At 41.7% G+C, this 72,089-nt stretch overlaps 1 protein-coding gene and 1 long non-coding RNA gene across 4 annotated transcripts; both read left to right on the top strand.

Annotated features, from left to right (window-relative positions):
- Window positions 1-37,418: 37,418 nt before the first annotated feature.
- LOC133798416 (triosephosphate isomerase, cytosolic) lies at window positions 37,419-41,646 on the top strand. The gene is made up of 9 exons (XM_062236688.1): window positions 37,419-37,591; window positions 37,956-38,031; window positions 38,372-38,495; window positions 39,046-39,130; window positions 39,290-39,422; window positions 39,658-39,752; window positions 40,083-40,161; window positions 41,057-41,139; window positions 41,415-41,646. Exons 1-9 carry the CDS (start codon window positions 37,553-37,555, stop codon window positions 41,463-41,465), a joined length of 765 nt encoding a protein of 254 aa, XP_062092672.1. The 5' UTR covers window positions 37,419-37,552; the 3' UTR covers window positions 41,466-41,646.
- A 2,326-nt stretch (window positions 41,647-43,972) lies between these two features.
- Window positions 43,973-50,009, top strand: LOC133798415 (uncharacterized). Of its 3 annotated transcripts, none has more exons than XR_009875870.1 (4): window positions 43,973-44,277; window positions 45,575-45,859; window positions 46,343-46,495; window positions 46,942-47,280. It is a non-coding gene; the product is annotated as an uncharacterized LOC133798415 (long non-coding RNA). The 3 variants fall into 3 exon arrangements; XR_009875869.1 differs by adding an exon at window positions 49,759-50,009 and having other exon boundaries at window positions 43,986-45,859; window positions 46,942-47,163; XR_009875868.1 differs by having other exon boundaries at window positions 43,988-45,859.
- The last annotated feature ends 22,080 nt before the right edge of the window (window positions 50,010-72,089 follow it).

Below are 72,089 nucleotides of genomic sequence, written 5' to 3'. Positions count from 1 at the left end.
CGAGCGACTATCCGTGCCCAGCATCCAAGCAACAGAAACCACTCTGGTCATCCAGATGACGGATACGTGGATGGCGCCATATGTAGAGTATCTATCAAGCGGTGTGCTACCAGCGGACAGAAACAAAGCTAGGACCCTTCCGCGGCAAGTTGCTAGGTATGTCCTAGTCGATGGAATCATGTACCGAAGGGGATACTCACTGCCACTCCTGAGATGTATTACAAAGGAGAAAGCAAAAGAGTTGATGAAGGAGGTACACGAAGATTTTTGCGGGGACCACGCTGGGGGGCAAAGCCTGTCAAAAAAGATCCTAAGGCAGGGATATTTCTGGCCAACCATGAATGAAGATTCCATGGAGTTCGTGCGAAAATGTGACAAGTGTCAAAGGTTTTCTAAAATTCTGCGAGCAGCTCCCAACGAGTTAAAGCAGATGCAGAGTCCATGGCCCTTTGCAGTTTGGGGAATAGATCTAATTGGATCTTTGCCTACAGGAAAAGGTGGTGTAAAGTACGCGGTGGTTGCCGTCGACTACTTCACCAAATGGGCCGAAGCTGAGCCACTCGCGACCATAATGACGAAGAAAGTGCTTGACTTCGTGGTCAAAAACATCATCTGTCGCTATGGATTACCAAAAAAGATAGTCTCAGATGACGGCACCCAGTTTGACAGTGATCTATTCACGGACTTCTGCAAACGTCATGACATTATCAAAAGTTTTTCTTCAATCGCTCATCCCCAAGCGAACGGGCAAGTCGAAGCAGTTAACAAAACGCTGAAGGATACACTGAAGAAAAGACTTGAAAAAGCTAAGGGATCATGGCTAGAACAGCTGCCTGAAGTCCTCTGGTCGTACACAACTTCCCACCAAACAGCAACAGGTCATACCCCTTTTTCCTTGGCATACGGGTATGAAGCCATGTTGCCTGTCGAGTTGGATCCACCCTCGCACCGCAGATTAACATACGACCAGGATTCTAACAGCCAGTTACTGATGGAATCCTTGGACTCGATTGATGAAAGGCGTGAACAAGCCCAACTCCGAGTAGCTGCATACCAGCAGAAGGTCGCCCGGTATTTCAACTCTAAAGTGCGAGAAAGAAAATTCAATGTTGGAGACCTTGTGCTTCGAAGAGTTTTCCTTAACACCCACGACCAAGCTGCTGGAGTACTCGGGCCAAATTGGGAAGGGCCTTACCAGATTGATGAAGTCCTTCACCCAGGCACTTATAAACTTGCACACTTAAACGAAGATCTCGTTCCTCGATATTGGAATGGAGAACACCTGCGCAAGTATTATCAATGAACAATTCTTCTTAAAGAATTGGCTTGTACAAATTTTACTTTTTACAAGTTTTGTGTAAGATCTTATTGATCACTCGTAAAGACATGTTTAGTCCATTTACTACGAGAATAAAAGGGACTGTGCTCAGCCAGTCATTTCTTGCCCACTATTGTAGTTATTACAAGTATTTGCTCATTACGTGTGTTGTTTTGCTATATTATAATTCTAATCATATTGCTACGAGCAGTAACGTTCGGGCAGGTTCTAGTCAAGGCAAGTGACCAAGGACCTAAAGCTCCCCGATCACTTGGGGGGCATACAAGGTACAAGTAAGCAAAGCATACCGTTAAAAGGTATGTAAACACATGAGCAAAATAAGTGAAAGCATGCTAGGGCACTTAGAGTATTTTTCAAAATTTTGATATTTTGTCAAATCAAGCGAAAGTGCTATGCTAAGTTCGGTCATTCAAACAATTAGATGTTATAATGATATGCAAATATATTATAATATCAAAGCGATCCTTTTACACTGCAAGCAGTAACTGCTTGGATGTAATTGTTCAAAGTAAAAGTAAAAGTTGCCCATGCAGCAAACCAAAAAATTATATTGTCTTTACATCACGACCCGTGGGTCGTGTAGTTAAAAAAAAAAAAGAAATATAAAAAGAAAAGATTAAGGAGCTGGAGGATCCTGGGGAAGATTCTATTCGACAGCACCCACACCTTCATTGTCGGCACCCTCCATCCCGGCGGCCAGAGAGATTTCGAGGGAAGCAGGGACCCTCGATCTTTCTTTAAGAGGCCAACTGATCCGCGCAGCGATCCAGCTCAGCTTCCCTCGCATTCTCAGGAAGGTAGTCAAAGTTGGCACCCTGATTGTGCTTCCAGAAATCGTAGAAGCACCTCAGGGTGGCATTTTTGTACCTCTCCAAGTTGTCGGCGTTGGTCTTCTCCAACTCCTCGACCTGGCCCTCCAGAGCTCTGGTCTCATCCTTGCTCGCGATCAAGTGTAGCTCGAGCTGTTTAGCCACTTTGAATTTAAAACGGTTGGACTCTTTGTATTGGTCCCTCTGCTCGCGGGCTTTTTCCAGAGATTTTAGCTTCTCCTCCAACTCCTTAGCCAGTTGGGCCTTATCCTCAGTCACCGCCGCCAGCTGATCAGCATGTCTGGCCTCAACAGCTTTGAGTTCATCCTCGTGCCGTTGCTCCGAGGTCCTGGCCTGCTCGGTGACAGCACCCAGGCGGATGCGACTGGCAGTAAGGGTTAGCATGGCCTGCAGTCAGAACAAAAATTAGACAAACAGTAGACTAACGAAGACCTGTTTTCACAAAAAGAGATGACTTACACTAGTGAACTCGTTCAGGGCACGGTTCAGGATTGGGTCAACACCCATCATCTCCGTTGCAACCATTACCTCTCGGCAGTGTTCATGTTTTGCGATCTTGGTGACCCTCTCCTTGATCAGCTTAAAGGCGCGACCAACAATCTCTTTCCTAGTTGAGGCAGGGTCAGCCTGCTGAGGTTGGTCAGATGGAGCAGCGGGTGAAGGATTCGACCCGGCTGCAGCAGATGGAATCTGCTGCTCGTGAGGAGAAGGCAGAGTCACGGTGGCAGAGGGCCTGTCCTCCGAAGGAGCTGCGTTCCGGGCCTTCTTCACCTGAGGCGCTTTGCTGCTTTCCCCAGTATGTCTCTTACTGGTTTTCTTCTTGCTTGGAGGAGCAACGGCGGCCTCTGGGGTGTTGTAAAGATCAAACACATTGGTGGAGTCCATGTCTGAAAAACAAGAACAAAATCAAACAGTAAGATAGCATGAATAGCCAAGCACATTACATCAGAAAAAGAAACAAAAAAGGATTGCAAAGTCCAATACCCGAGCTATTATTACTGGTCGCTACACTACAGACTCTACTAGTCTTACACTCATTCTTTGACATGAAGAAGTCTGGCCCTAAATTTGGAGCATATTTAAAATTCCCGTCCCCGTCGAAAAGATGACAGGGAATTGGCAAATTGTCTAAAAGTGAAATAACTATACCGTTTTCCTTTCCCTAAGGGGGCCGAGGGCCTCTCTGCTCGAGGAGTGCCAGCAGGTTCCCTGATCGTGACCCCAGTCGGTCTCCTCCATGGAGGTGACGCTTGAGGTTACTGCTCGGGTTCCTCTTCGGCGCAAGCACTCCCTGCCGAGGGTCCCCTCGTGTCTGGTTGAGGGGCCCAGAGGCCAACCATCCTAAGGTTAGCCTCTGTAACCAGATTTTTGACACTCTTTTCAGCATCAGCCATGCTGGCTAGGAGTGCCGATCTCAACTCCATGTCTGGAGTTGGGTTCAGTCGCAACCACGGGCCTGGAAGACATCAACAGTTTAAGACATTGTGAAGGAAAACGCTAAGTAAAGAAGTCAGCCAACAATACGAAAATTTTACCTCCTCGTGCGAAAGCCAAGTTGTCCGCGACCATGTTAGCCGTGAGAAAGTACTCTTGGTAGTACCTCCCCACATTTGAGATATGAGTGGTGTCGGTCAGGAAAGTGCGCCCAGTTTCCTGATGACAGAGGTGGAAGAACCTCGTGCCTTCATGGTTGGGATTAGATTTGAGGTCGAACAGGTAATTGACCTCATGAGGCGATGGCACGGGCCATTTTTTCTGGCTATACAGGATATAGAGTGCAGCAAGCATCCTATATCCATTCGGGATTATTTGAAAGGGGGCAACTCCAAAATAGTTGGCCACCCCCTAAAAGAATGAGTGAAGAGGCAAGGTGGCCCCTGCCTCAATGTGAAACTGCGACCAGGCGCTATAGGCGCCTCCAGGCAGATTAGCCCTTTGGTCTGGGTTGGGCTTGACTAAGGTCACCCCTGGCAGACTATATTTCTTTAAGTAGTTGGCGATCATTCTGATCATCACCCTACTTTCAGAGACTACATACCACTCAACATCTGGCTAAATGGCGTGTCGAGGGCAGGCATGTCTTTGGATGTTTGGGTCAGGAGCATTTTCATCTCAACCATTGGTCGAGGGAACATCAGTCGAACCAGTAGGCTGATGAGAAGGATCAGAGTTTTTCCTTTTCTGGGCCTTGGTTTTGGTGCGAGCCATGTTTCGGATTAAGAATGGGGAAGTGCTTGGATTGGTACGAGAAAAGGGAATATCAGGTATCAATATCGAGGGTTGTTCTTCATCCTCGAGCAGTTGAGCTAGCAGATCGTCGTCGATGGGTCTTTCTTCTCCCCACGGGTCTTGCATATAAAATGCAAACAGACAAAGGAGAAGATAAGACGCACAGCCTGGGAGCTTATGTTGAAAGTTGGAATAACGTTGCTCGCGTCTACGACCAGCGACATTCTAACCGAAACACTAAGTTTTATACGAACAGTTTGAAAAATGAATCAAAAAGTGAAAGTAAAAAGTTTTTTTGGAAAAAGCTTTTTCAACTCCGAATGGGCGGGAAAACCCAGTTTTTCAGTTAGCTTAAAAATCGAATTTTTACTTCGATTTTACGCCCTAAACCCATGATCCTGACTATCAAATTGATTCCTAACTTCTACAGAGCAAAACTACACTACCCTATCAAGCATCAAGCGGTATATACAAAATCTTCACAAATTTCTACCCAAGAACACAAAAAGTTGCAGAGCACAGAAGCAGTATGCATGGCATCTCAAAGGGTTAAACGTCGAAGAAAATTACCTGAATGAAGATTGGAGATTCTGAAAAGGAATAGCTTTGGGCTTGCAGGCGAAGGATCCTTAGCAAAGCAACTGAAGACCTTTGAAGTTCCGGGTTCTAAAATAGTTCTTGAGAGTTCTTGGCAAAGAGATGGCGTGTAAAGAGTTAAAAGAAGAATGTGGGGATTATTTATAGAAGCTGAAGTGTGTCGAAAAAGGGTAATCATGAGTTACCTTTTTCAAGGCATGGGGGAGTGTAACAGTCGTCGGAAGGTTTCTTGAAAACTGAAAAGGCATGATTAGACGTGATTAGGTCACAGTTTTCAAGAACGCACGAGAGGCTCTGACAGATTTCATGGGGCATACAAAAAGTTAGTCTTCTAAGTTTACTTATTGCTGGTCACAATAAATAAACTTGGGGGACAAATGTTTATCCAAAAAACAGATGTTGATTACGTGGCAAGGATTTTCAACACGTGGCTCAGGTATTGCTCGCTTATCGATCAGGATTATTTTCGCATGGAAATATCACGTTTTATATACGACCAGACTGGTCGTATACTCAGTTCATTTATATAAAGATCCATACAGTTATGATGATATCCGAGAATATCTCTTCATTATGACCTGCAGATCCGTTTATTAAGGATAGATATTATTTCCTAATTTATGTAACTCTTCCTGAGCCTATAAATACTCAAGAAATAGCTCAAGGAGGGGGATCGATCTTTTTCCTTCGGAATAATATTACTATTATCCATCATTGTATTGTTTTCTTCTTCTAAGGTCTGTGAAACTCAGGAACCCTAGTTCTTTTATCACACCTTTGAAGCTCAATATTAATAATAGTATCAAGTGGACATAGGTTATTACCAATCATTGGGGCCGAACCACTCTGTGTTCTTTATTTTTCCATTAGATCATTTTCTAAAGCTCTATATTACTTTCCTGTTGTTTTCTAGACTCCGTGTCGTTGACCAAAATCAGGGTCAACATTTACATTTTCAAATTATGTGATTTTAATACAATTTAGTTACACTTTTGAGTTAAATACTTGGTTAGCTAGTTAAATGCACATTTTCAACTCACTTAGTAACGACTCTAAGGTAGTAGGGTGTTACAAGACCCTTTTTGCAAGCGTCTTCTGCGAGACCCTTTTCACAAGCGTCTTCTTTGAGACCCTTTTCGCAAGAGTCCTCTTTGAGACCCTTTTCATAAGCGTCTTCTTTGAGACCCTTTTCATAAGCGTATTCTTTGAGACCCTTTTTGCAAGCATCTTCTTTGAGACCCTTTTCATAAGCATCTTCTTTGAGACCCTTTGCATAAGCGTCTTCTTTGAGACCCTTTTATGGTTTTGGGGGTGATCTTTCCTTGAGTCGGGACCCTTGTAGGGAGATGGTCCTTGTGAAACCTTGCGAACACCTATTTTTATGGCCCTTTTTCCCTTGGTAAGGAGACTCAGTCGATCTAGACTTAGGGATCTCTTTGGGTTCCTCTTCCGTATTCTGCGACGCGGTCCCTTTACAGGATGGGTTTGTTCATGACGATGTCACTTTTGAGGGACCTTTTGACTTTTCAGATTCTATAAGGGTAGCTAGTCCTTATAGATTCAAATGTTGTCTTATAAGGTTCACTGCTATTACATATATGTATTATAAATACTTTTATATATATGTGTGTCGCAAGACAAGATGTCTGTTTCGCTCTTGGCCAAGCACCTCTTGGGGCTCGTGAGGCTAGGCGCCTACTTTGGATCTTTATGGGGGCCGATTGCGATGATTTGATGAATCCTGCTCGCTTATTCTTTGAAGACTTTTTGTAGTCCTCTTCTTATTTTCAACTTGATCAGCGACTCCTCTATCGCGACGTTCTCTTTTACACGGAATCTTAAGACGTATTGGTAGAAGGGTGATCGGAGGAAGGTTTGCTTTCCTCAACATGCAAGTTCTTATGGCCCTCTTCCATGCGTATATACTTCTGTGCTCTTTCGAAGAAGTCATCTAAGTTTGTAACTTCTCTCTTGAGCATGTTTGTAATGCCCCAAATTTCCTAATAAGGTTTAGGACCTTGATTAGGAGGCCGGGAGGGCCATAATTGATTTATCGTGTTATTAAATAATAATATGCATGTTTAGGTTTATTAAATATGCATGTGAACCCATTTCTGAGTAATTGGGTGATTTTCATATTTTGGCCATTTCGGACATATTTGGCATATGTGTGTGGTGCTTTATTATTATTTGGTTATGCTAGGGTTACCCAGCACGAGATGATCCTAGGAGGTAAGCTAGTGGGAAAGTTACAACGGGATTTATTCTTGACTCAGAGTGAGTCAAGGGGTATTTAGAGCATTACCGGGTTATTGGGTAATGGGAATAAATATTGGTGATAAATTGGGAGTTAGTAAGATTAGGGAGAAATTCTGGAGGTTTTGACTATTTTGCCCCCAGGGACATTTTCAGGACCCCGAGCGTTAGGATTTGTTTGAGGCTACTTAAGCTTGAAGTAGCCTTTAAAATAATAAAAGAACGTTCAGTAAGTTCTCTCTCCCTCAAAGTTCCATTTTCATCTCCCGATCGCATTTTCGAAGGTAACTTGAGTTCTAGGACTCGGATTCAAGCGAGGATCGAGGCATAGCGATCCTAGGGAAGATTAGAAGCTTATTAGCTGAAGGATTTAGTTGGAAACAACTCAATCGGAGGTAATTCAAGTTTTAAGTTTTTAAACTTGAATTGCACTTTGTGTTTTGATGAGTTTTTGGGTGATTTGAGACTTGGGTTTTATGGGTTTTGGATCATGGGGATGTTTGGGAACTTTGATTTTTGAGTTTGGAGATGTTTGGGTATGTTTTTGGGAGGTTTTAAAAGGTTAAAGTCAGAGAAAAATGGCTGGTCCGAAGTCGGGCCACGACCCTGTTCTTGGGTGCCGCGGCCCAAGGTCGATGAAGCAGGTGGAGTGCTTTGGGAGCTCTGGGGGCCGCGGCGCTTGCCTCTGGTTTTTTTGTTTTGGCTGGGGGCCACAGCTCAGGATTTTGGGGCCACGACGCTTGAGTGTATTTATGGCCGAAAAGATGTTTTAAGCTTAGGAACTCAAACCTTTGGCCTCGAGATCATTCCTACTACCCGGATTAGTGGGGTTTGATGTCTTGGAGGCTAGGTCTTGGTTCCGGGATTGGTTTTAGAACTTGAACTTATTGGATCCCCATTTGTGGTTGTGATTAGGTTATCACTAGAGGCTTGGAGTAAGATCGTGCTTGTGGCTCATTTATTGGTAACCTGTGCTTGGACCAAAGGTAAGAAAACTGCACCCTATGTATATGACATGCATGGTTATACTTGATGCATGTTGGATGTTTTAATGTGACATACATGGTTATTGTTGAGGCGTGTCAAGTGATTAAATGTGATGCATGTGTTGCACGAGAAACATGTGATTAGGGCATGCTATGAATATTAAATATGAGATTGTTCAGAGCTTGAGCCTATGTGTTTATGCATGGTCCTAATTATGCTAGCAATTGTTAAGTAAGCATGTTGAATGCCCTGTATTCGAATATTTGATATATGATATATGTTTAGTAGCATTGCTTACTTGTGTATGGCACTGACTAGTCAGGGATGGCACTGGTCGCATATTACTGACCTGAGAGTTAGAAACGGCATAAGCGTCCTGAACGCAGAGTCGATAAAAGATTAGATCTAATCGATATCAGCGTTGAATGACTCTGGGAGCATTAATGCTGGACCGACCCTAAGGTCGATGAAAATTATAAGCACTTGACTAGTCTAGGCTAGTTACTCGAAGCCAGGGCCAAAGGCCTAGGTGACTGCTTGTCACATGGCTAGTGAGCAGAATCCCACGGTTGTGACTCTATGGTCATGCGGTAGGTTATCTTGGTAACTAGTTCATCAAAAACCTATCTTGTTTAAGTTAGTGAAATGATCACTTATCTATAAAGCCCCGGTGACCCTATCATCACATGGCTAATGGGAACGGAACCCACCTTAGTGACGATTACAACTGTCACTCTTTTATTTGGGACTAAAAGCCCGGGATGATTATTATGATCATCGGTTGATGTTGTATATTCATCTTTACATGAATTCTTTTGCCTGCTTGAATAGGGCTATATCTGCTAGGCGTGTGCCTTATGATTTGATGTCACGATATGACTGTTCATGAGCATATTGAGTTTTCTTGCTGGGTTTCGGCTCACAAATGCTATGTGGTGCAGGTAAAGGCAAAAGAAAGCTAGACCATCCTTGAGTTGGAGAGCTTAGGTGATGATGTGTACATATGCAGCTGCTCGACCACCACAGCCGAGGTTTGAAGAGGAACTAGGGTTAAACCCTATTTTGTCGCTTAGATCAGCTGGTTGTAAATATTTTCTTGTAATAGACTTTTAAATTATATTTTCGGGATTCCAATGTATATAATAAACGTTCTAATGAAACGTTATATCTTAACCAAAATTTTTAATCCCTAAACCGCTAATCATACTTAGTTACACAATTTTGGCCAAATGACTCGATTAGCAAGTTTAGCATTGTTTACAAGGCACACCGTAACGGTCCCCGGAGTTTAGGGCATTACAATGTTACCTCATAACCGACTTCTTGGTCGAACTCCGGCTGTAATAGCCATCTTGAGATACTCTCTAGTTGAACTTCCCAACTTTGTCACTTCCATATTGAAGCTATGGATATAGCTCTTCAGACTTTCATTCTCACCTTGTTTTACGTTAGCGAGGCTGGTAATTGGCATAACATAATCACAGACTGCACGATGTTGCTGAAGAAATTCGCCAAAGAATTGTTGCCACGACTTAATGGTTCCCAGCCTTAACCTCTTGAACCACTTGTACGCAACTCCTTTAAGTGTAACAACAAAGCAATGGCACTTTGCTCTACTGTTGACCCCCCTTAACCTCATCAAGTTATTGAAGGATTCTAAGTGATACTTTGGATTCGTAGTGCCCTTGTACGAAGCCATGCGAGGCTCTTTGAAGCTGGTGGGGTGTTGCTCAGCTTGGATCTCCCTTGTGAAGGGCGAATCTTGGTCAAATTCTTCATCATCTCTGTCCCCCCCAAGTGCAGTGATAATCTTGCCTTAAGGGCTTCGCATTTCGGTGTCTAGTTCCTTCTTCTTTTTGCTTAAGGAATCTTGCCAGTTCTCAGACTGAACCCTTGCTTTGGATGTGTCCCTCGGGGGAGCTGCAAGGGGTGTGGTTTTTACCCCAAACCCTCTCTGGTTAAACTTCCCCCTTAAATCAGGTGAGGCTTTTGTGGGGATAATCTTGGGTCTGCACCTCCCGTAGGTGGGGTTCGTGCCAGGCTTTGCCACTGGTGTATAATATTCCTCGTGTTCTGAGTGAGGGGTATAACAAGTGGAGAGCTGCGTTTTGTCACCGTCCATATGTATGGTGGTATCTCCTCGAGCATGCTTTTCTCTCCTATGCTGGGGAAGGGGTATGCTTGACCTTCCTTGCAGTAGGTCATTCAACACCTCCTGCATGTTCTCTATTGCAGCTTCCAGCCTTCTATTTTTTATGTGCAACTCGCGTATCTCATTCTCGTAAAAGCGAGCCCTAAAGCTGGGACTCACAGAGTGAAGCCGCAAACTGTTGTCAAGCTTGTGCAAAGAGAGCATGGGTCCCGCTGGCTAGGAGCATGGTGCAATCGGTGGTTGAGGAGGAGGGTGCGTACTAAAGCCACCCACACGGGGCTGTAACGCCCCGGGTAGCCAAGACGGTTACACTGTGTGTTTATAAAGGTGCAAGACTTGCTAATCAAGTCATTTAGTTAGAAACGTGTTACTGAAGCTATAATTGAGTTAGGTTAAAAAATTTTGGTCATAAAAGACACATTTCATTTAAATAAACATTTCATACATGGGATCCCAAAAGAAATAGAGTTTAAGGACAGTTTACGAAATTCTAGGAAATATACAACTACTGGCCACTCTAGGGCAAAATAGAAATTTTAGGTTCTCCTGTCCCTGCACCAATCCTCGGTCGTGGCGGCCGATCAGCTAACTATGTACATTCAGCCCCAGAGCTCTCCAACTCAGGACTGGTCCACCTTGCCCTTGCCTTTACCTGCACCACGAAGCACCCGTGAGCCATGGCCCATCAAGAACACTATAACGCAAAGCATAAGCGACAACCAACAGATAGATAATTCGCAAATCATCAATCAGATATACAACAGGTCATAATGCTCACATAAAAAATGATACCAACCTACAAGCCAATAATCAGTTATTTAGATAATAGACTCGTCACAATCATCAGTTTAAACAAAAACAAACATAGCACACCAAAATCCAAGGTCGATGCCCTTAGGTCGCACCCTCTGATTATCCCACTGACTTCAGCTCACTTAGGCTGAGCTCAGTGATTATGTACTTAACCTCAGCTACCAGTGGCCGAGTTGCACCCTGTGCGCAAATATTGATTTCGACACTCTTAGGCCATTTATCACATGTCCCCATGGCATAATACCATCTCATGACATCACATACAAATATAGGGAACTCTTAGTCCCAACATAATCACATAACCGAGTGCAGTATCTTACCTTTGATTCCGAGTGCTCTGGTTAATTGAAATGATCCTCGAGCACGATCCCGTCCGAGCCCTAGCGTACACCTAGTCACAAACGTAACATAGAACCCTCATTAACATTCAATTCCATAACCTAACCTCGGGACCAATCCTAAGCCCTCGGGAAGCCCTAATTCCATCAAACGGGGTGGTGGAATCGACCCCCGAGCCTCCAAGCCAAAAACCCTAAGAAAATACCCAAAATCCACTTATGGAGGTAGGGTAGCGCTACAGTGCCACAAGGTGGGCGCTACAGCGCTACAGACAGAGACATAAACCCCTAGAAAAGCCAGGCCTAGCATTGTAGCGCCCTAAAGCTAGCGCTACAGTGCTACTAACAGCACCAGAAACTCCCCTGAGTTTTTCTTCCGAATTTCCCTGAGCCAAAACTCCCTAAAACCCCTCCAAACCTTAACCACACTTCAAATTGAGCCTACCATCCACTACATCTCATCCCACATGGCCCAACAACATCAAACTTGGCCACATGCACCATCAAACACAGAAACACAAGAATTGAGCTTGAAGCTCAAGAACTTCATCAGAAAAACCAGCAACTACCCAGAAATTCAAATGATCAAGCCCAAAAATCCTTACCTTTAATGGAGAATTTGATCCTAGGTTGCTCTTAGTACCCTTCCAACCTTTAGCTCCTCAATTCCCAAAGCTCAAATCCTTGATTCCCATCCAAAAACTCAAATTCAGAAACAACTCATCAATGTCATAAAATTCAGACCAAACTCTTTAAGCTTCACCTTAATTGAACTTTAATTCCAGTAGAACTTCCTAGCTTCACCAAGGACCCAAGTTCCAAGCTCTAGCCTAAGCCCCCTCTGAGTTACAGCTTCAAATTCCAGAAGAAATGGTGAAGGGAGAGCAAAGAGTCCCTGCTTTTCTTCTTTCTTTCTTTCCTTTAGTTTCTACTATTTTCTATAACTCTCACAAAGGCTAAATGGCAGAATAACACTTATCCTCTTTTAACCATCCAAAAGACTATTTTTCCCTCCCATTAAACCTAAGCCTTTAAACATTCCAAGGGCACTTTGGCTATTTATTCCCAATTCCCGCTAATTCATCGAGTGTCCCTAATAATTACCGCTTAAACCTTGTTTCTTAATTAATCACCAATTATTTTCCTCAATGTCAAATAGTCTCCAATATATTTTCCCAAGTTCCTAGAAATACCCCCAGGCTCCCCCGAGCTGGGTATAAATCCCCACCGTGACTTTTTCGCTAAACTGCTCACTAGGATCGCCTCGAGCCACCAGCTGCAAATATATCCACATAATAATGTGGTCTCAACAATTTATCACAAATAATCATGTTTATGCCCTCAATGGGCCAAAATTACAAACATGCCCATATAAGCTAAGCGGGGCCTACATGCATACTAATACTCATAATCATGCATCTCATATATCCATATAATCATATAAGCATGCTTATCACATAATCATGCATTTAATAATTTAAATCACACATAAACCAATTATGCCCTCCCGGAACACTAATCAAGGCCCCTAAGCCTCATTAGTAATTTTGGGTCGTTACAGGGGCATATCTATAACTTTGGCCCGTTGAGGGCATAAATGCGAATATATGTGATAAATTGTTAAGACTACATTATTATATGGATGTATTTGCAACATACGGTTCGAGGCGATCCTGGTGAGCAGTTTAGCGTTATAGTCACGGTGGGAATTTATACCCGGCTCGGGGGAGCCTGGGGGTATTTCTGGGAATTTGGGAAATATATTGGAGATTAGTAGGCATTGGGGAAAATAATTGGTGATTAATTAGATGACGGGATTTAAGTGGTAAACGTTAGGGACACTTGAGGAATTAGCAGGAATTGGGAACAAATAACCAAAATGCCCTTAGAGTGATTAAAGACTTGGTTATATTTGGGAGGGAAAAAGGGTCTTTTGGTGTTTAAAAGGGGATAAGTGTTATTCAGCTTTTTAGACTTAGAGGAAGTTGTAGAAAGAGTTAGAAGCTGAAGGAAAGAAAGAAAGAAGAAAAAAAAAACAGAGACCCCTCTCTCTCTCTTTCCCACACGATTTTCTCTCCTTTCACCCTTTCTTCTGGATTTTGAAGCTGTAAGCTTAGAGGAGGTTTAGGTTAGAGCTTGGGACTTTGGTTCTTGGTGAAGCTAGGTGGTTCAGTTGGAGTTAGTGTCCAATTAAGGTAAAGTTTACAGAGTTTGGTCTGAATTTTCTGACTTTGATGAAGTTGTTTCTGAATTTGAATTTTGGATGGAAATTAAGGATGTTGACGCGGTTCTTCGCCAACAGGTAATTAAGAAAATAAGAGAATGGGATTAGTGCTAAGTAATGAACCGAAACAGATGAATGATCTTAAAATGAACTGAAGATACCAATAATTTTTTAGGTGGTTCAAAGGTTAAAATCCTTCTACTCCACCAGCCACTGTTATTGCTATATTTTTGGTATTATTTACAAGGTATTTCTTTACACAATAGAATCCAACCCCTTGTAACTCCCAGGGTCTCCATATTTATAGGAGAGGACACCTTGGGGGTTGGCAAGGGGGGTCATCCCGTGACCTTCTTACCCATCATGTCACTTCTGTGACATTCATGATTAATTCCTAAAACTTGACAAATGAAGTATGGTTTAATCAATAGGTAAGGGGGATAATGGGCCACACGGCCCGACCTAGTCGTGGGTGCCTGAACACGCACGTTTATGCTGCGTGTCCGAGAATTCAGGGATATATCAGACACGTGATGTCTGGTATATGCACATTTACATTACGTGGTTGACTTTATAAAGGGTCACAGCTTCCAGCTCAGGCTCGTGCCTCAAGCTGAGTGCCTTCCTAACCTCCGGTCTTCATACCTCCGATTCGGCTCCTTGGTAATCTTAATAAACTTTCGGCTACCTCGAGCTAAAGAGTTAGGACCTGATAGCAGCAGCTCCGGCCACGTGGCATCCACGTGGCTAATATAATTGTTGACGGTGAGAACTCGTCAACTAAGTTGAGTTGGAAAAATTATCAAATCAAGATCACTAATCGGAAAGCTGTAAAAACTTGAACAATAACTCAAGAACAATGATAGAACAATAATGGAGAATTCAGTCTTTCATTCACACTCAAGCCTCTGCTACAGTAAAATTTCCAACCCCCTTTCAGGTGGTCTTAGAGTTCATTTTATAGTAGGCTCTAATGGCCTTAGGTACATAGTGGTCCAGGAGACCATGGGGTACATAAGTACTATGTCAAGGGAGTGGCTTCAGAGGTTGTGGTCATACATCTAGTACAGGAGCAGGTGTCAGGAGAATGCCTCCACTACTTGTCTGTACCCATGTCTGATGAGTGGTGGCAGGCGTAGTGGCGCAGGAGGTAGTGGTGTCGGCTCTGACCTTTGGCCGTAGACGTACAGACCATGACTCTTACCCCAGCAGTCTCACTGGCACTGGTATCCGTACTCAATACTAGGTCGTACAAGTATGTCCCGTTCGACTCGTACTGGAGCCTCTAAGCATAGGGGTCTCAAGGTGTAAGTAATGGGACCCTTGGTGTGAGGTGGAGATCTTGGGTCCTTGGCATGAGATGCCTGAAGCCTCCTGAGGTCACTCACGAGTCTGAGCGATAGGCATGTGGCCCTGGCAGATGTCTAAGGATGCGTGGCGAGACGCCCTCCTTGCGACCCCCTTGATGGCGTGGCCATGTGATGGTGTGCGCAAACCTCCTCGGAACCTCTCACAAAGCATGCTTTCAATATAGTGCTCTGCCTCGTTATATGAGGCTCTCAATATGTCGCGTCCTCGGAGGAGCCCACCCCTCGCATGGCCCCTCGCCTGAGTGTTTCGTCATCGACGTCTAGGGATGCCCCTAGCCTCGCCAGCCCCGCTCGATGGTGCCTAGCGAGGCACCCTGCATGGCTGTCGTGGCTCCGCGAAGAGATGTATCCCTCGGCCTCGCGAGACGTTGCCGGCCTCACCTGAGTGTTGGCCTCGCGAGATGGTGGCCTCGCCCCTGGTCTGATGCGCACGGATGGAGGCCTCGCGAGATGGGTGGCCTCGCCCATGTGCTGGCCTCGCAAGATGGTGGCCTCGCCCCTGGTTTGATGCGCGCAGATGGAGCCCTCGCGAGATGGGTGGCCTCGCCCATGGGCTGGTGCACGCGGATGGAGGCCTCGCGAGATGGGTGGCCTCGCCCATGTGTTGGCCTCGCGAGATGGTGGCCTTGCCCCTGGTCTGGTGCGCACGACGCTTAGGAGTGTGAGGCCATCGGGGCTGCCGCTTAAGAGGCAATGGCAGTTCGGGGTTAGCCCCAACTAAGCCATATTTTTGAATGTCTATGGGACTTGAGCATACGCTTTTAGCCTTTCAATGACGTATTATTTTTGGCCTCAACAATAATTATGTCATATCTCAGCTCGCTAATAGCCCGTGGAAAATTAGGGCGTACATTTTCCCCCCAAGCCCCTGCTCGTGGCACACGACGCCACCTGGGGCCACAGTGGGGGCTTTTAGGCTTCCTCGTGGACTCTTCACATTCTGCCCATTACGCAGGCGCCGAATACGTGGAGCATCGTGGTTGGTGACGATACGTCTTCTGAGAACCGCTTTAAATGGCCTAGCCTATACTCGGGCATCGTTTCGCCTTTCGAGTAGAGAGCCTCGTATCCCACATCAGGACAATCCGATGGCCCTCCTCACTTGGCCTCCTACGTATATAAAAGGGGTGGCCACCTTACGCATGGGCCACCTGTTTATTTGAAAATTTTCTAAATTTCCCATCTTCTTCTTCCTTCTCATCCCCAAAAAACTCTCTTTTTCTTCCGGTTACTGTTCACAGCGTTCCAGAAGGTCAGGCGCGAGAGCTCCTTTGAGGCTTTGGCACCAGCTATTCCGACGAGGCTCCAATCCAGACGACCCTTCATCCTTCCCACAGCAAAACACTTTGTAAGTTTTCTGCTTATGCATGCTTTAAGTTTTCTCTTCACTGTAGCTTAGGTAAATTGTTCCTGTAGCCGCATGCAACATTCTGTTGGTTTTTTGTGGGTATGATAGGCGTAGGTTTTTATTTTAGGGCATCGATCGTAGAAAAAACAATTTAGGAGCATGGCTCATAGGGTACGCTTTCTGGGGAAATTTTCTGGGTAGGATTTTTGGTATGCCTGTTTGAAATATCCAACCTTTTTGGTGCAAAACCGGGTAGCTTAGGGGACACGCTTCACAGGCAGTTTTGCACTGTTTGCCTACTGAAACTTTCCTTCCAAGGCAAACTTTTATCCTGACCCTCCTGACACACGGATTCCGAGTAATCGGGGATCCGTTGGGAGCACAGGTGCGTGTTCATAGAACTGCATGGTCTCACTCTCCACGGGCTGAGATTACCTCAGCCCGTGCAAAGGAAACTCTTCACGTTAGATTCTTTCTTATGCTTAGGTCGCCTTTTCTAAAATTTCTTCTTTTGTTCGCTAGGCGACCAGATGGGACCAAAGAAAACCGCCCCTAAGAAGACTGCTGGCGGCCCGTCTTCTCAGCAAGCCAAGGGAAAAGAGGTGGTCACGGACTCTCCGATCCCCGTTTTTGGTCCCGCCGTGGAGCAGGAGCTCGAGGTGAGACCCGACGCTTTCTTCGAGGCTGAGAGGATCGTCTTGAAGATCACCGACCAGGGGAAAGTGAATAAGATATTCCTTTCCCACAATATCGAGATTGGGAGGGGCGCTCTAATCGCCCGACCTCCCCTAGAAGGCGAGCGGAGCTGCACGCCGCTCGATGAAGAATACGCCGCCTGGAGTGACGAGTGTCACGGGCTGACATTTTGACAGCGAAAATGCCCGTGCGGCACCTTGACTCCTCTGAGCCAAGGTCAGCCTTCCAACCATTCGAATAACAATGGGCACATTTTTCACGCGACCGTGTGCCTCTGCACACTTCCGTCTCTCGAACAACTCTCACTGAGTCATGCTCTCAAGCATCTATGAGTGCAATCATGCATCAAGGCTATCTAGCCAAGACACTCACACTGTCCATAGGTTCTCACTATGGCAAGGAAAATCCCAACACCGATACTCACTCGGACATTCGCAAGTCAAGGTAGCATGTGTGGCTAAGAGCCAACACCAAGCTGACGTGCCAACACCTCTCATCATGTCCCATTCGGTACTATCCGATTAGTTCACGTCACAGACCAAGGACTCCCAAATGTCCATGGTCTACTCCTCAAGGCACCATACCATCGTGCATGTTGGCAGGCCCTCGAGACTGGCTGCAAGACTAGTAGCACACACTGGACCTCTGTCCTGCTCAAGCATAGTGCACCCTCCAATGCTTGCATGCTAACAAGTCCCACGAATGACTTCCCGTGCCATCTCGTGTCGAGATTTGTGGCCATGGCGCACCACGACATCTCTTGAAGGTTTGGGCCACGTTCCATGCAAGCGGCATCCCGGCAAGCCAAGGGAACCGTACCCTTAAACCTCTGGCAGCACACTTCGACGCATTACCGGGGCAGCCCGGTAATGTCCATGAGCACTCCTACTCATGGAGACATATGAGTCCCCTCGTGATCCTCATATGCACGCCCTACTAGTTCTTCCAACTAGTAGTAGCTCACTTGACGCACCTGCGCCAAGGGGTGGTGGAGAGCTGACGCCAGGTGCTCCCCCTACAAAGAGCCTTCTGAGCTTTTAGCCTTCTACCAGGAACATATATGATTTTTGCTTGGGAGACATATTTGGCTTCCAGCTCGCCAATTCTCCGAATCTCCCAAATCCAATCATACCATTGCGTTCATTGACCCTTCAATATGGAACCTACCAAGTCCCGTCCATTTCCGGGCAATATTGAAGATATTTACGAAAATGCCACTGCAGTACAAACTAGGCATCAGCATGGTCACCAGCCTGCACCCTCGCGTGCGCATCTGACCGAGCGCCATCCTAGCTTGTAACGTGCCATCAAGGCTAGCATGTTACAATGAGCACTTCAAGGCTGGGGCCTTCCTCCCGCTTGACCAGTATTTTGCCGACTTCCTCAATTACGTGAGGTTGGCCCCTTTCCAGCTCCCCCCTAACTCGTACCGTTTGTTAGCGGGGTTGAGGTACTTATTCCTGAAGCAGGAATGGGAGGTCCCCACCCCGGCGGACATCCTATACTTCTTTTGCCTCAAGGCCAGCCCGGAGCAGAGGGGGCGAGGTGACAGGTTCTACTACTTGACCCATTTTCCAAACACGGCTGCGGTCATCGAGCTGCCCAGCCACCCCAACGACTTCAAAGACCAGTTCTTCATGTCGATGGGGTTCCACAACTACGAACATCACTACTTCAACCGCCCTCGTAAGTACCCTTTGCTCTTAGCTCGTGAGATGATTATTGGTTATCTTCCTTTATTAGTTTCTAACTTAGAGAGAATCATGCAGCCATTTTCGCGAGGACGGACAAATCTGTGACCCTCGGGGGTCAATACGAGACATTGGCAAGGTGCCCCCCAATGAAAAGGACTACTGCCAGCTTGTGTCGGACGAGACGATGCCGACGTGCAAACTAATCTCCCCAGGCCAGACTTTGGCCTTGAGGAGACCGCGGGGCCTCCCCCCAGCTCGCGAGATAGCACCCATCCCCGAGGAGGAGGCCGCGGGAGAAGAGGAAGAGGACGAGGAGGACGAGGTGCCCCTCGTGAGGCGGAAACGGGCTCTGGAGGTCGCCCAAAAAATGGACAAGGAGAGGGCCCGGTCCGGAGCAGCAGCCGGTCCCTCTAGGCAAGGTAATCCTTACATGTTTAGGGACTTAGATAGGGCCACTGCGGACCTTCGGTTAGCTAGGTTCAATCCTAACCAGCCCGTTCAATGTCACCTAAGTGACCTGGACCGCGATGTAACCCTACTCCAATGCGTCGACCAGCTCATGCTGAATTACGAAAGTAGCCGCCCTAGGGGCACTGTAGTCGTAGACAATACCATAGCTTTTAGGTCGGTCTTTTTTTAGGAGTATGGGACCAATCTTCGGTCGTGGCCCTCCCTTCGGGAGGGTATAGTAGCCCCGGGTCTTAGGCAATATGTAGAAGAGTCCAGTCCCGAGCCAGATTCGGACCCAGAGCCTCTTCCAGCCCGCGAGGTCATTAACCTAGACTCCCCCGCTGCAGCTCCGGGGCCGGTGGTCGTGACCATAGATTCCTCCTCTAGCTCGGAGGGTAGGATCCCTTACAATATATTTAAGATCTGTTTTCCCTTTAACTTTTGCTGTCTTGTACACATATTTCTATCTGTATATTAACATTTTGCCTTTACTTTCTCAGAGGAGATGTCTCAGCCCGGGAGCAACGACCTGCGAGCTATGTTCCCTGGAGGGAACCCTTCCTCGGGGGCCGCTGGGCCCATGGTGAAGAAACTCTGGCTGGCGAAGAAGGCCATCGGGAGTGCCTCTAAGTCCCCTGCAAAGGGGAAAAACCAGGCCCCGACAGCTCAGGATAAAGTACCTCCGCCACCTCCTGCAATGAAGATGCCTCCTCCTCCTTCGCGAGTTCCCAACCCTACTCGGGAAATGGGGGTGCCCACCGGGACCTTATCCACCACCACCCCCGAGGTGCGCGTCCTAGTGAACCTCCAGGCTCTGGAGAAGATCCCTGACGTCTTTCAGGGAACGGTCTACGAGACGGCGAGCTACACCATGGACCATTACTACAACGCCGCCGAGAGGGACCTGCGGGCGATCGAGACGAGGAGCCCGGAGAACGTGATGGAGTCTTCATTGGGGATGGCTCTCACGGTAAGTTGGCCTTGCCATCTGTATCTCATGCTCATTATGCATTACATGTTTGTTTTACTTTTTCTCTAAGGAAGTTGCCTCATCATCTTTTTGTCTTGCAGGGTGCCTTGGCTCTCCACCGGAGCATATCCCGATCTAGGGCTCAGCTCGAGGACATGAGGGGCGAGCACCAGAAAACTTTGGCTGCCCTTAAGACTGCCCAAAAGCAAGAACAGGATGCTAATGATGCCCTGGCGTCTGCGCAGGTCGAGCTGGACGCATCTCATCTTAAGTTGCAGGAGGCCGAGGCTACCTTGGCTGCTCTGGCCACCGCGAGGACTGAGCTCAAGGAGGCCAGGGCCGCTCAGGCCGCACTGGACGCCGCCAAGGCTGAGGCTGAGGAGGCCAAGGCCGCCCTGGCGATGGAGAGGGCAGCTGCTAGCTCCTCCATGGAGGCCATGCTGTACCACTGCTGGGTCTACAACCCAGATGGAGACTTCTCCTTTATGGGGGTGGATGCATGGGAAAACTTCCTGGAGAAGTTCAAAGCTCGCCTTCAGCAAGAGGTGCCCTCTGCAATCGGGGAGACCTCCGCAACCGCCGAGCAGGAGGGCGAGGTGGTGACTTCATCGGAGCAGCCTGGCGGGGCCTAGGACTTCTTTTCTTTCCACCCCTTGAACACATTTTTTTTTTTTTGTAACTTTGTATGAGGTTTTCTAACCTCGAGACAATTGGTTTTACCAACTTTTTGCTTTTAATTGATTTGCATCATTTTACCTTTATGCATTTTGGCAATAGTCTTAGTTTTTGTTGGTGCTGCGATTGATATTTTATGCTTTTCTAGGAAAAAACAATCAATTTTGAGCCAACCTCTAAGATGAGTCCTAGTTGCATCCCAAACATTGCTTTAAAAACTTAGTTCGCGTTAATTTTTTATTAATATCTCGTGCTTTTTAAGAAAAACAACGATCAATCAATTTGAATCAACTTCTAAGTTTTACGACCTGGTTATATCCAGGACGTTAATTTGAAAACTTAGTTCGTGTTAATTCTTGATTAATATCTTGTGCTTTTTAAGAAAAACACCGATCAACCAATTTGAATCAACTTCTAAGTTTTAGGACCTAGTTATATCCAGGACGTTAATTTGAAAACTTAGTTCGTGTTAATTCTTGATTAATATCTTGTGCTTTTTGAGAAAAACGCCGATCAACCAATTTGAATCAACTTCTAAGTTTTAGGACCTGGTTATATCCAGGATATGACTTAGTTTGCGTTAATCCTTTATCAATATCTCGTGTTTTTTAAGAAAAACATCGATCAATCAATTTGAATAAACTTCTAAGCCTTTAAGGCGACCTGGTTATATCTAGGCACCATATGCCCCCCAAGTAATTAGGAAAGGGTCTTTCGTGGTTACTTGAGATTACATTCGCAAATATACACAATAATGAAAAAAGATTTAATTCTCATTGCTTGATAAACAAAAAATGGCCTTTCTGAATAAGCCTTACAAGGGTGTTACTGATAATATTTCTTCAAATGGATGGCGTTCCAAGTTCGTGGGACCGCTTCTCCATTAAGCCGAGCTAACTTGTAGGTTCCTTCCTTTATGACCTCGGTTATTTGATATGACCCTTCCCAGTTTGGTCCCAATACTCCATCTTTGGGATCCTTATCGGCTAAGAAGACTCTTCTGAGGACCAGGTCGCCAATGCTAAAGGCGCATTTTTTTACCTTTGAGCTGAAGTAACGAGTGATTTTTTGCTGGTAATGCGCGAGCTAGAGCTGCGAATCTTCTCGTCTTTCATCTATCAGGTCAAGGGACGCGCAAAGCATCTCGTGGTTGCGGTCCTGGTCATATGCCTAGACTCTATGCGAAGATACCTTTATCTCGACAGGAAGGACTGCTCCACTCCCAAAAGCCAGGGAGAAAGGAGTATGACCCGTAGGAGTCCGATGCGAGGTCCGGTATGCCCACAGTACCTGGGGGAGCTGTTCTGGCTAGACCCCCTTGGCTTCGTCCAGCCTCTTCTTAAGGCTCGCCTTTAGCGTCTTATTGACGGCTTCGACCTGCCCATTAGCCTGGGGGTAGGCCACAGAGGAGAAATGTAACGCCCTGGCTGCCCCAGAACAGTTACGGTGAACGGTGGACCGGAAATTTGACTCGTCACCCGAGTCCTTTGGTCAAAAACGTGCTCTAAGTGTAGTTAACAGGTTAAGGTGTAAAACCGATAAAAAGGAAATGGAAGCTTTCATTACGAACTGCTCTGCAGAGCTAAACAAAACGTTTACAAGTCGTTCTCAACACAAAATGGTCACTACTGTTTAAAATTTACAACCCCGCCGACCTAAGCAACAAAAATAGGGTAAACCCCCTAGTTCCTCTGAGAACTCCTTGGCCGTGGTGGTCAAGCGGCCAAATATGTACACATCACCACATCAGCTCTCCACTCAAGGCTAGGTGAGCTTCTCTTTCCCTTTACCCGCACCACATAGCACCCATGAGCCAAAGCCCAGCAAGAAAACATAACACTTTGCATAAACATTATCAAATGATTATCATTATAATCACACTGAGCATAAAGCTTTCAAACAAATGAGTGAACATCACATGAGGTTCCGATAAACCATACTGAGTGACTGACTAGCATGTCACTAATTCAAGTGGGAGAGTGGCTGCTAGGTAAGCCACTAGCCTCCAAGCGCTTATTTCATTCATCGACCCTCGGGGTCGATCTGGCATTAACGCTCTTTGAGCCATTCAATGCTGATAGTTGATTAGATCCAATCTTTGTTGGCCTGCGTTACATGCTAAGGTCGTCCTGACTAATGAGTCAGCGCAATGTGACCAGTGCCCAATACCACTGCCGAACCTGACTAATAAGTCACAGCTTCACAGTTGATACTAGCACCTTTGCCAAATCTGACTAATGAGTCAGTACCATGTGCAAGTGAGCAACATATGCCAAACATTCTTTATTCAATCCAAGTCCATATTAACACAACCAAAATGCCTCATGAATATCCATGCATGTCACACTTGGGGTGCATTTTTCTTACCTCTGGTTCGAGCGAGAATGAACTAGAAAAACAACCCTGAGAACGATCAACCTTTAGATTCCTTAGCGGTTACCTAATCATAACCAATTATAATCCATTAATAAAATAAATTAATAAATAGTTTACAATCTAAAACCACACTCCCGGGATCAATCCCCCACTCTCGGGATGCTTAAAATACTCAAACGGGGCAAAGGAACCAAACCCCGAGCCTTAAGGATCATTCCGAGCCCTAAAATGTGTTTGCTGAAAAATGGACTAGCGATGCAGCCCCATCAGATGGCGCTGCAGCCCTAATAAATGGCGCTGCAGCCCTATTTCCAAGTCAGAGAGCCCATCTCGAGCCCTGAATAGCGCTGCTGCGCCCTAAGTGGCGCTGCTGCGCCAACAACAGACCAGAAACTTCCTGGTTCATCTTCTTTGCGATTTCTCTTGAAACCAAACCCTCCAAACCAATCCAAAACCTTACCAAACACCCAATTCAACCCCCAAACCTCATCTATATCATACCCTCATCAAAACCCAATCAATCTTACACAAAAACTCCCATTGATTCCTACTATCCACACCAAAACTATAAGCTGAAAACTATAAAGTAAAACAGAGTATGGCTTGTTTTTCATGGATGAATTCTTACCTCAAATGAGATTAAAGTCCTTTTCAATGGATGAACCGAGTCTACAACTCCCAAGCTTTGATTTCCTAGCTTGTATCTTCAAATTGGGACCAAAAACTTCAAAGGAAGAAAGAGAGAAATGGATGTACAGGAAGGGTAATTCTTGCTCTGTTTTTGCTCTGTTCTGTACGGTTTCTACAGCCATCCAAACTTCACATATATCCAAACCCAAATGACTAAAATACCCCTAGGTCTTTAAGGGTTTCTAAAGCCTTCCCAAGGGCAAAGTTGGTACTTCCAAACCTATACCGTTAATCGTAATTAACGCTTCCCAATTCCCGCTATTCTCAAAATTCCCAAACACTAATAATTCATGTCCCGTTACCCTTTTTACTCCCGGCAACGTTCTAATCATTAAAACATCCCGAGACTCACCCCGAGCCTCGAACTTATTCCCGTTATGACTAAACCGCTACTTTAACACTTAAAGATCGTCTCATGCCGAATAGCTCGAACAAATCCACATTATAATGTGGCCTTAAAACATATCACCAACATGCATCCAAATAAACAATTTACCCTCAACGGGCCAAATTACCATCACACCCCTGTAATTAAGAATATGGACTCACATGCATGCATTTCACATCATATCATAATATAATCAACATATACATGCATTTTATCAATTATTAACACAATTAAGCAAGTATGGCCCTCCCGGCCTACTATTCACGCCGTTAAACACATCGGAGAATTCGGGGCATTACAGCTATCCCCTCCTTACTGAAATTTCATCCTCGAAATTACCTGAACAGCTCGGGATACTGACTCCGCATATCTGACTCCAGCTCCCAGGTCGCCTCCTCGACCTTGCTGTTCTTCCACAATACCTTAACCAAAGGTATTGTCTTATTCCTGAGGACCTTGTCCTTTCTGTCAAGTATCTGAACTGGCTGCTCCTCAAATGAGAGATCTGGCTCAAGCTCCAGATCTTCATAGCTCAGAATATGGCCCACATCAGATACATACCTCCGAAGAGCTGATACATGAAATACATTATGCACGGCAGACAACGCCGGAGGCAAAGCCAATCTGTAAGCCACCTGACCAATCCTCTCCAGGATCTCAAATGGACCTACAAACCTGGGACTCAGCTTGCCTTTCTTCCCAAACCTTCTCACCCCTTTCCATGGTGAGACTCTGAGGAAAACATAGTCTCCTACCTGGAACTCCACGTTCCTGCGCTTGGGGTCTGCATAGCTCTTCTGTCTACTCTGAGAAGCAAGCATTCTAGCTCTAATATTCTCAATAGCCTCACTGGTCCTCTGAACTGCGTCAGGACCTAAGTATCTCCTTTCTCCTGTCTCATCCCAATGGATGGGAGACCTGCACTTTCTACCATATAGCATCTCATAAGGTGCTACTCCAATGGTAGATTGGTAACTGTTGTTGTAGGAGAATTCCATCAAAGGCAAATACTTACTCCAAGAACCACCGAAATCCAGTACACATGCTCTTAACATGTCCTCCAAAATCTGGATCGTCCTCTCAGATTGCCCATCTGTCTGAGGATGATAAGTTGTACTGAACTTCAACTTTGTCCCCATGGCTTTCTGCAAACTCCCCCAGAACTTGGAAGTAAAAGTAGGGTCCCGATCTGACACGATCGATCTAGGTGCACTATGGAGCCGCACGATCTCTCTCACATAGAGATCTGCATACTGATCAAATGTATATGTAGTCCTCACTGGCAGAAAGTGAGCTGACTTGGTGTAGCGATCCACTATCACCCAAACGGAATCATGCTGACCAGTAGTCCTGGGCAAGCCCACCACAAAATCCATTGTGATGTCTTCCCACTTCCACTCCGGAATATCCAGAGGCTGCAGTGACCCTGCCGGCCTCTGATGCTCAGCCTTGACCTGTTGACATGTCAAGCACTTAGCCACATACTCTACTACATCTCTCTTCATCCCCGGCCACCAATACAATGATCTCACATCCTGATACATACTCTACTACATCTCTCTTCATTACGCTCCTCGGGTAACTTTCCTTCAGTGAGATACTCGAGGATGGGGGTCATCCAGGTCAGTCTGGCGTCGATCATCTCGACCTCCGCCCCGACCTCTTCTATACTTGGTTTCTCCAAGAACTTTATCGGTAATAACCCCAAATCCTCCGTCTCCCCGGAGGTAGCGAGCTTGGCGAGGGCGTCTGTGTTAGCGTTCTGCTCTCGAGGTATCTGCTCGATTGAGCCCCGTTCACATGCGGACAGCTCGACTTTCACCTTGGCCAGGTAAGCAACCATCTTGGTCCCCCATGCTTGATATTCACCTAGCACCTGGTTTACCACGAGCTGGGAATCGCTAAAGCATTGAACGGAGCTGGCCTTCAGCTCCTGGGCTACCCTTAGCCCGGCCAGCAAAGCTTCGTATTCGGCCTCGTTGTTGGATGCCTTGAATCCGAATCTTAGCGCCGAGTGGAATCTATGCCCTTCTGGGGATATCAAAATGATTCCATCCCTGGATCCGTTCTCATTAGATGAGCCGTCCACGAAGATCTTCCATGACGCCTGGACCGAGGTGACCTGGGGTGAATCTTCCACAGAAGTTTCTCTGAATCCTGTGCATTCCGCCACAAAATCGGCCAGGGCCTGGCTTTTTATTGCAGTTCGTGGGGTGTATAAAATCTCGAACTGACTGAGCTCAATAGTCCACTTCAACAGGCGTCCCGATGCTTCAGGTTTTTGCAAAACCTGCCTTAAAGGTTGATCGGTTATGACGTGTATTGAGTGGGATTGGAAATACGGCCTGAGCTTTCGAGAGGCCATGATAAGACAGAATGCCATCTTTTCCATCACCGGGTATCGGGACTCAGCCCTGAGAAGTCTCTTGCTGATGTAATAGACTGGTTTTTGAACCCGGTCTTCTTCTCGGACCAATACGGCACTAGCTGCATCTTCTGTGACAGCTAGGTAAAGGAAAAGAGGCTCCCCTGCCGTTGGTTTGGACAATACGGGTGGCTCGGCCAGATGTGCTTTCAGGCTGAGGAAGGCACTTTCGTACTCCTCTGTCCACTCGAACTTCTTATTTCCCCGGAGCAGGTTGTAGAATGGTAGGCACTTGTCGGTGGATTTAGAAATAAATCGATTAAGGGCTGCCGCCCTTCCTGTCAGACCTTGGACGTCCTTTCGTGACCTAGGTGAGGGTAGCTTGAGCAATGACTTGATCTTATCGGGGTTTGCCTTGATTCCTTTAGTGTTGACAATGAAACCCAGGAATTTTCCAGATGCGACCCCAAAAGTGCACTTCTGTGGGTTAAGCCTCATGCTGTACTCCCTTAGTATCTTGAAGCATTCTTCCAGGTCGGAAACATGGTTATCGGCAGTTTTCGACTTGACCAGCATGTCGTCCACGTACACTTCCATGTTTTTCCCGATCTGGTTGGAAAACATCCTGTTCACCAATCTCTGGTATGTAGCACCGGCGTTCTTTAGTCCGAACGGCATGACCTTGTAACAATAGACATTAGTTGGGGTCATGAAGCTAGTGTGCTCCTGGTCCGTCAGATTCATGGCGATCTGATTATAGCCTGAGTACGCATCCATAAAGGACATGAGCTCGTGCCTCGCCGTGGCATCTACCAATTGGTCAATCCTCAGCAAGGGGAAACAATCCTTGGGGCAGGCTTTATTCAGATCGGAGAAGTCGATGCAGGTCTGCCATTTCCCGTTAGGCTTCGGGACCAGCACAGGATTGGCGACCCAAATTGGAAACTTGGCTTCACGGATAAAACCGCATTTCTTAAGCCGGGCTACTTCTTCTTCTAGGGCTTCAGCTCGGGTTGTTCCCAGGCGCCTCTGTTTCTGGGACTTCGCAGGAATGCTCTTATCCAAATGAAGGGTGTGCATGATAACGCTTGGACTGATTCCCACCATGTCCTCATGTGACCATGCGAACACATCCAGGTTCTCCTACAAGAACTTGATCAGCTCCGCCTTCCTCTTGCCGCAGAGGTTTTTCCCGAGCTTAACTATCCGTGAAGGATTCTGTGGATCAATATTTACTTCCTCGAGCTCTTTGATAGCTTGGAGCTCAGACTTATCCTCGCCTATTCGGGGGTCAATATCCTCACTTAGGACGATATTTCCCCTTCGACGCTCTGAGGTTTTTCAATCTCAGGATTAGGCAAAGGTTCCTGAGATTCCTCTTCTCCATCTTGGACGGCCATTGTTAACTGCCCAGGTTTCAATTTTCTGTTCATGGAAATGCTGTAGCATTCCCTGGCAGCAAGCTGATCGCCACGAACTGTGCATATCCCTGTGGAAGAAGGGAATTTCAACGCGAGGTGATGGCTTCAAAAGCTATAAGTGTAGGTCGACCCAAAATGGTATTGTATGCGGCGGGACAGTCGATGACCACGAGCTCAAGGAGTTTTGAGACTGTCCGAGGTCCCTCTCCTAAGGTGATCACCAGCTCGATCGTCCCTATAGCCGCTAATCCTTCTCCAGAGAAACCATAAAGCATCATGTAGGTCGCCTTCAGATCGGCGACAGACAAACCCATCTTCTCCAGCGTGGACCGGAATAGAAGGTTTACTGAGCTCCCATTATCGATCAGCACTCTCCTAACCCTCCGATTAGTGAGCTACACTGCTACGACCAGAGGGTCGTTATGAGGGAACTGAACGTGGCTGGCATCTTCTTCAGTAAAAATGATTGGTTGCCTTTCCAATCGCTGCTGCTTTGGCAGATGCTGCTCGGGGACGAACTCTACTCCATTATGAGCCTTAAGTTCGTTGACGTACCTCTTTTGGGCACCTCTGCTCGTGCCAGCCAAATGAGGACCTCCAGCGATTGTGGAGATCTCTCCTCCAATCACTGGAGGAGGGACGTCCTGATCTACTTGAGACCCGGGCTGAGTGACTGGGACCTCCGGAGCTGGACGGGCTGCGGGAACTCTGTTCCGCGCGTATTGAGCCAAGGGGCCGGCTCGGATGAGAGTCTCGATCTCATCCTTTAGGTGTCTGCAGTCATTGGTATTGTGGCCAACGTCGTTGTGGAAACGGCAAAACTTGGAGGGGTCTCGCTTCCCCTTCTGGTGCTTTAACGGTTCCGACTTCTTCCAGGGGAGGCGAGCAGAGTTTGCTAGGAAGATGTTCTCCCTAGAGTGGGTGAGCTCCGTATAAGTCGCGTAGACCGGCTTAAATTTTTCTACAGACTTATTCTTCTTTGGGTCGTGCTGGTTGCCTTCGTCGTTCCCTTTTCTTTTGCCTCCACCAAATTGGTTATTCTGTGTAATGTTCTGGGTCGCTGTCATGACCTCCGTTCCCACTCCAGCGGGCTGCTCAGGGACCTGGCTGGTTCCCGCAGCTGAGGCTTGGGCCTCCTCCAAGTTGATCCACCCCTGGGCCCTATTCAGGAATTCGTTTACGGAGCTGACTCCCTTTCTTTGTATCTCATTCCAGAGTCCCCCTCCGACGAGGATTCCAGTTCTCAAAGCCATGAGCTTAGAGCTGTCATCCGCGTCTCTGGCCCGAGCAGCGACGTTCGCAAATCTGCTCGGTAAGCCTTCAGAGGCTCGTCGGGTTGTTGCCTTACGTTTGCGAGGGAATTGGCTTTGACGCGGGCAGCCTGAGAAGCTCGAAATGCTCTCTTGAAGTCAGCAGAGAAAGTTTTCCAGGAGCTGATTGATTGTTTCTTGCTTTGCTTGAACCACTGCCTGGCCGGCCCAGTCAATGAGGAGGGAAATATTAAACACCTCAGCTCGGGGCCAATGTTGTGGGCCATCATCAGGGTATTGAACATACCCAGATGATCTAACGGATCTCCGTCTCCGTTGAATTTGAACAGGTGCGGCATACGGAAACTGGGCGGGTATGCCGTTGCTGCTATGCTGGGGGCGAAGAGTTCAAGTTCGTCCCTTGAATCATATTCGTCTTTTTCTTTCTCTGACAGGAGCTTCCTCATTAGCTCCTCCATCTGAGCCAGGCGCTCAAGGGTTTTGTCCTGATTTCCTTGGTTATTCCGGGGCTGTTCAACAGCTCCGGATCCATTGTACGCGTTTGGCGGGTTATTGTCCCTCCTATCTTGAGATCGGTTATATGGGACATTCTCATTGTCGCGTACCTCGGACAGGTCTTCCCTTGGGCGAGCATGGCTGCCATTTCCCGCTGGGCCTCCCCTTTGAGAGGTAAGACGATCTCAGAGATCGCCCCTCGGGGCGGCTTGAGGACTCTGCGCCAAGCTTAGGCGTTGGCGCAGGTCTCCACCAGAAAGGTCACTTTGGCGGCTTCCGATCCAATAGCTCCTGTTTGAGAAGCTTGGAGCCCGCCTCTGGGGATGAGGATCTGGGACTTCTCTGTGCGCCCTGCTACGAGGGGAAGGGCCAGCGTAAGGTGGGTTTCTCCTACTACTCCCATAAGCTGGAATATCTCGGACTGGCCGAGGAGGAGACTAATATTTTATCGGTGAAGGAGGATATCTAACCGGGGATGCAATCCTGGTCCCGTCAGGGCGGACCAGGTTAGGTAGGGGCCTCTCGGCCCTGCCAATTTTCGGGTCTTGCGCTTGGCGGTTTGAGCGGGGTGCAAGACGGTTGGCCGGGACAAGCTTTCGCTGTGAGCCCTCCCCGGATCTCCTTCTAGAATTCCCTCGAGCCCTCCTGGGTGCACTCGAGGGTGGTAATGAGCTGGGAGTTAAAGTTCGGACCGATCGGCTATACTGTTGCTCGGCCCTGGGTGGTCCTTCGAAGGTTGTCTCTCGGCGGTGCGATGAGGGAGTAGAGTTGGATGTCGGGGGTCTGGCCGACCGGTTAGGCCTGGGCCGATTACCCCGGTGGGACTTATGAGTCTCGCCTTGCCTCTTTCCGACGTTAGCGTCAGTTGTAAGAGGGGGTAGTCGGACCAACACCTCCTTAATCTGCTGGTTAGCTTTCGCCAGCTGACTCCTCAGCTGAGCATTCTCCATCTCTACTGCAGTGTAAAAATCCGGATTCGGATTAGGTGGCCGAGGTGCCGAACTTCCAGTGTCATCCTGGCCTATTGGCTGCTTGCCCAGCCGCTGCTGAACTTCGAGGTTCTGCTCACCGGAGATGGCGGCATGATGGGCCTCTTACCCTTCATGTTGGTCCGCCTCGTTACCGTGTCTTGAGCGAGTGATCACCATGGTTGGGTATTTGTGATAGCACCAATCTAACAAGCTCTCAATGAAAGCACCAATCTGTTGACGCGGTTCTTCGCCAACAGGTAATTAAGAAAATAAGAGAATGGGATTAGTGCTAAGTAATGAACCGAAACAGATGAATGATCTTAAAATGAACTGATGATACCAATACTTTTTTAGGTGGTTCAAAGGTTAAAATCCTTCTACTCCACCAGCCACTGTTATTGCTATATTTCTGGTATTCTTTACAGGGTATTTCTTTACACAATAGAATCCAACCCCTTGTAACTCCCAGGGTCTCCATATTTATAGGAGAGGACACCTGGGGGGTTGGTAAGGGGGGTCATCCCGTGACCTTCTTACCCATCATGTCACTTCTGTGACATTCATGATTAATTCCTAAAACTTGACAAATGAAGTGTGGTTTAATCAATAGGTAAGGGGGATAATGGGCCGCATGGCCCGACCCAGTCGTGGGTGCCTGAACATGCACATTTATGCTGCGTGTCTGAGAATTCAGGGATATATCAGACACGTGATATCTGGTATATGCACGTTTACATTGCGTGGTTGACTTTATAAAGGGTCACAACTTCCAGCTCAGGCTCGTGCCTCGAGCTGGGTGCCTTCCTAACCTTCGGTCTTCATACCTCCGATTCGACTCCTTGGTAATCTTAATAAACTTTCGACTACCTCAAGCTAAAGAGGTAGGACCTGATAGCAGCAGCTCTGGCCACATGGCATCCACGTGGCTGATATAATTATGTCATATCTCCGCTCGCTAATAGCCCGTGGAAAATTAGGGCGTACAAAGGAACTTCAGCTTGGGGAATTGAGGAACCAAAGGCTGGAAGGGCACTGAGGGAAACCTAGGGTCGGATTCTCCATTAAAGGTATCAATTTCTAGTCTTGATCAGTTGAGTTTCTGGGTTTTCTGGTGAAGTTCTTGAGCTTTAAGCTCAACTCTGGTTTTTTGTGTTTGATGATGCATGTGGCCAAGTTTTGATGTTGTTAGGTCATGTTGGATGAGATGTAGTGGATGGTAGGCTAAATTTGAAGTTTAGTTGAGGTTTGGAGTGGGTTTATGGAGCTTTGGCTCGGGAAAATTCGAAGGAAAAACCCAGAGGGTTGCATGTGTTGTTTGTAGCGCTAGCTTTGGAGCGCTACAGTGCTATGCTTGGTTTTCTGGGGGGCTTTTGTCTCTGTTTGTAGCGCTGTAGAGCTACCCTGCCTCCGGAAATGGGTTTTGGGTATTTTTCTTAGGGTTTTTGCTTGGAGGCTCGCGAGTCGATTCCACCACCCCGTTTGGTGGAATTGGGCTTCCCGATGGCTTGGGATTGGTCCCGAAGTTGGGTTACGGAATTGAGATTTAATGATGGTTCTATTTTATGGTTGTGACTAGGTGTACGCTAGGGCTCAGACGGGATCGTGCTCAAGGGTCGTTTTCATTAACCAAAGCAATCAGAATCAAAAGTAAGAAATTGCACCCGGTTATATGGTTATGTTGGGACTAAGAGTTCCCTATACTTGTATGTGATGTCATATGATGGTATTATGCCATGGGGACATGAGATAAACAGCCTAAGAGTGTCGGAATCTATATTTGCGCACAGGACGCAGCTCGGCCACTGGTAGCTGAGGTTAAGTATATAATCATAGAGCTCGACCTAAGCGAGTCGGAGTCAGTGGGACAATTAGAGGGGTGGCACAATCAGAGGGTGCGACCTAAGGGCATCGACCCTGGCTAGTGCGTTATATGTTTATTGTTATGAATCTGATGATTATTGCATGTTTATTATCTAGATGATTGGTTATTGGTTTGCAGATTGATATCGTTAATTATGTGAACAATGTGACTTGCTAAGTATCTGTTTGGTGATCTGTGAATTATCTGAATGTTGATTGTCGCTTATGCTATGCATTATGGTCTTCTTGCTGGGCCTTAGCTCACAGGTGCTACGTGGTGCAGGTAAAGGCAAGGGCAAGGTGGACCAGTCCTGAGTTGGAGAGCTCTGGGGCTGAATGTACATGGTCAGCTGATCTGCCGCCACTGTCGAGGGATGGACAGGAGCAGGAGAACCCTAAATGTCTATTTTGCCCTTAAAGTGGACAGTAGTTGTATATATCCTGGAATTGTGTAAACTGTCCTTTAAATTCTATTTCTTTCGGGATCCCATGTATGAAATTTTTATTTAATGAAATGTATCTTTTATGACCAAAATCTTTTAACCCTAGTTCAATTATAGTTTCAGTAACACGTTTCTAACTAAATTACTTTATTAGCAAGTCTTGCACCTTTATAAACACACAGTGTAATAGTCTTGGCTACCCAGGGCGTTACATCAACCTTTCGGTGATACTCCTAATTGGGGTTAAAATGGAAGTGATATTGATGATTTTGAACCCCTGGTCGAGACGATGGTTCAGGAGTATCTTGGTTGGAAGTGGTGTCTAGTCGATCCCGATCAAAGTCATCGACCAGCGTTTGAAGTAAGTCAGGGTCTATGAAATAATCATTTCCCCATTGATCGCATGCATACATCTGATAAAAATAAAAGAGGAAGTGGTTTATTCGACCAGCATATGTGTGTTGGGGTTTTATGCCCTAATTAAAACCCAAATTCTTTGTAATCTCATTTTATTATCAATAAAAGAATAGAAATCATTTTTTGACTTGGTCAATCACTTTGATCACATGTTTTATTTTCATGATTATTTGTTTAATATAAACTTCTATTAAATCCCGAGCATATAGCTAATCTTATTTATAGTGACATAATCACAGCGGAATATAAATATGATTATATGTTCAAAAATAGGTTAGTCATAAGATTAGTCAGTGCACCAGATTTACACTGACTTGCTAATCTACGATATGATCTACTTACACATTACAGTGTTATGTTCTTTCTAGAACATTAGCAAAGTAGATAAGATCGGATGTATTTGTTACATCGGACAGGACCGATATTGACAGTTGATAAGATAAGTAAACATACTGTTATTATCTATTCTAGTCATATCATATAGTTGACCATAGGTCAATTCAATCTCAATTCTGAGTGGTTAGTATTCTAACTGATTGTATTATTTGAGTTCTTTGACTTGTTCGTTACTAGCTTACCCTACGGACTAGCCCATACTTACATCTTGGGAACTCGGTATTATAATTGAGTGGGAGTGTTAATCATAGATATGAACATCTATAGCTTCTGATGAAGAAGTGAAACGATGGTTTCCTTTTAGTTTGGTTCAAGGTGTTAAATGATAGAGATCTCATTTCAGTAATTAAATTAGTTTACTGAAATATCATTTACAAGGAACTAAGTGTTTTAAGGATAAAATACAATGAGGGGTAAAACGATATTTTAGTCTTATCTCATTGTAGACCGTCTATAGAGGATTGAGTGACAATTATGGTTGTAACAATGGATAATTAATAGCGTATCTATATTTGTTATAGAGCGTTCTATGAATTCAAGAGTGCAATTCCAAGTCTATAGTGGAGTCACGAGGAATTAATAAGTTAGTAAATTTATTTGTTAGATTTATGATAACTTATTGGAGCTTGATTTCATAGGCCCATGGTCCCCATTGTACCTTGGATAAAATCATCTAGATAGTCTCAATTAATTGATTTAATTATCAATTAGAATTATCAAAGTTGACCAGGTCAATTTTTGATAGTTTCACAGAGTTGTGTAATTTTGAGAAGAAAAGAGAAATTATGGCAGATTTATTAATTAAGATAAAGTGGTATCTAAATTAATAAATAAATTTAAATCAAGGATCAAATTATAAATAATTAATTTGATAAAGGATTTAAATAATTATTTAATTAATTAAATCAATAGAAAATAATACATGCCTTGATTTTAAGTCCAACGGGCTTATAATCAAATGGGAAATTTCACGGGCCTATAGCCCATGATAATTTCGACCTAGGGCTTCAAAATGGCTATTATTTTATTGATTTTTTAATTAACTTAAATGGCCTAATTGAGTCTATAAAAGAAGTGCTTAGAGAGACGACAGATAAGTCACAAGTCAGATTTTCTGATAGTTTTAGATTCTCTCTAAACACAAGTCATTTTCTAAACCTCTTTGTTATTTTCTCTTCTTCTCTCTATATCTATCTCATGTGTTGAGAATTGCCCACACTAGTCTAGGTGGTTCTAAGGATACATTGGAAGATCGTGAAGAAAATAGAAGATCGGTTCAGTTTCTTTGTAATACTCTGCGATAGAGATGATACAAGAGTTAGAGAAACTGAAGGAATGACTCTTTAATTCCGCTGCGTATACTGTAAGTATTATATTTTGTTTGTTTCTCTTTGAATTCAATTTTAGAAACATGTGTTTAGGCTATCTTGTATTAATTTGTTTAATATTAGATATACATGAAAATAAATAAAGATCTTGTATAAGCTAATCCAACATTGTGTGCCTAAAGTAGTGTGGTGCTCGAATAAACATAATGTTTTATTCGATCATATCTAAAAGTGGATCCAAAAGGCACTTAAAAATATTTTTCACAAACCATTTCACTTACCTTTTGGAGGAAAATTTCCCACCATTTTTTCATAACTCGAAAATTTAATTTTTCTTCAATTCTGTATAATTTCCTAACATCTAGCATAAAGTAAAGCATAACCGCAACCTAGAATGCATTTTCCTACTTCCCAAACAATGATTTTCTCAAGAAAAACAATAATTCTTCAAGAAAAACCTTACATTTCTTACGGTTTATTCAAGAACGCCAAGAACATGAAAGTGAAAATTCAAAATTAAACTATGAGTCTGGGGGGTTCAAATGTTTAACCCAAAGATGAACATGATAGTGTGGCATAATAACATGACATGTGGCAGCAATGGGTATTAAATTTGCCTATGTTGGTCGATCTGCTTGTGTTGGTCGATTGTACTCGAACAAAGGAGAAGAAATTACCTCTTTCGGAATCAGATAAAGAGATTAAATATCAATGCTCGAAGATCATTGCTCAAAGATGGTTGGACGAGAGCAAGAATATGATCTATTAGTATAATATTACCATATAAAAAACAATATTACTTATTATTATTATTTTGTAATAAACTAGTGTTACGTCAACTTTAAGAAGATAAAGATAATTCTTTAAAAAGAAAATCCTTTAAGAAAATAACTAATTTTTTTAAGAAGCCGTTTGGTATGAGGAGTTCACATTTTTCATATTACAGGAAAAGTTGAAAAGGGTAATCTAATAGTCTAGAAACTTATGTCACTGTATTTGGTTGTGTACTAGAATCTTATCTATGATTTATGAGAATATCACTTTCTGTGTTTGGTTGTGCGTAAGAATTTGTTAAGTTTTTATATTTTATATAAAATTAATATAATAATATATTTTATCAAAATAATAAATAATATAATTATAAATAACAAATGATATTTTAAAAAATTACTAAAATTTTCATTAGATTATAATTTATAAACAATTTTACTAGTGAAATATTTTTTTAACAATATAAAAAAAATATAGTTATTAAATACTATAATCAAGTATATTTTTAAAAAATATCTTTATTTTATTTTTAATAATATTTCATTTGTTATTTTTAACTTAAGTAACGATAAATGTTTTACATATCAATTTCTTTAAATAAACAAATATAATTTATCATTTTATAATTTGATATATGTACATTTGTTTTTATATTATAAGTTTAAAAAATAAAATAAGTCATTAACTAAAAAATTATTAATTTAAGAATATTATTATTTTTTTAAATAATAATAATTTTAAAGCAGTCCATATTCTTAGTTATCTGAAAGTCATTTCTCATACAAGTTTCACTTAAACTAGAATCAGACAAAATTTAAACTAATTTTCCAGATTAGAACAACTCAAACAAGCTACTAAATATATTATCTGTATCCCAAACTACCCTTCAAATTTAAAAAGATTAAAAACAATAATGGCACCCCTCTCAAAGTTAACGGTCATCATCACCCACTGATTGTGACGCTGTTACCAGCTAAGAATCCGTGGGCCTCAGGCGCAAAGCATGCATGTAAAACCTGTGGGCCTCACAGTCCCTCCACCTGGTATTTAATTTGACAAAACTACCCCTTCAGCTGACCTATTACCGTCTTTGATGCTTCAAGAATATTCCAAATTCGAGACTGAAATAGTAAATTCAAATAAATATCGGACGGCATCAAGATTCGTCCACAAATATAAAAAAAATGTTTTTCTTCGTAGACAAATACAAATATAAAATTATTTAAGTACTTTAAAATTAAAATAAAAAAATGGGTGGCTGAAAATAAAATTATATAACAGACCCACTAACTACTGTCATCCAAAATAAAGAGAACCAAATCCAAAGAACCACTCACAAAGTCTCAGACACTCTCGTACAACACTTCGTGCGATTTCGTTACTCTCGAGAAGATGGGTAGGAAGTTCTTTGTTGGCGGTAACTGGAAATGCGTAAGCTTCTCATTCGATTTTTTTTTTTTATTATTCTGATTGGTTGCCGAGAAAACGAAGGAAAATGAAATCTAGATCCCTGATTAAGCTTTTTATCTTGTTTTGATCGTCTTTAAAATGAATAAAAAAAAAATATATCTTGATCTTAATTTGCGATTGTATATACGAATATTTCTTCATCAATTGATTATCATTCTTCAGCTATCTGGCTCTTAATAATTACCCGATCTGTAGTCAGATCTGCATTTTTTGTGATTTTATATGAATTCTGAAGCCGCAACAAATATTACCTGATCTTAATTTGCGATTGTGTGACATAAAGGTATCGATTATTTTGTTTAAAATTATCCTAAACCTTGTGTAGAATGGAACCACTGAGGAGGTGAAGAAGATTATCAACACACTCAATGACGCTGAAGTGCCTTCCCAAGATGTTGTGGGTGAGTTAGTTTTCCGCGATTGTGATGTTATAATTTCAAGACATTCAGCTAGAAGATCATTAAATGTTTGTTTTTAGCAATTTACAATTGAAAAAAGTCGGCGTCCTTGATATAAAAATTTAAAGAAAATTTACATGCTTTTTTATGATAATTTATTTGTGATGGTTGAAAAACCGAGACAAGCTTTTCTTCTGCGACAAATTTATACTGATTCGTTAATTTCTTTTTTAATAACTTATCTTATCTATCAGTCTACATTGCAGCCTATGTTTTTTGTTTATCGAAGTAACAGGGATGTTTATGAGCTTTTTAAACTAATGGTGTCTGTGTTCGCCTGCAGAGGTTGTGGTTAGCCCTCCGTTTGTGTTTCTTCCGACAGTGAAGAGTTTATTGAGGCCCGATTTTCATGTCGCTGCACAAAATTGCTGGGTTAAGAAGGGTGGTGCTTTCACCGGTGAGGTTAGGTATGTTGGATATGACTGTTCATAATCATATAACTATTTTGTTGTGTCATGGAGTTAAATGGCTCTACTTGTGCCGTACCAGAGTGAATTAGTGACACAAATGCTGCTATGTTGACACGAATGCACATTCAATATGTGCCACTTGAGCTCATTTGTTTGGGTGGGTGAATGTGTGTATGAGGTAGAGGTTCAAGCTCTCATAAATGTATCTTGTTAAAATATATGCCATATGTACACCTGAAGATGGATAAGGTTGAAGCTGCAATGTTGACTCAAATGCATATCCAATATTCATATGTGTAATATTTTTTTTAGCTTAAACCACAAGTTCTTTAACCGAGACTCTTTGTGGATATATGTTTGTTTTCATTAAAATGCAAGTAGACATGGAAATGGAGTATTTAAATACTCATTAAGCTGATTAAAATAATCCAAAAAGTGCAGATTAAATTTAAGCCCGATGGCAATGGCATATAGTTTGTTTTGTGATACATTTATGTGTTAACTTTGCAGTATGGTTAGTTTTGATTGATGTCATGTAAATATGCAGTGCAGAGATGCTTGTCAATTTGGATATCCCTTGGGTCATTATTGGTCACTCTGAAAGAAGACTCATATTGGGTGAATCCAATGAGGTAATATTTTTACTGTCGCCTTTTTTCCCCCTTATATTTTGGGCTGTGAGAATTGTACATATGAAGGTTTGAATGGTAATGGAAAGTAATTTTCATCTAGCACTGCTACAAAGAGATTATCTCCCACCAATAACAAGTTTCTGCACTTGATCATTTTAGTTTGTTGGAGACAAAACTGCATATGCACTTTCACAAAAGTTGAAGGTGATTGCTTGCGTTGGTGAGACTCTAGAGCAGCGGGAAGCAGGATCAACCTTGGAGGTTGTTGCAGCACAAACGAAGGCAATTGCAGGTACATCTCTAGTTAAGTCTATAAGATTCAGTTTGCTGTCTCATACGTCTAGTGTTATAGCATATCACTCCCTTGACCTTCCAAAGTTCTATTCTAATGATTTTTTGATAATTTATCTGTCCAACTTTTGTTGAACGGAGCTCTGTTTAAAAACCTAATTATGTATACTGGAATTTCTAGTTTAATTTTTATATTTGCTGTAGTAAATTTCTTTTGTATCTCAATTCTATTGCAGACCGAGTGTCAAATTGGGATGATGTTGTCTTGGCTTATGAGCCGGTATGGGCTATTGGAACCGGGAAGGTTGCATCTCCAGCTCAGGCTCAGGAAGTAAGTCACAAGCCTGTTTTACTATCAGATTGCATCTTACTGTAACTGCTGCATAAACTTGATACATGCTTAGACTTCTTAGGAGACATTTCTGGATGCATCTTTAGTCCTAAAATATTTCTTGTTAGCCAGTAATTGTGGTGAGCTGATGATCTGTGGGCTAAATTTTGCACACCATCATCAAAATCCCATTTGTTATATCCATTAAATGTTGGAATGTAGATATTTAGCGTGATTGTTGCTTGTATTACATGGGACAATTTTATATTGTCGGTTGCATTTATTTGTTTAACTAAGTCAGTGTATAATGACATATTGATTGCATTGTAGGTACACACTGAATTGAGAAAATGGCTTCAAGCAAACATTAGTGCTGAAGTTGCTGCCTCAACTCGGATCATCTATGGAGGTACGTTAATGATCGTTACAGATGTTTGTGTTATATGTTACTGTTTTTTTCCTCTATCAGGAGATTGATTTGTCTTGCTACATGTAGAAAGAATTAACACTGTTTGGTAGGATGGTGAGTTGATGAAGGATGAAGAATATAAGGGAGGGAGAGGAGAGTAATAATCATTTTAAGTCCTTTGGTACAAAGGATGGAGTAGTGGAAGGATAGATGACTATTTATTTATGGAATTATTATATTATCCTTATAATTATTTTTTTAATAATATTTTTAAAGGGTATATTTGTAATTTCCAACAAATGAAGATGGAGAGTGTGAATCCTTCCATTCTAAATGGGAGTTTTGAGAGGATTTGCTATACTCTCGTCTCTCCTTTCCCTCCTTCAATCTCTCTTGTTTGACCAAACAAGAGGATTTATCTCCTGCCATCTCTCTCCCTCCTCTCCTCTCCTCCATCCACCCACATTTCCTTCCTATCAAACATATTTTAAGTTTCTATGTACCATTTGATGTGTGGAGACACCATTTGTTTATAAATTCATTCTGAATAGCATGTGGTCCACTTACAGTAAAACATTGGTTAGGGCTCAAGGGTAACACTTCCTATCTTGGTGAGAGAAGGCAAGATGTAACTGACCAATCTATTGAAGTCAATACATGATGCATATGCATGTGTAGCTTTAGTTAAGAAGAATACATATGATTTTCAGTTCAAAGCTTGCGGAATCTGTTTTATTGCTGTTTGGAATTTGCTTATTGTGACATGGCTGTTCTTAATAATAGTTGAGATGTATGAGAGAGGTGTTTAGAACATGAATTATGAGAAAGTTTCTCTGCGTGTGTAGACATATTTATTCTTCTCCTTTGACTTCATTCATATGCCTTCTTATTTCAGGATCTGTCAACGGTGCAAACTGCAGGGAATTGGCAGCAAAGCCTGATGTTGATGGTTTTTTGGTTGGTGGAGCTTCTCTTAAGGTAACTATTCGAAGCTGTATACATTCTTTAATCCGAAGAAATTTTTTTGAAGAAAAATACTAGAAGAAAGTGAATATTTTCTCATCTCTGATAAAAGTTACATTAATTTGAATTATTACTCGAGAAAAAAAATATCATGTTCACACAAAGGGTTAAATCCCCCCTATATTATTATTATTTTTTGCCTACACGTGTCTAGTATCACTAGGCTTTGCTTATAACCACCATGTATCTATTATGTTTGTGTATAGCTAATTTTTGCTCTTTTTCTACAGCCGGAGTTCATTGACATAATCAAGTCAGCTGAGGTGAAGAAAAATGCTTGAATTTTCGAAACTGCCCTGATATTAGGCAATTTTAAACCTTTTGTTTCAGAGGTAGATTTATCTATCCGCACAATTTTATAGATAAGTTTCGAGAAATAACAAGCTTTTTGTAATTGGGGTCAGTCCCTCTGGATCTGGATTTTAATGTATGAATAAATTTGTTTGTTGGCATGCCACTACATTTTCTTGGTTTGGTTAACAAGCAATTTTACAGTGCTTGCTTTTGACTTGAGGTATCAGCCTCTAGTGTATTATTTAATTTTGAATTAGATAGGGCAAACACTAGAACCCATTGTCTGATTCGACAACATTAGACTAAAACTTGCTCCATTTGATGGTCAATGGTTAGCACCTTTGACACCCCATGAATAATTAAAGTCTTCCACTTCCTACCCAATTAAATTTTATTTAAAAGAATTGTGCCATACTATTGATTTTTTTTCTGCTTTTTTATTCTTTATGCATATATATGTGTGTGGGTTTTTTCTCTCTAATTGAGTCGTATATTCGGAGCATCTATCTGTTATATATACTCATATGCTGTATGTTGTGCAATAAATTAACAGTACTCAAAAATCAATTTTACACAATCCATCTGATAATTTATACCAGTCACTAAATGATAATTAACATTGAAATTCCTGGTTTTAACCTTGAAAATAGATATTTATTAATTATATTAATATAAATTCAAATATTATAAAATATCATTATTATAATAATATATAACAAAACTAGATATTTAATAATTATATTAATATAAATTTAAATATTGTAAAATATTAGCATGATAATAATATATAATCCTAATTTTTAACATACTAATATGAATTAAAATATGATTATTATAATAATATTTAATACAAGATTAAATATTTAATAATTATATTAATATAAATTTAAATATTATAAAATATAATAATAATAATAATAATAATAATAATCTTAATTTTTTTTAAAAAAATATCTTTATTTTTAAAAAAATTATCATATTATAGATATTTTTAAAAAATCATAAATAATGTTTTGGTTTAATTTTTAATTTGATATGTTTATGTCATTTTTTTATCTTTTATATGTAATATTGTTTATTTAGTTGAAATTTATATGACAATTATACAAATTTAATAAAAATAATTAATAAATTCTATAAATAAAACTAAACAAACTTATGCGGATATATTTATATGTACTAGGTAGAAGCAACGTGCAATACACGTTTGCTTAGTTTTAAAGTTGTAAACATGCTTATTTAAACATGTATTTATTTTATTATATTTTTAATTATCATATAAATTTTAAATAAATAAACAATATCATAAAAATAAATAAAAGATGTTTAATATAATGTATGACATAAATGTATTTAAAAAATTAGGGCAAAACATTGTCTAAAATTTTAATAAAAATAGTTCACTTTTCTTTAATATATATATATATATAATAGAATGAATTATAATTTTATAGTATATATAAATATTTATATCAATAATCTATACAATTATGACCTCTAAACACAACATCGACTTAGATATATATTTACATGGTTACATGACATGTATAGAATAGTATACATGCATCAACTATTTTTAGTTTCTAATGTTTGTCGTAATGTCCTTAGATAAATTTGATGAAGAAAAAAAGCTTCAATCACTTAATAAAAAATAAACTAACACACAAATTTATAAGATAAAAAAAGTATATGTATGCATTTATTATTTTTAAATAAACATGATTTAATTATTTAAATTATCATAAAATATCTTAAAAATATTATATTTTAATTAATTAATTTATTTTTGTTTAAGTTTATGTTTGTTCTAGTTTTCAAAATTGGTAGTGACAACAAAAGATCATATATTATATATTTAATATAATATTAATATTATAGGTGGATTTAAAATTTAAGTTTATTATTAGTTGATAGGAGATTATATTATAATATACGTTTATTATGATATTATTCTAATATATGAAGTTTAAATTTAAGTTATAAAACATATGGTTTTATTATTTTTAAACAATTATTATTATAAAATATCAAATTTTAATTTATTTAAGTTTAAGTCATATTTATAATATTCCGTTAAATATAAGAATATTCTATTAAAGATATCAAAAAATTAATAAAAAATCATTAAAACTAATCATTTATGTTATCTATAATATTTTTATAAAGAAGATATATATGCCCGTTCATCTTTTCATAAAAAGCATTATTGATGTTATTTATACATCTACGCCATTTTCTATGGACAAACTTTTAAATATAATATATTTTTTGGTCAGAAAATAAGTATATATTTATATTTGGCGAATTATTCAATCTCTCAGTTGCATTTGAGGGATTGAACACCTCGGGTGCTTTGTGTCCATTAGATTTTATATTAGTCTTTGTTTGACTAAATCAAGGGTTCAGATTTGACTGACTAGTAATAAGGATAACGAATTTAGGTAAAATTGGCTACCGGATGTGTGTCATGTGGTATTGTACTGTGTTTTATATTATTTTAATGTGTAGATTGGTAAAGTAACTTTAAGATGATCCGAAAGGTCAGCTAACATTTGGTTGTGGTTTTTTTTCCTCTGCACCGTGGGTGTTCCCGGGTTCATTGTTTTAGTTTTTTGAAGAGCAGAAGGAAGGTTAAAGAAGAAATATTCAGTCTAAAAGATTGATGATTGGAATCGGTTATAGAAGGAGGATGGTTCGACAGGTGACCTAACTTTTGTTTGTGTTTTTTTTCCTCTGCACCGTGGGTGTTCCTCTGGGTTCGGGGTTCATTGTTTTGGTTTTTTGAGGAGCAGAAGGAAGGTTAGAGAAGCAGTATTCAGTCTAAAAGATTGATCGTCAGAATCGATAATAGAACGGGCTTAAGTTTTCTTTTTTTTCCCTTTGCATCGTTGTAGTGAATTAGTATTTCAGTAGTTCTATGAAAATAAAAAAGAATTAGCCAGTCTGTTATTCAGGGTTGTATTTGTTGAGTAAGCAGTGTAGTTTTATATGCTTGAGAAAGTCTTTATTGGAGAGTTATTTAAAATTTGAATCATTGTAATTGTTTGCTGTGTAAGTGCTGGTTATTGTGGAAACTATTTTTTAGTGGGTTATTTTAGATTAATTTTTAGAGTAAGCATTAATGTTTTTTTTTTTTTTTTTATATTATCTGATAAATTTGAATTTTCTTTAGTAGAAGTTTTAGTCTTTATTGTGTTATAATGGGCAGTAGCATATTTAAGTGATTTGTCTAGTTTAATATTAATAGGAAGTTTTTAGTTAGCACTTTAGGAAGCATTGAAATTAGAGGAATTTATTTTACCATGAACAATGAAAATATATTTGAGATTGCTGAAACTGTGAACTTAGTTTGTATCACGTTGCATATGCATTTCATATATTTTCCCAAGATATGTGAATAATTTAATGTGGTGAAGTTATAATTCCATTATTTGTTAAGGTTTTATTGTTTTGATAATTTCTTTCGTTGCAAGTATATTTGAGTGGGTGTAAACTATTTTTTTTTGTTGCAGTTATATAATGAATTCACATTTTGAAGTTAACGATAGAGAGTCAACAATGTTTTCGAGTCGATGCTCTCCAAGTAGGGTTGTGTCTGTCATTAGTCATTTTAATAGCGACCAGAGAAGTTAAGTTAAAGAAATTGGTTTTGGCAACTTACTAAGTTTAAGAAAGTGTAGTTTGAGAAGAAATTTAATTACTTGGTTGGTTGATAATTTTGATTTAGGTGAGGGTATTTGGAATTTGAGTGGAAGTATAGTTCAGATGAATAGCGATTTATTTTCTAATGTTATCAGGATTTTTGATGGTGGGGAACACCTAATAGATTCGAAGTATGATTATTGTAAGGGGGTAGGATATTAATAAGTTCGTTGGAGCAGAAGTTGAAGTGTAATGGCAACACTGATATGGAATTCATCCATCAATTTTTGTTGTTTGTTGTGAGTGTGTTTCTAATGCCTAACACAACAATTTATGTTGCTCGAGAGTATGAGGTTCCAATATTAGCTATTAATGATGTAGCCAGTGTTAGAAGAATTAATTTGGCTTCAATGTCATTTAAGTTTCTTGTAATGGGTTTGTTTGGATTGAACAGGAAGAGATCAAACTTTGTTCGTGGTAGCTTATATTTTTTACAGGCTAGTAAATGACAACTTATAATAGTGTTGCTATAATGTAATGTGAATTTTTTTTTTCAGTTTATATTTGTTTAATAATACTGTGTTTCTATATTAAATGATAGGTTCTCTTTCTGGATCATGTGCGATGCAATGTCCTATTCGTAGACAAAAGTCTATATCCAATGTCTTGGTGGTCTGAGTATGAAACTAATAGGATGCTTGAGTGGGTTGATACAAATGGGGGATTAGGTTCTTGTGAGGTATGTGATTTGTTGTGTTTTATTTTGATGTAAAAATTTATTTATTTTATTACTAAATTACTCATATGATGTTAAGGTGATTTAATTATTTTTTTGTTGAAGACTATTAATTCAGTTTTAATATATATACATTTTTTAGATAAGAAAGGTCGAGATGGGATAAGAATTGAGTAGAAATGTTGTTTCCAACATAAGTAGACTATGTTATAGAGTAAAATATTTAGAGGCAGATGTGGTAAAATTGAAGCCTCATACATGTTGGAGTTGCGATGCGAACTTGGAAAGTATTTAAGTAGGTAGCAGTTTGGGGAGGGTTAGTGGGGGTGAATCAAATTTAATTGTGAGAAATTTTAGTGGAGATGTAGAGTTTTTGAAGTCGCCTTCTTATGTTACTCATGTTAGGAATTTTGATCCTATGATTGTTGAGTAAAAGATTGTTCCTAGAGTTGAGAAAAATAAATGTGGAACCTTGAATTTTTTTAGAGAGCAATGTGATCATGAACTTAGTGAAGCTAAGGGACTAAAACGAAAGAGCATTGGTGAGCCGAGTTCAATGAAAGGCGGCTATGGTGATTCCTTGAGTGAAGAAAATTTCAGATTGGCGTGATACTTGTTTGGTCCTGAGATGATTGTAAGGTATGCATTGTTAATATATGAGATATATATTATGTATTTTTTTTTTGACATTGATTTTAGTTATATAATTTGTAATGTATTTTTTTGGAACTGAGGTGTTGCTAGAGACAACAACTTATAGTTCGGAATGGGTTCATTTACTAAGTCTAAAATTACTTCAACACAAATCGTTTCATAGAATCATTTATTTTCATAGCATAATTAACGTTGACTCATTTATTCTGTCAACTTGCACAAAACAATAAATTAAGAGTTGTTTTGTATGTAAAATTTCAAAGTGAGCCAAAGAAAAGAGAGATAAATGCAGCAATAAATTAATGAAACAAAGATTTATAGTGGTTCGACCCAAAAAAGATGACATACGTTCACTTTAGTTAGTATTATTTATAATGAACTTTGAACCCTAAAAAACAAGCACACTGAGTTTGATCTTGTTGTTGGGGCAGTTACAGTAATGGAGAATAGGAGTTCTCTCAGAAAATGAACGGGTACGGACTTGTTTTTCGACCCTTGTTACATTTCAATTTGCACTATTTATAGTCGTGGAGATGAGAAGGGCAGACAGTGGCACAATGTTTCTTGATCAGGCTAAATTTCTGTATAGTTGGATGGAGGCAGGTTTCTGTCTCACCAAATATGGTAATCCGACATGTCCTATTCATTTAAAGGTATTGTATCTTAAGATAGTAGTTTGTAGATACCCAAATATTGTATTATGACTTGGTGGTATCTTTTTGAAATTGTAAAAATACTAATTTTTTTTGTATAAGTTTCATATATCGTTACACATTTATAATTACTTTTAAATTACATTTTTGTAACAAAAAAAAACCATATGCAATCCAATACAATGTTCAAATCAACTAAAAAATAAAAAGATAAATTTAAAACTGTATCAAGTCATAATACATAGTAATTAATTTATTAAACATTCCTAGGTGTATCATTAATTTATTAAACTGGAACATTGCTAGAAATAGTGATTACTATATATTCATACAAAACAATTGCTTTGTTACGAAATTTTTATAGCAATATACACCAATAAAGTGTGGTAGTGTATATATAGCACTTATGAGGTTTATAATTGTGTTATACTAAGTGTATTCATTTTATTTAAATTTGGGATCTTAATTAGGAAACAGAACTGTAACGTCCCAAATTTCATGATACGACTTAGGGCCTTGACTAGAGGGTCAGAATGGAAAATTATGGAATTATGTGCATATGTGATATTTATGTGTATCATTGCATGATTATGTGAGTTATACTATAATATGACTTGATATGCATGTTCAGGTGTATTAAATATGCATGTGGGCCCATTTCTTATTAGAAGGGTAATTTTCGTAATTTGGCATGTTATGAGTATATTTGGTATATATGTGATATATGTGTGGGACTACATTATCATGTGAATATATTTGGGTTACTTGGCACGAGGCGATCCTAGAGAGCAAGTTAGTGGGAAAGTCACAACATGATTAATACTTGATTCGGGGTGAGTCAATGGATATTTTGGGTATTTAGCACATTGCTGGGATATTGGGTAATGAGAATGAATATTTGAGAATATATTTAGAGTTAGTGAGATTAGGAGAGAATTATGAGAATTTTGACTATTTTACCCTTAGGGTCATTTTTTGGAACTTCAAGCCTTGGGTTTTACTTAAAGTTACTTGAGTTCGAAGTAACCTAACAAAAACAGAAAAGTACGTTCAAACACTTTATCTCTCCCGTTCTCCTTTTTACTGCTCGTTGCACTTTCGAAGGAAACTTGAGTTTTAGAGCTCGGATTCAAGCAATGTTATAGTCATAACTAGGGAAGATTAGAAGATTGATAGCTGAAGGATTTAACTATAAAACGACTCAATCAGATGTAATCCAAACTTTAAGTTCTAAGTTTTTGAGAGCTTTGATTAGAGTTTATAGTTTTGATGAGTTTTTGATTGGATTGTAACTTGGGTTTTGATGGTTTTGGGCTACTAAGGTGTTTGGGAACTTTGTTTGAGGGATTTGGCTATGTTTGGATAGGTTTATGGAGGGATTTGGCATGAGAAAAACGAAGGAAAATCAGAGTTTGGAGGTCGAGCCACAGCCCTGTTCTTGGGGTGTCGCGGCTCCCTTGATTGAAGGAGAAGTAGGTGATTTTAAGGCTTTTGAGACGCGATGCCTGTGAGTGTGTGCTGCAGCGCTTGAGCAGGTAGGGAAGAGGCTCGAGCCTCTGACTTGAGTGAGTCGTGACTCAAATATTTGGGGACTGCGATGCTTAAGGGATTTTGGGCCCCAGGGAGGTTTTGAGTGCGGGAACTCAAACCTAAAGGCTCGAGATCGATCCTACTACCTGGTTTAGTAGAATTCGATGTCTCGGAGGCTAGGACTTGGTCCGGAAGCCTTTATTTATTCATTTTTGATGAGATTCTATACTTGGTTGTTACTAGGTTATCACTAGGGGCTCGGGATCAGGGTCGTGCTCGAGGGTCATTTTTATTTTACATTACACTCGGACCTGAGGCAAGAAAATTGCACCCAATACGTGATGTACATGATTAGGGCTTGGCCTGAATGTTGCATATAATCTTGATTGGGCGTGGGCCCCTGTAAATGTGCGTGATTATGATTATGCTTGTGAATGATTGATTAAGCATGTTGAATGCTCTGTATATGGATATTTGTTATATGATGAATGCCTATGTAATTGAGAAATGTATGACTTATGAGTCAAGGACGGCAATAGTGCTGAGCGCTGGTCGAAAAGTATTGACTTAACAGTCAAGGAAAGCAATAGCGTTGAGTGTTGGTTGAAAAGCATTGACTTATGAGTCAAGGGCGACAATAGCGCGTTGAGCGCTGGTCGATATGTTAGACTTAATTAGGAGCGCATTAACGCTTGTCCGACCCAATGGTCGTGGAAAACTAAAGCGTGTAGGTACACTGGGCCAGCTCCAAGGATGGTTATACAAAGGATAGGGCAATGGGCCCCAGAGTGACTTATTAGCCCCAGATCCTAGGGCGCTGAGCCCCAGTGTGATTTATTAGTCATGTACTTGGGCAACGGGTCCCGATATGAGTAAGTTAATCATTTTTTTAGGGCATTTGGTCCCATATGACGTTGTAGTCATTTATATGAATGATATGCATGCATGAGTAGGGTTATTACTGCTAGACATGTTTATTATGATTTGATAATGTATTATTAATTGCTTATGAGCATGCTTAAGTTTTCTTGCTGAGCTTTGGCTAACGAGTGCTATGTGGTGCAGGTAAGAGGAAAGGAAAGCTAGACCAGCCATGAGTTGGAGAGCTTAGGTGGGGAAGTGTACATATGCGGCCGCTTGACCACCACAACCAAGGTTTCTCAGAAGAACTAGGGTTAAACCATATTTTTGCCACTTAGGTCAGCATGTTCTAGCTTTTGAGTTGTAATGACCATTCTGGAACTGTAAACAACTTTGTAAACGTTTATTATGGGATCACATGTACAGCTTAACATTTTAAATGAAATATCAATTATTTTTTACTGAAATTTTTAACCCTGGACTATTAATCACATTTAGACGCACATTTATGGCCTAATGAATCATTTAGTGAGTTAAAAACTATTTAAAATACACAGTGTAACGGTCTTGGCTAACTAGAGTGTTACAAAAACCACTCTTCGAGTTCATATAAGGCATAACATATGTATAAGAGCACATCTTAAAGGAGCTCTAAAAATTCTATAAGGAGACAAAAAAAATAGATCAGCTCCAAAATGAAGATTAGGGATGGCAACAGGAGTGTTCGATGTTTAGGGTATGCCTATGCAACGACCATGCTTATTTTCCATAAATTTTGATTGGTTGTTAGGTATAGTCCGATACAGTAATACAGTTGGGTACACCTATACCAATACCCTACCCAATAACCGCATCGAGTACATGTATTGCACCCTCAACCTACCCTAAACCCTAAACCCTACCCATCAAGGCATGGTACCCATAGATAAATGGGTTTCCAGGTAAAAATGTCATCCATATATATATTAAATCAAAAAGTCCTCTAATTTCCCCAATGAAATGATTTTTTACGAAAATAGGCCTTGTAATAATTAATTGAATTAAATTGAGAGAAGAGTTTTCACACAGCATATATACAAAGGCGCATGTATGATTGTTTCACTTTTAATAAAATATTTTATTGTGTCCCTCATTTGATCACTTGTAGCGGTGACTATAGCTTAACAAATACTATGTGGTTGAGCTAAAGACAAAATTTAAGATGCATGTTACACAATTTGGGTGTCGATGTTCAATTCTTATTATCTTTTTGGTATGGCAGGTGTCATTTTCGGATTCGTGATGAGTAAACAATAAAGAACATGCTTATTTTCCATAAAGTGTGATTGGTTGAACAATAGATTGGATTTTTTATATTAATGAAGTTCTATTTTCGAACAACCTTTTGTACAAAGGTTTAAAAAGTGATGAAATATTAGGATTAACAAGATGTTCTATATTCACAAAATACAAATGTATACTTTTGATGGATTTATAATTTAAAATGGTATTAACCTTTACATTCTTCTTTCAACTCGGTACATATATAATATTAATCATGCCACGACTAACCATAAAATTACCATATGATCTTAATGTGATCTTATAATTTCATAAATAAAAAAAACAAGCTATATAATTTGTTCCCATCCATACCATAAACCAAATATCGGTACAATAAGCAAACATAATTAATCATAACTAGAAAAGGAAGCACACAAACATGGTGTAATATTAGTGAAACTCAAACTAAAAGTCAATCTAACTTGGCTTGTGGAGTAGGTGAGTAGATTTGTATGTATTGGTCGAGCATTGCTGGGGTTGATATGATGTTTTTCAAGTCATACATGTTGGAACAAATCTTGGGTTAGATAGAAGAGTGTTCCAATGAGAAAATGGCTAAATCCAAGGAAAGACAGTATAGTATATGGTAGGGATTCATATGTTGGATGTAACGCCCTACTACCTTAGAGCCGTTACTAAATGAGTTTAAAATGTGCAATAAACTTGCTAAACGAGGTTTTTAGAACAAAAGTGTGATTAAACAAAAAAAACAAGGCTGTAATCTTTGAAAGTACTCTATTTCATTTAAAATTCCAAGTGTCTAACATTTGGGATCCCAAAATAAGGTTTATAAAATATTTACAACTCAAAATAGATTTACAGATAATGAACTATCAAAATCACGGTTTAATACAGCCATTTCTCAAAACGCCCCCAACCAAAGCAGTCGGGCAGGCCAAACATGTACGCACCGCTTCATGCTCTCCGTACTCATGGCTGGTTGACCTTCTCTTTGCCCTTACCTGCAACACAGAGCACCCGTGAGCCGCAGCCCAGCAAGAAAACTCAACAGCACATAACATATGCATATTATATAATCAACATATCAGATAATCCACAGATAAATAGATAGTCCATCAGACCAAGCAAGTACGGCCATGCCGTCCCAGAAGCGTTACCAAAGCCTAGGGTGTCAGTTCTCACCGTAAGGATATCCCATGTATCCATTGGGGTCTCACCCTAACAATAAGCACTCCATGTGCTGAGTGTTATTCCCGACCCCACTGCCGTTCTCGGCTCCTTGCCGTTCCAGGCTCCTTCGCTGTTCTCGGCTCCTTCGCCGTTCTCGGCTACTTGCCGTTCCCGGCTCCTTCGCTGTTTGTTCTACTATAACCACATATAGCATAACTCAAACAACATTCAAGCATACAATAATTCAATCAAGGCTACACCCTAACATGTAATACAATCTAGGGTCGTGCCTTGCAACAACACTATGGGTCCATGCCCTGCTGTACGGGTACTACAGTTTTCTTACCTGTGTCCCGAGCCTCTTAATGCACCAAAGTCATGAGCACGCTCCTCTATCCCGAGCCTCTTCGAAAACCTAGTCACAACCATATAAAACACTCTTTAATGCTAACCAATCCAAAACCACTTCCCGGGACCAATCCCATACTCTCGGGACCTCCAATTTCCCAAAACAATGCAACGGAAACATCCCCCGAGCCCCCGGGACAAATGCCCAAAAATGAAAAATTTCCCTGTCCTGAAAATAGCCTAGCGCCGCGGCGCTACCACTGAGGGCCGCGGCGCCCAGCAAGTCAGAAAGTCCCCCAGCTCCTGATACAACCTCGCACCGCGGCGCCAAAGTACAGGGCCGCGGCGCCCCTTCGCATCTACCACTTTGTCATCTAAATTTGTTACTCCTAATGGTTACTAATGGTCGCTCAAGTTACTCAATCACCATTAACCATTAACTCACAAACTCAAATTATAAAATTCCCAAAATACCCCTAGGCTCCTCCCGAGCCGGGTATTTAATCCCGTTGTGACTTTCAAACTAATTAGCTCCCTAGGACTGTCTCGGCACGTGCATCACAATAATATCACCACTCACACGTGGTACTAATCATATAACATAATTATTACATTTATGCCCTCAGATGGCTAAAGTTACCATTTTACCCCTAACAGTACAAACGGGGCCCACATGCATATTTATTCCACCTAAACATGCATTCTAATCACATATTCATTTAAACTCATATATTGACATGTTAATTCACTTATTGCCCTACAGGCACGCTAATCAAGGTCCTAAACCTTATTAGCAAGTTGGGGTGTTACATGGGATATGATTGATTATTAGCTACCACTTTTGGGATACAATGCCCTTTAAATGTAGGGTATGTGCTTAGTGAAATTTGAACACAAAATCTTTCCATTTTAACTGGGGAGTTTCGAATAAAGTAGATGTATTCCTAATAGCTAAGGAATGATTTGTTATTTAACTTTGTCTTTTCTTTTATATTAAGTCACACACCACTTAATCAACAAAAAATGAGAATTGACATGAACTTGTTCCAATAAGATGAAGACACTTGATTGTACAGTAGGTTCAAAGTAAAGGCAACATGACTCTAAACACTTTACAACGCCCTAGGACCTTAGACATGCATACAAACATGGTATATAAAAAGGGTTTATCCCTTTTTGGACCCTGTGTTTTTTCCCATTACCTGTTTGGACCCTGTGTTTTGACAAATTACTTTTTGGACCCTATATTTTGTAAAATGGTTAAAATAGAACCCTAAACCCGATTTTGATCAATGTTTTCTCAACTAAAATTACAAATAATTTACCAAACTAACAATTCTAAACCAAAATAAAATCATTCTGCTTAAAAACTGTGTTGTTATATTCAATTTTTTCTTCATCAAAATTGAGTTTAGAGTTCTATTTTAACCATTTTACAAAACACAGGGTCCAAAAAGTAATTTGTCAAAACACAGGGTCCAAACAGGTAATGAGACAAAATACAGGGTCCAAAAAGGTATAAATCCATATAAAAAAGATGACTTCAAATACTGTAAAACAAGATACTCATTAAACATGATGCAACACTACGATATTCATTAAACATGATGGAATACTAAAATCTAGGCAAGCACCCAATATGCTAAGAAAAAGAAAAGATAAACATGCTAACAAAACACAAATGTGTTATGAGAATACAAAGTTAAAATGAGAGGACATATCCATTAAGGACTTTTGGGTTTCAACGTTCGAAGGTGGTTGTGAATGTAATAAATCATTATCTGTGCTGCCTCTTCCATTTGTTCAAGGTCTGGGATGTTCAATCCATTAACAACAATGTTGCTCCTTCCCATTATGACAACAACAATTGTGTCGTCCAGGGCATCCAAATTCTGAACTGCAGGGTCTATCATATAGTCTCATTAGTCATATATAGATTCATGCTGGAGTTGGGTTCCATTACCTTTGGGTTGTCCAGCAAAGTCAAAGATCCAAAATAAACTGGTGTTTTGTTATCATCAAGAGATACTAAATCTTGTTGTGGGGTGGCCCCCTTCTCTGAGGTGGAATCCTTTGCCGATTCCTCTACATTTTGATCCCTTTCACATGAGTTTGTATTCTTGCTGGCCATGAACTTATCTGTTGTACCCTAAAAATTAGCACGAGTTTAATCACTCAGATAGGGGTACAATTGGTAGATGAATATATGGAAAAAGCAAATGAGTAGAACATCTAGCTAATGATGATGTGAGCAACTCAAGTTAGGACTTGATAGCATGACAATCAAGTAATTGGTAGGTCGCCTCTTAGGATGGCGGTCTAGTTCAAAACATGTAGTGGTCGGATCCCCTTAGGGTGCTCTGAATATGTTCAGCTCGTGGAAACCTGGTCATGATGCATACTGAAGGATCCCGAGAGACTCAGAGGCACTCTATACGCTCATTAATGGCCAGGCTGTATTGCACATTTATTGTCCGAGATAACAAGAGTATATTTTGTTAGGCAATCATATCCCTATGAAAATGGGAATTATCTGTATTAAATTTATACCATATTTTATGCACACAGTTACCCAAACTTGTCTAGAAAATTCCACTATAAATATCAGGAATAATTGACAGGAAAGGGGACTGCCTTTTTGTAATACTGAAACTCTGCAGAAGTTGTGAGAGAAGAGTAATAATATTGTCTCGTGGAACCACTGAATCACGTAAAATTGTGTGTGTAAGAAAGAGTTCATATAAGTTCATTACGGTTTGCAAATAAGCACTAATACTCTTATTAGATTTCTAAATCTACTGTTGGCAAAAAATCGCGTAAACAGTTTGGTGCTTCATTGAGAGCAAATAAGTGCTTAATCCTTTACAATTTTCATTCGACGTTCATCATGGTGGTTACTTGATCGATGCATGACAATGAAATGGAATAGCCTGGTGGGCAAGAGGCGCATCATACAGTTGTTCCTACTGAAAAGGGCCTAGATGTTCAGCAACGTCCTGGGAAGCAACTGGAAGGCCAAGACGACACTGGGAGTTCAGCGTCACGCCCACCAAATCCTAATCCAGGATATCTAACAACCATTGAGATGGAGAATGCCCAATTAAGGAGCCATATCGCTAGGACAAACAAACAAATGGAGGAGGTCCTATCTCGGTTACCCCCTCTTGCAACTGATGCTAATGTCGAAAAAAGGCAAAGTGGGTCCCTTAAGTCCCACAGGAATAATCAGTCCAAACTTAGTCATTCTGTCAAGACCGCCACTCCGAGTTCTGAACTTTTAGAGCGAAATCACCGGAGTGCTCAGCCCACTGATCATCACAAGAACCATCATCTGCATGTCAGTCGGTCGGTCAGAACTGCGACCCCCAGCTCCGTGCCTTTCGCACAGATTCCTAGGAATGCCCATAACAACCCATCAAGGCAAGATGAGAGAAATTCATGGAGACAAAACACCCTAGCGAATCCTCTTGCGCCATGATCAGAACCCCAGGCACAGAGAGCTCGGGACATTGGGGTAGAACCAAGGCAGGTTAATTTAGTTTGTCCTGATGGAACGAGGATAGCCTCACCGATAAGACATTCGCCATCGCCAATTAGACATCCTACACCACCGTGCTCACAAAGAGATGCTTCAGCTTGCAGAAATAGTAGGAGAAATCCTCCCCCGTCAGTAGACACTTACGTCCCACCAGCACGTGCTGATAATCCAAGTCCTCGATCTCAGCCGCGAGCTGTAAGTTTCACAAATGGAAGTTACTGGACGGGGAGCCATCGTTGAGGCAGGTCTAAGAACAACCTGATGAATCATCTTAGTTCAGCACAAAGTCCTCATTTTGATCCACATCCTGACCTGTGTGATCATCTGAATTCACAAAGGAGGTATCTAGCTCGCAATGATGATATGAGTTATACTCGACACGAGGGGGGTCCGTCTTTCATACGTGATAATGGGAATGTCCCACCTAACCAATCTCGAACTCTGACAAGCCAATCGAGGACTTAGATGAATCAGAACCAAGTCGACCCTCCCCCAATAGTAGGAGGAGATATAACTACTATTGCCGGAGGACCACATTTGGCAGGCACGAGCAATGGAGCCCAAAATAGGTATATACAGGATCTGAAAACTCATAACGGTATGGAATTTATCCCAAAGAAACGGTTATCAAAACAACAACAGTTGGAAAAATAACCAATCATTTTCACGGAGGAGGACGCTAGTCACGTTTAGTTCCCACACAATAACCTGCTGGTGGTAACCGTGCAACTCGCTAATCGAAGGGTATAAAGGATATTGGTAGATAATGGAAGCTCAGTAAATGTTCTTTTCAGGTCCACCCTAGAAAAGATAGGATTATTTGTGACCGATCTAAATGCGACCTTAATGACACTATACGAATTTTTAGGTGAAGGGACGGCGGCCATAAAGACAATCAAACTAGTGGTTACACTAGGGGATGATGCACAGACTATTACTAAAATACTTGAGTTCATTGTAATTGATTGTCCTGCTACGTATAACGCAATTTTGGGACGACCTGCATTGATGGTTTTTGAAGCCATTACCTCAATCCGGCACCTGGCAATGAAGTTCCCCTCAGCCTCGGGGATATGCACAGTATGTGGAAACCAGCTCGCCGCCCAAGAATGCTACAACGTATCCATGAAGGGAAAATCACAACCCAAGCAGCAGGAGATGGTCATAGACGAAGAAGGTAAGGAGTCCCGGGTAATGGAAGTTACCCATGGGACGAAAGAACCTCGAGAAGGGGATAATGAGGTCGCCCAACAGAACAAAATTGACCTGCGAATAGACGAAGATAGATCTGAGCTCAAAGTTGTTGAGGATCTCGAGGAAATTAGTATCGACCTAAAAACACCTTCAAGAGTTGTAAAAGTTAGGAAAAATCTTGGAGCTAAAAGGAAGAAGGAGCTGGTCGAATTCTTGAGGAAGAACCTGGACGTCTTTGCCTGGTCGCATGAAGATATGGTGGGAATTAGTCTGAGTATAATAATGCATACTTTTAATTTGGACAAGAATGTGCCTAGAAAGTCCCATAAACGAAGGCTTTTGGGGAAGGTATGGTCGGAAGCATTGGAAGAAGAAGTAGCTTGCCTACTTAAATGCAGATTTATCAGGGAAGCAAGATACCTGATTTGGGTTGCTAACCCCATTCTGGTCTCAAAGACAAACGGGAAGTGGAGAACTTGCATTGATTTCTCCGATCTCAACAAGGTCTGTCCTAAGGACTGGTTCCCATTACCTAGAATTGATCAGTTGGTAGACAATATCGCAGGTCACGAGCCCATGTCTTTCATTGATGCGTATTCTGGATATAACTATATCACGATGAACCCTTCAGACCAAGAGCATACCATCTTTATGACTGAGCATAACGTATACTACTACAAAGTTAAGCCATTCAGGCTAAAGAATGTTGATGCTATGTACCAACGATTAGTCAACAAAATGTTCGCTAACCAGATTGGGAGAAACATGGAGGTGTATGTCGAATGTATGCTCGTTAAATGAAAGACTGTCAGTAACCATGTATCCGACCTGGAAGAATGTTTTGGCATACTAAGGAGGTATGACATGAATTTAAATCCCCAAAAGTGCACTTTTGGAGTTTTGTCGGGAAAGTTTCTGGGGTTTATAGTCAACACAAGGGGGATAGATGGAAATCTAGAGAAAATTAGATCGTTGTTGGAAATGCCTTCGCCTAGGTCGCGCAAGGAAATGCAAAGTTTAACTGGAAAGGTGGCGGCCTTAAACTGCTTCGTTTCAAAATCCACTGACAAGTGTTTCCCATTTTACAACTTGCTCAGAGGAAACAAGAAGTTCGAGTGGACCGAAGAATGCGAACAGGCATTTCACGATTGTGGAGATCTTGCGTGAAGGAACCTTTAAGCTAGCCCTGTTAAGTGGAGAAATAGTTCTACAGACCTGGAATGCTCTACACCTCAAAAAGAACTATCAATTATTTTGTTTTCTTTATTGTTTTTAGAGTTATTCTTTATTTAAGGCTTATCTATAAAAGCCATTTTGTTTTAATAACTGTTGGATTATTACACAATCAATTTTGTCATTTTATTATCACGGGCTCACTTTGTAAAAGCAACCTATAACATTTATAAGTTCTGGTTTCTTGGGGGGCACATAACCGGAGAAAGCTTTTAAAAGAGTTCAACGTATTCGGATGAAATCTGAAACTTAGAGTTTGGAAAATTTGATTATTCAATGACTTTTTAAATCTTGAATTTTCAAATTCAAACACAAACTAAGATTGAGAAATTTCTACAACAAAACCCCTGGATATGACTAGGTCCGAGGCCTGAATCTTAGTAGGTACAATGCTATTAAGTAGATTAAAACCCCTAGATACGACTACGTCTGAGGCCTGATTCCTAACAGGTACAATGCTATTAAGTAGACTAAAACCCCTGGATATGACCAGATCCGAGGCTTTATTCCTAACAGGTATAACGCAATTAGGTGGGCAAAATCTGGATACAACTAAGATATCGACTAAAATTAGTTAGTCGAGCCATCAAAAATCTATCCCGATCTAAAGACAACCCCTAAGAGTTTGAATGTACAAGAATCCAAGAATTCGCAAACATAAGAAAACAATAGACTAAGGGGAACATGAATAGATCAAAAATTAAATATGTATTCAAAAGCATATAGTTATCTCGAGGAGGGAAAAAACCTCGATATGAGCCTGAAGGCGATTATTTTAATCCATAGGGACTTAGTTACAAAATACAAAATATCATAACGAAAAGAAATCATTGATCTCTGTCAACTCGCTCGGAGGGTGTCACTTCCTCACCATCCCCTTCAAAAGCATCAGAAGCCTCGATGATCTCAGAGTGTAACGCCCTAAATAACCAAGACTGTTACATTGTGTGTTTGAAATAGTTTGAGACTTGTTAATCAAGTCATTTGGTTGAAAATGTGAATCTAATGATACAAATAGGTTAGGTTTACCAGTCTTGTTGTGCTTCTTGTCCTTCAGATGTTCTTCAGTAGCTTCTTTGTGACTTCAAATCAAATCTCTTCATACCTGACCCCTCTTCTTTCTGTAGCACTATTCTGAATACCCCTAACGAGACCAGACTAACACTTCATAGAGCCTTACCTGTGACCTTGCTTCCTTAGTGCTAACATCTTTAGCGTAATAGTCGCTCGCTTCTCACTTTGACTGGAGAGTAATCTGGCATACCGCCCGTAAACCTGAAGGAGACTTGTCCATACCGCTCTTGTATTTCCTGCTTGAGGAACTTACCTGTGTGGCTGAAACCTTAACCAGTTAAGAACCTTTGTTACCAATTCCTCACACCCTACTCGGTACAAGTAGTAATTCCTTAAATGTCTCTTTCCTTGATCTCCAGCTGGTGATAACCAGATCGTAGATCAATTCCCAGAAACATTGTCCTGTTTAATAACCGAGTATGTAAAACTCTTCATCCTTAACAGACGATATCGACAATTCCCACAATATAATGCTCTGACTAATCCAAGGTCAAATTTCTTCATCTGCTTCAGTAATTCTTTCTGTCAACCAGTACCGTCTGCCACATTGTTCCTGATATCAAACCTACCTGTAGTCCGACCTTGAAGCACACCCAATCTTTCCTTGTATACCTATCTGAATTCCCCACTGATCAGGTTAGTTTCCACTCAGTCCAACTAAAGTACTCCAGCTGATATCCCCTACAGTCCATGGTTGTCTCTTAACAAATTAACTCTCATTCTAACTCATCGAGGCTTCCATATGACAAGCTATATTGCTCTCACCACAAACCTCTCTATTACTTGTGTCCCAATTTCTCCCCTGGAAGTGTCTAATACCTTCTCAACAAACACTAATACCTTCAGCCCGCACAGTACCCTTGAGGCATATTCTCAACGTCGAACTCTCCCAGCTCGTTATATAACCAAATACGTGAACTATTCAATCAACTAATCGTCTTCGAGGAACTAGCCTCAGACTTCTTCTAAAGCAAAACATCCTAGTCTTTTGTTTCCTTAACCATGGGAAATCCATCCTAACATATCAATCTTTCATATAGAAATCGTACCCTCACCTGATATCCTTCCAGGTGACATCCTCTGCCTCAAGTGCATACCAAACAATCTCACTGGTTCCCGTCACCATCCTGACGACTACCTTTACAATCAAACCCCCTTCTTATCAGAAATTAAGTGCCATAGCACTGCTTGGGGTTCTTCTACCTCGGTTACCAAAAGTGGGTCCTTACTGAATTCCACCAATGGAAGTATTGTCTTTTGCATCTCCTGCCCTATGACATTCATGTTCTAACCTCACTTTCCCCAAATCACAACTAACATGGCCCTCATTGCCACCTAAACACAGATGAAGATCTCATACATTGGAGCAACCCTGATACTTCGACCCATACCAGAGTTTGACCCTTAACCGAGCCGACATTTCCAACTACCTCCACCTGTACCAAACTTCCAAAATGAGTTACCCAACTCACAAAACTCATTGATAAACATTATCGTTACCTTATCATTCCAAATCAAGCTTATAATCCTATTAGTCTTCGCAGCTCAGACTATACCTTTATAACCTCTTTTATCAAATCACCATCTGAATTCTTTCCAACCCATTATGCCAATATCTCGGTCCGAATTACATTTCCTGGCATCCTTCTACCACCAGTAATTGGTGCACTCCTTATTTATGACCTCTCATCTTCATATACCCCAAGGAAGCTTTGCCCATCCAGTAACCAATTCTTAAACAAACCCGAATTTTCCCCCTCAAACCAGAGGTCAACGCCCTTTTTTGGCCTTCCATTTAATACTCTTTATCTGCCTGTATCCCTGTATTAAACCAGCTCTGGTAATCCTTTTGTCAAACTATGCAAAGCAGTTCTTTCCCTGAAGAGCCTGCCATTCACCCATCTAGTCTCTACTATAGGACCCCACAGCTTACTCACATACTAACAAACATCCGCTGCAACTTTCAGGGGCAAATGGAGGTTTCCAACCCCGACTATCATCTGCAGCCCCCCCTTGTAGCACAATGCAAAGCCCACTTACCCATTCTGGCGCAAACAATTTGAATTCCATCGCCACTGTTGACTAAACTCCTCAGCCCTGAGGTTCACACTCCGAACCAACCACAACCAGGTCCAGACAACCACAATATTCATGCGTACATCAAGCACATTAAACACAGATTCGTATTGCTATACATTTAACTACCAACTTTTATTGCTACCAAATACATTCACACTTTACCATGCCTCCTACATACAAATGAACAAGTATAACAGATATATTCAATTCAGACAATTAACTACATACAACTAGTAGGCAAACCATTATCCAAATATTTATTCACATGCAATGGCCATGCTAATCAACATGCCTCAATCTCATCACACAATAGTTAAGGGCCAGGCCCTATCAGTTCTCATGCTCCCTATAGCCATTCAGCTTAATACATTCATATTTTAATCAAAACTTAAGCATATAATCTAATATATTCAGTTACAGAACCCTGAGTCGAGCTTGTCTTTAGCGGTGAGTGTACATATCCAGCCTATCTCCAGAAACCCTTAAACCTAGGACGCTCTGATACCAAGTTGTAACGCCCTGGATAACCAAGACCGTTACACTGTGTGTTTGAAATAGCGTGAGACTTGCTAATCAAGTCATTTGGTTAAAAATGTGAATCGAATGATACAAATAGGTTAGGTTTAAAAGATTTTGGTTATAAACGAATAACTATCATTAAAATACATATTTGGTACATGGGATCCTAAATTAAGGTTTAAATAACGTAATTACAAAATTTCCAAAGCTTATAAGTAACCAAGCCACTCTAATGGCAAAATACACGTTTTAGGTTCTCGTTCCTGTACAAAATCCTCGACCGTGGTGGACGAGCAGCTGACAATGTACAACTCGCCCCCAGAGCTCTCCAACCCATGGTCAACTTGCCTTACCCTTGCCCATACCTGCACCACGTAGCACCCGTGAGCCAAGGCCCAGCAAGAAAACATAATATTTAAAACACAATCACTAATAATATTTAATTATTTCACAAGACATAACCAGGTACTCAACAGAACACAACATTCACCCATTCAACGATAATATTCAACAAGCTAACAATCCGCCATTAAACTAACCAACAAATCATAATCATCATAATAATTGCACTCAAATCACCAAATGGTTAGGGCCGAAAACTTAGGTCGCACCCTCTGTTTAACCCACTGACTCCGGCCCGCTTAAACCGAGCTCAGTGCATAATAAGCTATCCTCGGCTACCAGTGGCCGAGCCGCGCCCTGTGCGCAAGTGTAAACATCGGCGCTCTTAGGCCACACGTTTACTATTTACATGGCGTGACACCATCCATTTACAATTCACATGGCATAATACCATCCTCTTTAAAGAGCATACAAAATAGGGAACCCTTAGTCCCAATATAAATTCCACAACCGGGTGCAATTTTCTTACCTTTAATTCTAAGTGCTTTGATTAGGAAAGACGACCCTCGAGCACGCTCCTGCCCCAAGCTCAAGCGTACACCTAGTCACAACCATTATAAAGGATTCCATTAATATTCAAGTAAAGGTTTCCGGGTAGAATTCTAGTCTCCGGAACATTGAATTCCACCAAACACGGTAGTGGGATCGACCCCGAGCACCAAAGACTAGGTTCCCACGCTTAAAATCTCCAAAAGGTCACAAATTCCCTTAAGGGCCGCGACCCCTAAGACCTGCACCGCGGCCCGCCCCCTACAACAGAGGCTAGGTCTCTCTGACCACAGACACGTGTCGTGGCCCTGCCCCTGTGGCACCGCGGCGCTCCCTCATCTCAGAGCCCTCCTGCCTCTTCCTTGCTCCGAAGGGCCATGACACTCTAGAACAGAGCCGCGGCCCAGCCCCGCGAACCCAAAAAAACCACCATTTTTAATATTCAAACCTCACCCAAATCCACCCTATACCATCCCAATAACAATTCAATTATCCTAACACTCTAACATAATTTCAACAACATAACCCAACATAAATCTAGTCTAGAAACCCATCAAAGCATCATTTCAATCTTTTGAACCCACACACTCAAACCAGCCATGAAAACACCAGAATTCAAACATTAAATCATAATTTTGAGCTTACCTTCACTGCAGAACAAATTCTCCAAGTTATTTCTGGGCTAACTCCCATAAACACCCTTAAAACCCAGCCAAAACACAAATTTCTAATGATCAAGAGTATGATTCAATTCTTACCTTTGCTTCTAGCTTGTTTCCCCTAGCTTCCACTGAGTAAAACCTCCAATTGCTCAGCTCCAACTCCAATTCCCAGCCACAAATCCTTTGGTTTCACTAAGTTCCTTGAGAGAAAAGGAGAGAAAGAGAGAGAGAAGAGTCGGTTCCTTAAGTTTCTACTGTTTTCTATTTTTTTCTTAGTCTAACCTTAGTTACTTAAGTCTATCCCGAGGCTCGGGGTACCGGAAACGTCCCCAAGGGAAAAACGGTAAAATTTCCCAATATTCCCACTTAGGCTTCCTAACCTCAAATATATCTCCAATTATTTATTTTCATAACCCGATAATCCAAATAATCATTTAATACCCGAAATACCCCTTGACTTGCCCCAAGTCAAGTACCGAGTCCCGTTGTGACTTTCCCACTACTTGCTCCCTAGGGTCGCCTCGTGTCGAAAGCTGCAAATATATATATATATATATCCACATAATAATGTGGTCTTAACAGATTATCAAAAAATCACATTTATGCCCTAACAGGCCAAAATTACATTTATGCCCTTACAACCAAACAGGGCCCGCATGCTTATCAAATACTCATAAACATGCATTTCACACCATTAATTCACACAACTTCCAATTATGTCCTCCCGACACACTAATCAAGGCCCTTAAGTCTTATTAGTAATTTTGGGTCGTTACACAGAGGGTTCCTGTGAGAATTGGATCTTAAATTTGGCAAGATAAGGTTCCCAAAACCCTGGCTGCATGAAAGTGAAGTTTCCGTCCTATTTGAAAGCCCATCACTGGTAAAGCATCTCCCCCATTGAGTTCGATGATTCCGCAGGCTCCTTTTTTAAGCCCTCATTCTCAGCCTGCAGTTGGTCAAGTCGATGACTCACTTCCACGACCTGATTCTTAGCAATCTACTTGCCTTCCTAGGAAGTAGTCAAAGCAGCCTTTGCAAATCGCTCGCTCTCCTGGGAGGAAACTAGGACAGCTTTGGCGCATCGTTCACTCTCTTGGGCGCCGATCAGGGAGGCTTGGAGCTCATCACTCCTAGCTTGAACCCAAGCAATTTTGCGAAGTTGAGCCAGGACAGGCTGCAAAAGGAAAAGGCAAGTCAAGGTTACTAAAAAAGAAAAGAGAAGAAAAGAAAAATAATGGCTAGAAGAATGAAAGGGGCTCACAGTAAGGTTCATTCCCATAGCGGACTCAAGAACATCTTCAAGAGTACGCTCCTCCATGGCCCTCAGATCCTTGACATTGGCTCTATATGCATGGCCCACCATATGGCTCGCCATCTCATATACAGCCCCCCGAAAAGCTTTGGGGGTCCTTGGAGGAAGACATCCTAGCACGGTATTCGGAATTGTATGGTAAGTAAATTTTGGGGATGAAATTATTTTAAGTAGGGGAGAATTGTATCGCCTCAGAATTTTACTTAGCTAGATAGTAATAGTAGTTGTAGTATGTTAGTTTTCGTGGATATTAGTTCAATCCGGGATTTAGTTTATTGACCCTCGTTTTGGTCAATGACACAGAGTCTAGAAAACGACAAAAAAATAATATAGAGCTTGAGAAAATGATCTAATGGAAAATAAAGAACACAGAGAATTATAGTGGTTTGTCCCCAGTGATTGGTAATAACCTACGTCCACTTGATACTATTATTAGTATTGAGCTCCAAAGGCGTGATCAAAGAACTAGGGTTCCTGAGTTTCACAGACCTTAGAAGAAGAAAACAATACAAACAATGGATAATAGTAATGCAATTCTGAAAAAGAGAAAAAGATCGATCCCCTTCTTTGAGCTATTTCTTGTGTATTTATAGGTTCAAGAAGGGTTACATGAATCGAATGATAATATCTTTTCTTAATAAAAGGATCCTCTGGTCATAATGAAGAGATATTCTCGAATATCATTATAACTGTACAGATCTTTACGTAAATGCACGGAGTATACGACCAGCCTGGTCATTTATAAAACTTGAGCGTCGCATGTAGAAATATTCCTAGTCGATAGGCAAGCAATATCTCTGCCACGTGTCAAAAATTCTTGCCACGTCATCAACTACTGTTTTTTGGATAAACATTTGCCCCCCAAGTTTACTTATTGTGACCAGCAATAAGTAAACTTAGAGAACTAACTTTTCGTATGCCCCACGAAATCTGTCAGAGCCACTCATTCGTTCTTGAAAACTGTGACCTAATCACGTCCAATCATGCCTTTTTCAGTTTCCAAGTAACCTTTCCGATGGCTGTTACACTCCCCCATGCCTTGAAAAAGGTAACTCATGATTACCCCTTTTCAGCACATCTCAGCTTCTATAAATAATCCTCACATTTTTCTTTTAACTCTTTACATGCCACCTCTTTGCCAAGAACACTCAAGAACTCTATTTCAGAGCCTGGAACTTCAAAGGCCTTCAGTTGCTTTGCTAAGGGTCCTTCGCTTGCAAGCTCAAAGCCATTCCATTTCAGAATCTCCAATCTTTACCCAGGTAAGTTTCTTCGTCTTTTAAACCCTCTGAGATGCCATGCATACTGCTTTTGAGTTATGAAACTTTTTATGTTCTTGGGTGAAATTTTGTGAGGATATTGTGTATACCGTTTGATGCTTGATAGGGTAATGTAGTTTTGCTCTGTAAAAGTTAGGAATCAGTTTGATAGTCAAGATCATGGGTTTAGGGCATAAAATCAAAGTAATAATTTGATTTTTAGGCTAGCTGAAAAACTGGGTTTTTCCCGCCCCTTTGGAGTTGAAAAAGCTTTTTCCAGAAAAACTTTTTACTTTCACTATTTGATCCATTTTTCAAACTGTTCACATAAAACTTAGTGTTTCGGTTAGAATGCTGTTGGTCGTAGACGCGAGCAACGTTATTCCAACTTTCAACATAAGCTCCCAGGCTGTGCGTCTTATCTCCTCCTTTGTCTGTTTACAGTTTACATGAAAGACCCGTGGGGAGGAGAAAGACCCATCGACGACGATCTGCTAGCTCAACTGCTCGAGGACGAAGAACAACCCTTGTCGCTGATACCCGGAATTCCATTTTCTCGTACCAATCCAAACACTTCCCCAATCTTGACCCGAAATATGGCTCGCACCAAAACCAAGGCCCAGAAAAGGAAAACCTCCGACCCTTCTCATCAGCCTGCTACTTCGGCTGATGCTCCCTCGACCAGTGGTCGAGATGAAAATGCTCTTGACCCCAACATCCAAAGACATGCCTGCCCTCGACACGCCATTCAGCCGGATGTTGAGTGGTATGTAGTTTCTAAAAGTAGGGTGACGATCAGAATGATCGCCAACTACTTAAGGAAATACGGTCTCCCAGGGGTGACCTTAGTCAGACCCAAACCGGACCAACGGGCGAATCTTCCTGGAGGCGCCTTCAGCGCCTGGTCGAGGTTTCATATCGAGGCAGGGGCTACCTTGCCTCTTCACTCATTTTTTCAGGGGGTGGCCAATTATTTTGGAGTTTCCCCCTTTCAAATAACCCCAAACAGATATAGGATGCTTGCTGCACTCTATATCCTGTACAGCCAAAAGAAATGGCCCGTGCCATTGCCTCATGAGGTCAACTACCTGTTCGACCTCAAATCTAACCCCAACCAAGAAGGCACGGGGTTCGTTCACTTCTGTCATCAGGAGACCGGGCGCACCTTCCTGACTTACACAACTCACATCTTAAATGCGGGGAAGTACTACCAAGAGTACTTCCTTACGGTTGACATGGTCGCGGACAACTTGGCTTTCGCTCGAGGAGGTAAAACTTTCTTATCACTGGCTGACTTCTTCACTTAGTGTTCCCCTCCATATTTTCTTAAATTGTTAATGTCTTCCAGGCCCATGGCTGCGACCAAACCCAACTCCGGATATGGAGTTGAGATCTGCGCTCCTCGCCAGCATGCCTGATGTAGAAAAGAGCGTTAAGCATTTGGTTACAGAGGCTAACCTTAGGTTGATTGGCCTTTGAGCCCCTCAATCGGACACGAGGGCGCCTTCAGAAGGGAGTGCCTTTGCTGAGGAGGAACCTGAGCAGCAACCTTCAGCGTCACCTCCACGGAGGAGACCGACTGGGGTCACGATCAGGGAACCTGCTGGCACTCCTCCAGCAAAGAGGCCCTCGGCCCCTTGGGGGAAAGGAAAGAAGAAGGCCACCGAGCCTGTCGAACTCTCTGATGACTCATCGGATGACAATGGTATAGTTATTTCGCTGTCATCTATTCGACGGGGACAACAATTTTAAATATGCTCCACACTTAGGCCCATACTTCTTCATGTCAAAGAATGAGTATAAGACTAGTAGAGTCAGTAGTGTAGCGACCAGTAATAATAGCTCGGGTATTTGAATTTGCAATCCTTTTTTGCTTCTTTTTCTGATGTAATGTACTTAGTCATTCATGCTATCTCACTGTCCGACTTTGTTCTTGCTTTTCAGACATGGACTCCGCCAATGTGTTCGACCTCTACAACACTCCAGAGGCTGTTGCAGCTCCCCCGAGTAAGAAGAAAATCAACAAGAGGCACCATGGGGAGAGCAGCAAAATGCCCCAGGCAAAGAAGGCCTGGAACACAGGCCCTTCAGAGGATGGGCCCTCTGCCACCACGACTCCACCTTCTCCCTACGAGCAGCAGACCCCTTCTGCTCTGGCCGGATCAACTCCTCCTCCGGCACCTACCGACCAACCTCAGCAGGTTGACCCTGCTTCAACCGGGAATGAGATGGTTGGTCACGCCTTCAAGTTGATTAAGGAGAGGGTCACCAAGATCGCGAAGCACGAACACTGCCGAGAGGCAATGGCTGCTACAGAGACGATGGGAGTTGAACCAATCCTGAACCGTGCCCTGAACGAATTCACTAGTGTAAGTCATCTCTTTTTGTGGAAACAAGTCTTCTTTAGTATACTGTTTGTCTAACTTTTATTCTGATTGCAGGCCATGCTAACCCTTACTGCCAACCGCATCCACCTGGGTGCCATTACCGAGCAGGCTAGGGCCTCGGAGCAACGGAACGAGGATGAACTCAAAGCTGCTAAGGCCAAATATGTTGATCAGCTGGCGGCGGTGGTTGAGGAAAAGGCCCAACTGGCTAAGGAGTTGGAGGAGAAGCTGAAGTCTCTAGAGAAAGCCCGCGAGCAGAGGGACCAATACAAGGAGTCCAACCGCTTTAACTACAAAGCGGCCAAACAGCTTGAGCTGGACTTGATCGCGAGCAGGCAGGAGACCACAACTCTGGAGGGCCGAGTTGAGGAGTTGGAGAAGACCAACGCTGGCAACTTGGAAAGGTACAAAAATACCACTCTGAGATGCTTCTATGATTTCTGGAAGCACAATCAGGGTGCCAAATTCGACCATCTTCCCGAGAATGTGAGGGATGCCGAGCTTGCTTGCTGTGCGGCTCAGTTGGCTGAGGTGGAAAGATCGAGGGTCCCTGCTTCCCCCGAAATCTCACTGGCTGCTGGGATGGATAGTGCAGACAACGAAGCTGTGGGTGCTGTCGATCAGAACCTTCCCCAGGATCCTCCAGCTCCTCAAGCTCCTTAGTCTTTTCTCTTCATGTTTTTTTCTTTTTTAACTACACGACCTACGGGTCGTGATGTAAAAACAATATAATTTTTTGGTTTGCTGCATGGGAGGCTTTTACTGTTACTTGAACAATTACATCCAAGCAGTTACTGCTTGCGGTTTAAAAGGATTCGCTTTGATAATATAATATATTTGCATAGTATTATAACATCTATTTGTTCGCATGACCGAACTTAGCATAACACTTTGGTTTGATTTAACAAAATATCAAAATTTTGAAAAATACTCTAAGTGCCCTAGCATGCTTTCACTTATTTTGCTCATGTGTTTACATACCTTTTAACAATATTCTTTGCTTACTTGTATATTGTATGCCCCCCAAGTTATCGAGGAGCTTTAGGTCCTTAGTCACTTGCCTTGACCAGAACCTGTTCGAACATTACTACTCGTAGCAATATGATTAGAATTATAATACAGCAAAACAACACACGTAATGAGCAAATACTTGTAATAAATACAATAGTTGGCAAGAAATGACTGGCTGAGCACAGTCCCTTTTATTTCTTGTAATAAATGGACTAAACATGTCTTTACGAGCGATCAATAAGATCTTACATTTTTCCAAAACTTGTAAAAAGTAAAATTCATATAAGCCAATTCTTTAAGAAGAATTGGTCATTGATAATACTTGCGCAGGTGTTCTCCATTCCAATAGCGAGGAACGAGATCTCTGTTTAAGCGTGCAAGTTTATAAGTGCCTGGGTGAAGGACTTCATCAATTTGGTAAGGCCCTTCCCAATTTGGCCCGAGTACTCCAAAAGCTTGGTCGCGGGTGTTAAGGAAAACTCTTCAGAGCATAAGGTCTCCAACATTGAATTTTCTTTCTCGCACTTTAGAGTTGAAATACCGGGCGACCTTCTGCTGGTATGCAGCTACTCGGAGCTGGGCTTGTTCACACCTTTCATCAATCGAGTCTAAGGATTCCATCAGTAGCTGGGTGTTAGAGTCCTGGTGATATGCTAATCTGCAGTGCGAGGGTGGATCCAAATCAACAGGCAACATGGCTTCATACCCGTATGCCAAGGAAAACGGGGTATGACCTATTGCTGTTCGGTGGGAAGTTTTGTACGACCAGAGGACTTCAGGCAATTATTCTGGCCACGCTCCCTTAGCTTCTTTGAGTCTTTTCTTTAGGGTATCCTTTAGTGTTTTGTTAACTGCTTCGACTTGCCCATTCGCTTGAGGATGAGCAACTGAAGAAAAGTTTTTGATAATATCATGACGTTTGCAGAAGTCCGTGAATAGATCACTATCAAACTGGATGTCGTTATCTGAGACTATCTTCTTTGGTAATCCATAGAAACAGATGATGTTTTTGACTATGAAATCAAGAACTTTCTTGGTCGTTATGGTCGCGAGTGGCTCAGATTCGGCCCATTTGGTGAAGTAGTCGACGGCAACCACTGCATACTTTACCCCGCCCTTTCCTGCAGGCAAAGATCTGATTAGATCTATTCCCCAAACTGGGAAGGGCCATGGACTCTGCATCTACTTTAATTCGTTGGGAGCTACTCGTGGGATTTTAGAAAATCTCTGACACTTGTCACATTTTCGTACGAACTCCATTGAGTCTTCATTCATGGTTGGCCAGAAATATCCCTGCCTTAGGATCTTTTTTTACAGGTTTTGCCCCCCAGCGTGATCCCCGCAAAAACCTTCTGAACCTCTTTCATTAACTCTTTGGCTTTCTCCTTTGTAATACATCTGAGAAGTGGCAGTGAGTATCCCCTTCGGTACAGGATTCCATCGACCAGAATATACCTAGCAGCTTGCCGCTGAAGGGTCCTAGCTTTATTTCTGTTCGCTGGTAGCACGCCGCTTGACATATACTCTACATATGGTGCCATCCATGTATCCGCCATCTGGATGACCAGAGTGATTTCTGCTGCTTGGATGCTTGGTTCTGATAGTCGCTTGACTGGCACTATGTTCAGAGTATTAGCATCTTTTGCACTTGCCAACTTTGCCAAAGCGTCCGCATTGGAATTTTGATCGCGAGGTACTTGCTGGAGACTATATCTGTCGAACTGGGCTAACAGATCCTTTGCTTTGTTCAGGTAGGCGACCATTTTCAATCCTCGTGCTTGATACTCTCCCAAGACTTGGCTCACCACCATTTGAGAATCACTATAGATGCCAAGTGCGTTTATGTTCATATCCTTGGCTAATTGTAGTCCAGCGAGTAATGCTTCATATTCAGCCTCATTGTTAGAAGCAGTGAAGTCAAATCTTATTGCATAGTGAAATCGATGCCCTTCCGGCATTATCAATATCACTCTTGCTCCTACGTGGGATTCGTTGGATGAACCGTCAATGAACAATTTCCACGAGGGTGCTTGGATTTGACATTCAGGCTCGCTGGGCTTCTCAATTTTCTCGCCACTTGCGGGCTCTGTGAATTCGGCGATGAAGTCCGCTAAGGCTAGTCCTTTTATCGCTGCTCGCGGCAAGTAAGATATGTCAAACTGCCCGAGTTCGACTGCCCACTTTAGTAATCTTCCGGAAGCCTCTGGCTTTTGTAGAACTTGCCGAAGAGGCTGGTCAGTCAATACCGTAATCGGATGAGCTTGGAAGTAAGGCCGTAGCTTCCTTGAGGACAAAACTAAGCAGTAGGCTAACCTTTCGATGGGGGGATACCTCAATTCTGCTCCGATTAGCCTTTTGCTTACGTAATAGACAGCCTTCTGCACACCTTCTTCTTCTCTTACAAGAACAGCACTAGCAGCGTAATCCATGATTGCCAGGTAGATGAACAAAGTCTCTTTATCGACCGGCTTTGACAGGATGGGTGGCTGCGCCATATGCGTTTTTAGTGCTTGAAAGGCCTGTTCGCACTCATCTGTCCATTCAAATTTCATATTTCCTTTGAGTAGATTG

This window comes from Humulus lupulus, chromosome 8, assembly GCF_963169125.1.
Source record: "Humulus lupulus chromosome 8, drHumLupu1.1, whole genome shotgun sequence".
NCBI classification, from domain to species: domain Eukaryota; kingdom Viridiplantae; phylum Streptophyta; class Magnoliopsida; order Rosales; family Cannabaceae; genus Humulus; species Humulus lupulus.
This window is presented reverse-complemented; position numbering and strand designations above follow the sequence as displayed.

Bases quoted from the DNA above. Each gene is read 5' to 3' on its own strand.
- LOC133798416 (XM_062236688.1), top strand. From the start codon at position 37,553: ATGGGTAGGAAGTTCTTTGTTGGCGGTAACTGGAAATGC. The intron at 38,032-38,371 runs GTGAGTTAGTTT...GTTCGCCTGCAG, and splicing joins GCCTTCCCAAGATGTTGTGG to AGGTTGTGGTTAGCCCTCCG. The intron at 39,753-40,082 runs GTAAGTCACAAG...ATTGCATTGTAG, and splicing joins CTCCAGCTCAGGCTCAGGAA to GTACACACTGAATTGAGAAA.